Source organism: Eptesicus fuscus, chromosome 17 (genome assembly GCF_027574615.1).
Source record: "Eptesicus fuscus isolate TK198812 chromosome 17, DD_ASM_mEF_20220401, whole genome shotgun sequence".
NCBI lineage: Eukaryota > Metazoa > Chordata > Mammalia > Chiroptera > Vespertilionidae > Eptesicus > Eptesicus fuscus.
Genome location: NC_072489.1, coordinates 2,740,174 through 2,812,262, shown reverse-complemented (window position 1 = coordinate 2,812,262; position 72,089 = coordinate 2,740,174). Strand labels below are relative to the sequence as shown.

The 72,089-nt window shown below is 42.9% G+C and overlaps 1 protein-coding gene across 1 annotated transcript; it reads left to right on the top strand.

Moving 5' to 3' along the window:
• Positions 1-26,246: 26,246 nt before the first annotated feature.
• GLUD1 (glutamate dehydrogenase 1) lies at positions 26,247-63,848 on the top strand. The gene is made up of 13 exons (XM_028156826.2): positions 26,247-26,952; positions 38,207-38,287; positions 39,018-39,073; positions 40,179-40,242; positions 44,775-44,869; positions 50,806-50,985; positions 51,774-51,911; positions 52,097-52,234; positions 53,358-53,438; positions 54,286-54,409; positions 55,206-55,297; positions 61,129-61,191; positions 62,724-63,848. The coding sequence occupies exons 1-13, from the start codon at positions 26,505-26,507 to the stop codon at positions 62,841-62,843; spliced, it is 1,680 nt and encodes a 559-aa protein (XP_028012627.2). The 5' UTR covers positions 26,247-26,504; the 3' UTR covers positions 62,844-63,848.
• Positions 63,849-72,089: the final 8,241 nt, after the last annotated feature.

Sequence of the window (72,089 nt, the reverse complement as noted above, 5' to 3'; positions counted from 1 at the left end):
GTATCTGTCTTTCTCTGTCTGACTTATTTTATATCTTGTCACAAATGGCAGGATTTCCTTCTTTTTCATGGCTGAATAATATTTCAATCTGTGTGTATATGTGTGCGTGCGCACACACATGCTTACATATCTCACATTTTCATTATCTAGTCATCCATCAGTGAACACGTAGGTTGTTTCCATTTCTTGGCTATTGTAAATAATGCTTCAGTGAACATGGGGATGCAGGTAATCTCTTTGAGATCCTAATTTCATTTACTTCAGATATATACCCAAAAGTGAAGCTGCTAGATCATATGGTAGTTCTAATTTTTTGAGGTAGATTTTTTATTTGCAATTTCTGTATTACTCATTGGTACAGAACATTATCAAATGCAAACTTAATATTATGGCCAAAACCCTTTTTTTAAATCAATATTCAGACAAAAATCCAATATTTCTGTAGCTCAAATGCAATTATACATTCACATTACAAAAGTGAAGAGGTAAAAGTACCCAACACATCATAAATAAATTTAGGCTCCAAAATAATTGTAAAAACAACTGAAAATTATAGAATTCAGTAAACAACATATTCAATATCCACAATGATACTGACTTTCATATTCTGAAAAGAGAAACTCACCTTAAATAAAACTCCTACCCTAGCTGGTTTGGCTCAGTGGATAGAGTGTCGGCCTGTAGACTGAACTCCTTTAATTTTTCATCACTCAAAACAACTGAATATTTATACTATATCCTTGAAAAATAAAGGTGAATTTATCCTATAGAGGCAGCACTCATCTAGGCTTTATGGAATGACTGAGAATCATATTTCTTATTCCAAACATTAAACTCAAATGGATTGTCACCTTAGATGAGGTAAAGTGTGAAAAGCACTTAAGCTCCAATCTAGTATTGAAAATTACTTCAGGAGAAACCAAGATGGCGGCACAGACAAACACCTAAACTGCTGCCTCACACAACAATTTCAAAACTACAACTAAAAGACAAAACGGACATCATCCAGAACCACAAGAAGGCTGGCTGAGTGGAAATTCTACAACTAGAAGGAAAGAGAAAAGAACACTGAGACTCAGAGGAGCTGCGGAAGGCAGAGGTATGGAGACACGCGTGGAGAGGGCGGGCAACTGAGTACGTGGCTGGCTTTCTCAACCAGGAGGGAGACAAAAGCTCCCGATGGCTCTGAACTCCAGTTCTGGGTGAGACTATGGGGACCCAGACTCATACGGGGAGAAACTGGACTGTATTGGCAGCGGGTGAAACTCGAGGGCAGCTTTCACTCAGAGGTGCTTGCAGCGATTACCAAGGGACACTGAGACCCAGGGGCCTCTTAGGGCAGGGCTGACAAGAAGCCAGTGCTTGGATGGGAGACTCTGCCCCATCCAAGCTGAGCACAGAGGCTTTTGCAAATCTTGTCTTCTAAAGGTGTCTCCAGCACAGAAGTTCTCCCAGCGTAGACACAGCTGATCCTCACAGCGAATTGGCCTGGAGGTCAATTCCTCCCAGTGATACCAACAACAATCAAGGCTGAACTACAACAAGACTGTGCACACAGCCCACAAAGGGGTGTACCAAGAGTGTCCACCTCAGGTAACTGGGGAGGCTGAGCCACTGGGCCCTATAGGACACCTAGCACACAGCGCCACTCTGTCAACTCAGGGAAGCAGCCAAAATGTGGAGACAAAGAAACAGGTCCCAAATGAAAGAAATGGAGGAAAGCAAATGACTGGATATAGAGTTCTAAACCACGGTTATGAGGTTTTTCAAGAATTTCTTAGAAAAGGCCAATAAATTTAGCAAGAACCTCGAGGATATGAAAAAAGACCAACTAGAAATTAAGCAGTGACTAAAATAAAAAATAATATACAGAGATCCAACAGCAGACTAGAGGATCGTAAGAATCAAGTCAAAGATTTGAAATACAAAGAAGCAAAAAACTCAACTGGAAAAGAAAAAAGAATCCAAAAATATGAAGATAGTGTAAGGAGCCTCTGGGACAACCTCAAACGTACCAACATCCAAATTATGGGGGTGCCAGAAGAGAGAGAGCAAGATACTGAAAACCTATTTGAAGAAATAATGACTGAAAACTTCCCCCACCTGGTGAAAGAAATAGACTTACAGGTTCAGGAAGTGCACAGAACCCCAAACAAGAGGAATCTAAAGGGGACCACACCAAGACACATCATAATTAAAATGCCAAGAGCAAAAGACAAAGAGAGAATATTAAAAGCAGCAAGAGAAAAACAGTTAGTTACCTACAAGGGAGTACCCATACGACTGTCAGCTGATTTCTCAACAGAAACTATGCAAGCCAGATGGGAGTGGCAAGAAATATTCAAAGTGATGAATAGCAAGAACCTACAATCAAAATTACTCTACCCAGCAAAGCTATTATTCAGAATTGAAGGTCAGATAAAGAGCTTCACAGATAACAAAAAGCTAAAGGAGTTCATCACCACCAAACCAGTATTATATGAAATACTGAAATGTATTCTTTAAGAAGAGGAAGAAGAAAAAGGTAAAGATAAAAATTATGAACAACAAATACATATCTATCAACAAGTGAATCTAAAAATCAAGTGAATAAAAAAATCTGATGAACAGAATAAACTGGTGAATATAATAGAATCAGGGGCATAGAAAGGGAGTGGACTGACAATTCTCAAGGGGGAAAGGGATGGGAGTGCAGGAAGAGACTGGACAAAAATCGTACACCTATGGATGAGGACAGTGGCGGGGCTAAGGGCAGAGGGTGGGGTGGGAACCGGGTGGAGGGGAGCTATGGGGGGCAAAAACAGGAACAATTGTAATAATCTAAACAATAAAAATTTATTAAATTAAAAAAAAGAAAATTACTCCATAAGCAGTATTTCTCTTGAGTATTTTTTCTGCTTTGAAGTTCTATACCCCCAAAGAAACTAGTTCTTTAGGATTTCATTTTATATAAATTTAAGAAGCCTGTATAAATATTTGTGTGAGTGAATGTAGGAGGCTGAATGAGGATGACGACTTGTGAGCAACAGAAGAGCCATGAGTAGTCTCAGCAGTAGTAAATAAATCATCTCCAAAGCACCTACTACATTAACAGAATATCTTCTACACAAGATTTTTAAGTGAGTTCTTTATGGGATATTTTGAAAATTATCTTTACATCCAAGAAAAACATAACCATAATTAATTAAACCTATTTTGAATGTTGATTCAAAAATGTTTTCCATAGAAATAACTATGCTCAATTTCTCTGCATTAGTGAACCATGTAAAAAAAATATGAAACTCACTAAGGAAAAGCTAAGCCAGAATCTTTTTTTTTTTTGCGTTAACATTTTATTTATTTTTTTTTATTTCTTTATTGATTAAGGTGTCACATATTTGTCCTCGTCCCCCAATTCCCATCCCCCACCCCTCCCCACAGATGCCCCCACCCCCCTGTTGTCCTTAACCATTGGTTAGGCTCGTATGCATGCACACAAGTCCCTTGGTTGATCTCTCCCCACTACCCCCACCCTCCCGTACCCTCCCTCTGAGGCCCGACAGTCCGATCGATGCCTCCTTGTTTCTGGGTCTGTTCTTGTTCATCAGTCTATGTTGTTCATCATTTCCCCTAGATGAGTGAGATCACGTGTTACTAGAAATATACTTATAAGAACCAAATGTGAGATGACCAATAATAGTTATGCTGACAGGCAAATGAATCAGTCTGTAGTGAGTTTCTTTCTGGACCAAGAGTTCTTTTGAGACCCAATTTCAATGTCCACCAGTTCCTTATGTGTACATGTTGGCACTGACTTTTCAGCTCTGGATGGTGGACAAATGGTGGTAATGCAGGTCCGACTTCCTCTGGTTTGGTCTCGCCCGCACCCAGGGGGGCGGCCTCACCCGGACCTGGGACCCAGCATCACCCAGGCCCCGGGGCGTGTGGTCTCACCCGGACCCAGGTGTGTGCGGCCTCACCCAGTTCCGGGATCCAGCCTCACCCGGACCCAGGGGCGCGTGGCCTCACCCGGACCCAGGGGCACATGGTCTCTCCCGGACCTAGGAGCACGGCCTCACCCAGACCCGGAACCCAGCCTCACCCGGATCCAGGGGCGCACGGCCTCACCCAGACCCGGGACCCAGCTTCACCTGGACCCGGGACCCAGCCTCACCCGGATCCAGGGGCGCACGGCCTCACCCGGACCCGAGACCCAGCCTCACCCGGACCCAGGGCACGCGGCCACGCCCGGACCCGGGGGCACATGGCCTCACCCGGACCCAGGACCCAGCCTCACCCGGATCCAGGGGCTCACGGCCTCACCCGGACCTGGGATTCAGCTACACCCAGACCCAGGGGCGCGTGGCCTCACCCGGACCCGGGACCCAGCCTCACCCAGATCCAGGGGCGCACGGCCTCACCCGGACCTGGGATCCAGCTACACCCGGACCCAGGGGCACATGGCTTCACCCGGACCCAGGGGCGCGTGGCCGCACCCGGACCCAGGGGCACGGCCTCACCCGGACCTGGGATTCAGCTACACCCAGACCCAGGGGCGCGTGGCCTCACCCGGACCCGGGACCCATAAGCCAGAATCTTAATATCACTTTTAGAGACTTATTCTGATGTGAAAGTAAGCATCATTCACTGGAAGCATATTCCAAACATTGAGGAGAAGTGAATGGGTGGAGGAATAAGAAAGCATAAAAATTTGACACTATTTCTATGGTGTAGGTTTATGTTTTAATGTTTCCATTCTGAAAAGCAAATGAAATAAACTGAGACCTCCATATTGCTTGCCAAAAGGGCTGTCATGAGTACTAATATTCTCCACTTAACATGTTAGTGAACTTTTCTCTCATTTCTTCCAAGTATCTTAGCATTAAAAACTACATAGCATGATGAAGCTACTTTGAAAGAACAGTTTGGCAGTTCCTCAAAAAGTTAGACATAAAGTTACCATATAACCCAGTAACTCCACCCCAGGTATATACCAACGAGAACTAAAAATGTATGTCTACACAAAAATCTATACACAGATGTTCAGAGTAATATCATTCATAACAGCCAAAAAGTGGAAACCCAAATGTCCATTTATTAATGGATAAACAAAATGTGGTCTGTCCTACAATGAAATATTATCCAGCCATATACATCACAGCATAAATTTGGAAAACACACCAAGTGAAAGAAACCAGATACACAAAACAATATGTTGTATGATCCCATTTATATGAGATACTTAGGATAGACAAATCCATAGAGAAATAAGCAGATAGTGGGTTCCATAGGATGGGGGAAAGAGGATATAGGGAGTAGCTACTTAATGAATATAAGGTTTACTTTGGAGATGATGAAATATTCTGGAACTAGATAATGGTGATAATTGCACAACATTGTGAATATACTAAATACCACAGAAACTTATGTTATCTGAGTTATAGTTTAATCAATAAACAAAACCCTAAATAACAAAAAATAGATGTTAACACCTTATCAGAGAAAGTTAACTTGCAAGATAAATGCTGAGTATTTTAGTACCCCTTTAATAACCTACTGGTAATTTGATAAGGTCATTATAAACATTTAAAAAATTAAACCTTTTCTATAATTCCCAATGCCATCCTTAAGATTTCTATTTGTTAGGAATTATGAAACTCTTAGCACCAGCTTTTCAATGCAGGGTAGGAATAAATTTTACATAATATCTAAATAATTCAAGTGAGATTTTAAATGAGCAGGATATCTTATTAAATTTGGTCTACCAATACCATATCTTGAATTTTAGTATAGGACAGGAACATACTTATTCCTAATGAAAAAGATCAGCAAAAGGTTAAAAAAAAAACAACACTTTTAGGTAGCAAAATTTAAGTGGTCTGCTTTAGTACTCATGAACCTATCTGACATTCTTTTTTTTTTTTAATTTTGATATTCAATAGAGAAAGTTAACATAAAAACAAAAGCTATGCCAAATGCTATAACAGCTCATTAATTTATTTTGCTTCAATTACAGTAGAAAATACAACTTCTGCTGAATCTGATTCTAGGCAAGGTCAAATTCAGTCACCTACATAATATGCCCAAAGTTCATCCACAATCTTCTCGACTGCTCTTAATGGGATTTTGCGTAGAGTAGGCTCCCAATATACAGGAATTATGTAAATTATCAGATTAAATAATAGTTTCAACTTCCATTTTCTTTTTGCTTAGGGAGTCACTATGAAAATGAAAAAAAATCTCCATACTTTGTTTTTAAGTTTTATTTTTTGTTAATCCTCACCCGAGGATATTTTTCCATTGATTTTTAGAGAGAGTGGCAGGAAGAGGGAGGGACAGAGAGAGAGAAACATCAATGTGAGAGAGACACATTGATTGGTTGCCTCACACATGCATCCCAACCAGGGCCAGGGATCGAACCTGCAACCGAGGTACATGCCCTTGACTGGAATCAAACCCAGGACCTTTCAGTCTGCAGGCCAATGCTCTAACCACTGAGAACTTGCTAGTGCTCCAGACTTTGTTTTAAATGATTATTCATGCTTTGGTTATATATGCTAAGTACTGCCCATAAACCCCAAAAGCTGATTGCCATGCAAACTAAATAAACCTCCAGTAGTAAATGTGAAAATATAAGCAATTCTGTCCAACATGCATGATTTTGGACATATTGCTAGGTAGAGAAGACCACTTTAGAAAGTATATCTCACATGTTCTCGAGAATGACAAACCATTAAGCATTCTATGAAGCTTTTGAAGGCCTGTGGCATTTTAAATGACAACAGTAAAATTTCAAAAAGAACAGGAGAAGTCAGCACCAAAGCTAGTTTAGCATTAATAATAAGTGATCTAATAAATAGGTCTGTGTTTGCCCAGTCAGGTTTTGCTTATTATGTCAGTTGGAAAGCCGGAAGGAAACTGGTTTTAACTCCCATGCAACCTGTATCGGGACATCACTTATCAGCAATATAGCTGATATCAGCATAACACTAAAACTGTTCAAATTTAAAACTGATCTTTCTTCAAACTATTTTAATAATTCATTCACAGAACAGAATTGAGACAACCTCCTTAGGAAAAAAAAAAAAACACAAACAAAGGTAACAAACATTTATTGAGAGCTTTTTATGTGCCAGACACATGGATTTTTCCACTTCATTCTTATAGCTACCCTGCAAGATATTAACCTTGTCTTTTAGAAGAAGAAACTGAAGTTTTGAGAAATGAAGTAACTTTTTTCTAAGGTCACACACCTAATAAGAGGAGCCAAGGTTCAAACTCAGATGTCAACTATTATAATGTTCCATAGCTGTCAATTTCATACCTTTTAAAATAACTGGTGTTTTTTTAAAATTATGACAATATGAGAGCAGAGAAAGCAAAGTAAAATAGTGATTTGGATTATAAACTGTTTGTAGTACTGCATTAGTACTCTAGAGTGATATTAACCTTGTAAAACTTCCTGAGGTCATTGTGAAGAATATGAAGTGCTTTGAGGTCAAAATATTAGGCTTTCGAGTAGAAAAAAGTAACAAATAAGTAAATACAACATTTAATATTATCAACAGAAAACCAGGGTAAAAGAAATTAGAAACGAGTTCTATTCTAAACAGTGGTTTTGAAGACTGCAGATCACCATTGTAGGCTGGCCCAAAGCTGCATCTCCTGGAGAGAAGGCGTTTACACAGTCAAATAAGTTTGGGAAATGCTGGTTTTAACACTAAACCAGTTTCATTATTGGTTACAAGCAGTACCAAGCCCTCGGGACCTTGTCTATCTGGGTTTGAATCCTGCTCCTTGCCCCCACTGGCCTAGCCATGTCACTGTAGCAGGCTGTTTGACCACTCTGACAATTGTAGAAGATAGCGTTGTACAGATTAGAAACATTAATACATGTGGGGCTGTTAGAACAGGGCCTTAAAAAGAGAAGTGCTCAATAAATGCTAAATTATATACTAACATCATTTCCCTGAGTCTATTAAGCTGATGAAAGTTGATGTTCCTAGTGAATTACCAAGGTGGATAAACGCAGTTTCCCAAACTTACAGATGGAACCCACTTTTTCAGACCATCCTTCAAGAAGGCTGGTTAATATCTTTTTTTTTAATGCTCTTGGAAATAATAGAGAATTCCATTACTAAAATAAAACCTGTTTTTATTTTATTTTTTTAAATATATATTTTATTGATTTTTTTACAGAGAGGAAGGGAGAGGGATAGAGAATTAGAAACATTGATGAGAGAGAAACATCGATCTGCTGTCTCCTGCACACCTCCTACTGGGGATATGCCTGCAACCAAGGTACATGCCCTTGTCCAGAATCGAACCTGGGACCTTTCAGTCCGAAGGCCGACGCTCTATCCACTGAGCCAAACTGGTTAAGGCAAAACCTGTTTTTAAAGAAACAAGGTTAGTGCTTCCCAAATGGCAAACACATGGAGGTGCTAGAAGTCAGGTGTCCAGAGAGGGCTGGGTAGCTTCCTGCCCCTTCCCTCAGACCTCCCCTATGCCTCTCTTCTATTTGGCTGTTCCGAGTTGCACCCTAAACTGGAAATATCTCTTCACAGATCCCAGCACCTGGATTTGTTGTAGGCAGTTAGACAAGAGCAGAGAAAGGAGGATGGACCAGGCACAGGTCACCAGGGTAGAAAGCCCCAGGTGCCTAACAATGGACAATCAACTGTAGAGTGGGACCTCGCCCCCAGAGTGACCTTTCCTCCCCTAGCAAATAGCAGGCAGGAGATTTGGACCCCCTGACCTTTCCTCACTAGAAATGACATCTAGGCCTCAGTTGTATGTCAGCTCCAGGCCCAGATAAACAATAAAACCAGCCTCAGGACCAGCTGCATGGAATAAACGACTCCCTGCCCCATGCTGGCCAATCTATCAGTGGAGAGCACCACCCTAATGGACACAGCTGGGAAGCTAATGAGTATTCTATTGAGATCTTCCCCCTGGGACCTCCCTAAAATCTCCACCCTTAAAACCCTAGGGACAGAGGGCCCAGTGCCTCTCTGTCCAGGGAGTGTGCTGCCTTTCCCTTTCTCCTCCCCATCCCCCAGGCGTGTTACCATTAGCTTCCTTGCCCCCAAGGCCTTCCTTTACCTCCATAACTTACTCCTGAGCCCATTTCATTTCTTCCACAAATTACTTTTTCCACCTCTGTACCTGCCCAATAAATGTTCCGTTACAGTTTGGGTCTTGCTCTCAATTCTTTCCGAGCCAAATCCCAAGTACCGTGGCTGCTGAACAGATTCAGCGCCTGGAACCTGTCCCTGTAGTGGAAAGGAAGATCACTTTATTTGCCAATCTTATAGATCTCAGTGGCTTCAAGTGGTTGTCTGCCTAATCAGAGCAGTTATTCCATTATCCAAGATACTGTGTGGAACCTAGTCCAGCTCAGAATCAACTGAACAAGGACAAGAACATTTTCCATGATCAAAATATGGCCATCCCTCTACGACTCACTCACATCCGCTGTACAGACTTGAAATCAATATTCAGACGATGGTGTTTTATTGTGCCCATTGTGATATTTATAGTCATTACTGAAAGTGCCAATTTGCTGCCCTCCCATTTAGAATTTTTTCTAAGCAATACATGTCAGGATTTTCAGAAGTGCTTATACCCTTCCACTGATCACTTCCACCCCACCCCTGCCTTCCTCTTCACCCAGGGCTAAGGCTTGCCAAAGGACAACACAGGGTTCTTCACGGCATGCTGAGCAAAGGCCACGACTGCTAAACATTGCTAAGTGAACCTGTACACAATGAAGTCCTCTAGCTTTGTGCTCAAGCCAGAATCTCAATCTGTCAGCACAAATACATTTTCCCACAAATTAATAAAAATGTGTTAATGTAAAAACATTCAAACCTATAAAGAATTTTTGTGAGTTTATTTGAGCCAAACTGTGGACAATTGCAGGGAAGCAAAATCTCAATGTATTGGGGTAACGCTCCAGAGAATGGTGGGTTTTCATCTATGTTTATACATTGCAATCAAAGGGGGAGATGTGGGTAGGCTAAGGAAATCTACTGGTAATAGATTAGAGAGGCGGGAGAAAGCAAAGGGGAGGGGGACCTCTGGGATTGGATAAAAAGTAAAATGATAGACACATACCTGGGTGGGTGCAGGATAGTTAACAGTCAACAGTTAACATGACAACAATAACAATGAAGGAATGTATGGTCTCCTGGAGCCCAGAGCATTTGGTTGTGGCCTGAGGGGTCTGGAAAAAAAAGGGAAGTTACAAGTTACCCAGACATTTCAAGGAAATGTTATTATAGATGCAAAAGGACAGATAGGCTGGTTCAATTAAGGTAAAGGTTGACCTTGTCAGTGCAATGAACCCTAGGATGTAACTACCCACCACAACTGCTTTTATTTTATCTTTATTTTTTTTAATATACATTTTTATTAATTTCAGAGAGGAAGGAGAGAGAGAGAAACATCAATGATGAGAGAGAATCATCGATCAGCTGCCTCCTCTACGCTCCCCACTGGGGATCGAGCCCACAACCTGGGCATGTGCCCTTGAACGGAATCAAACCTGGGACCCTTTAGTCCACAGGCTGACCCTCAATCCAATGAGCCAAACCGGCTAGGGCCCCACCATAACTGCTTTGAGTTAAAGTTTAATTTCAGACCATCCTTTGTGGTTACTTTAGGTCTCTGAATTTGCAAGACCGCCACGCAGGCCTTCCCTGAGCTTGTCAGGTTAGCAAGTGGCCCCTTTCGTCCACAAATTAATAAAAATTTTGAAATCAGCCAAAACCACCATGTTATTCATCATCACTGCAACCATCCAAAATGTAAGCCACTCCAATAATTCATTAAGACTCTCCAATTAGTCCCTTTTTCCTACTGCACTCTGATCATTTCTCCTCGAAAATCACACATCCTTCAATAACTATACTTCCTGATAACCCCTTACATTTCCACTGTAAAAAATACCCTAAAACCTGAACCAATTTAAATAACATTCCAGCAATCTTCTTGCCTAAACCAGTGGCCAGCAAACTCATTAGTCAACAGAGCCAAATATCAACAGTTCGACAACTGAAATTTCTTTGGAGAGCCAAATTTTTTAAACTTAAACTTCTTCTAATGCCACTTCTTCAAAATAGACTCGCCCAGGCCGTGGTATTTTGTGGAAGAGCCACACTCAAGGGGCCAAAGAGCCGCAAGTGGCTCACGAGCCACAGTTTGCCGACCACGGGCCTAAACTAAAACGTGAGTGCAAGCTATTGGCACTGAGCAGATGCAATACATGGAAGTCATTCCTTGTTCACAATCACAGTTCTTTTATTTTTTTTAACCTCCAATGTGCTCAGCAATGTCCAAGTATGATGGTGCTCATTTTATTAAACAAACTAGGGGCCCAGTGCACGAATTCATGCACCCTGAAAGGAACTGTGGGCCACGAGGCCACAGTGGGCACAGGGGCGGGTCTCAGCCCATCCTCCTCCAGCCTGGCCCCTCCTGCCGTGGCCCCCAGTCCCCCGTCTGCCGGCAGCCCCGCTCCTGCTGCCACTGCTCCCACGCGCTGACAGTGACGCCCCGTTCACACCCGCTGACGGTGAGGAGCAATTGGGGGCTGCGCCAGCAGCAGGTGTGAGCGGGGCTGGTACTGTCAGCAGGTGTGGACACGGCTGCTGTCCCGATCGCCACTCAGGAGCAGAGGGAGGTGGAGAAGCCCTCAGGGGCAACTGGGGCCAGCAGCTGCCACTTGCATCTGCTGATGGCGCTGAGCGATTGGGGCTTGCACCAGGTGTTGGCAACGGGTGAGAGTGGTGGCTCCGGCACTGGCAGCGGATGCGTGCAGGGCCAGTGCCAGCAGCAGATGTGAGCGCCAGGCAGGACCGAAGCACTTGGGAGCAAAGAATTTTCAGTAACCACCAGAGGCTCGCCCCTATGACAGCAACCGGCACCCCGCCATGGCCTGCTCCACCATCCCACTGCAGCCAACACCCGCCATGTTCTGCACTCTACCGCCTGCTGCCAATGCCCGCCATGTTTTGCATGCGCCCCTTGGTGGTCAGTGCATGTCATAGCGACCTGTTGTTTGGTTGTTTAGTTGTTTTGCCGTTCAGTCTATTTGCATATTAGTCTTTTATTATGTAGGATTATATAGGATGTGTGGGCCATTGACTGGAGGCATTTTTTTTAATATATTTTTATTGATTTCAGAGAGGAAGGGAGATGGAGAGCAAGATAGAAACATCAATGATGAGAGAGAACCATTGATCGGCTACCTCCTGCACGGCCCCTACTGGGGTTCGAGCCTGCAACCCGGGCATGTGCCCTTGACCAGAATCGAACCCATGACTCTTCAGTCTGCAGGCCAGCACTCTATCCACTGAGCCAAACTGGCTAGGGCACAATCACAGTTCTTTACCCTTAAATAAAAGTACCTCTTTTGAGATTTATGTCATCTTTTGCTACCTCTCTCTCCTTGTTATTGTCATCTTGGTCACTCTCCCACATTCACTAAAGACTTTGGAACCTGGTTCCATTCTGAGCAACTCACTTCCTGTGTAGCTGACTCTTGTAACACCCTAGCTTTACAGTTCCCTTATCTCAACTCCTATAACCTTCACTTTCTCTCCACTTCAGAAACCCATCTGACAGCCAGACCTTGCATTCAGTCTTCACCGGCACCCATTCTCCCATTTAATCTTAAATTTCAACATCCATCTTGACCACTTCACATTCCAGTAGCTACTTTCTGGTTTCATTTGCTCCCTATTCAGCCAACACCTCAAACACTCACTGCTGGAATCTCTTCTTGGTGTTAATCCTCACCTGAGGATATTCTTCCATTGCTTTTAGATAGAGTGCAAGGGAGGGATAGGGGAGAGAGAGAGAAACATCAATATGAGAGAGAGACATCAAGCAGCTGCCTCCCCCATACACCCTACTTGAAATTGCAACCCAGAACGCACCCTTGACCAAGAATCGAACCTTCAAGCCTGCTGGTGTGCTGGCCGATACTCCAACAACAATTTACATTCAACATTATTCTGTATTAGTTTCAGATATTCAGTGTAGTGGTTAGACAATCATATACTTTACAAAGTGTTCCCCTGATAAATCTAGTGCCCACCTGGCACCAAGCATCCAAATTAATGTCTTAGTGTTGATAAGCATGTCATGGCTATGTAAAAGGTTAACATTAGAGAAAGGTGGGTAAGCTAACTCTTTGCAGTATCTTTGCAACTCTTGAGTAAATCTAAATTATCTCTAATTAGATTTATTATCTAAATTATCTAAATTATCTCAACTCTTGAGTAAATCTAAATTATCTCTAAGAAAAATTATTTCAAAGCAAATTATTATAAATAAAACTATCTCAAAATAGGAAAAAAATTTTAAAAAGAGGAAAATTGAATGTACTTATTAATTTTTCCCCAATTATTGGTACCTTAATTATATAATGGAGTGCTTTTATGATCCTAGATACACATTTTATTTTATTTTATTTTTAAAAATATATTTTATTGATTTTTTACAGAGAGGAAGGGAGAGGGATAGAGAGTTAGAAACATCGATGAGAGAGAAACATCGATCAGCTGCATCCTGCACACTTCCCACTGGGGATGTGCCCACAACCAGGGTACATGCCCTTGACCGGAATCGAACCTGGGACCTTTCAGTCTGCAGGCCGACGCTCTATCCACTGAGCCAAACCGGTTTCGGCTAGATACACATTTTAAAGCATTTTTTTTTTTCAATTTTAAAGCATATTTTTTTATTTTTCAGAATTTTCAGGTTTTATTCTTTTTTAAATTCTAATACATTTTTTGCCAGTTATTACAACTTTAACTGATTACTGTAGAGAAAAAAAAAATGTTCCATAATGAAAACCAATATGAAAGGATAGTGATAAAAAAAATAGAATAGCCGAAACCGGTTTGGCTCAGTGGATAGAGCGTCGGCCTGTGGACTGAAAGGTCCCAGCTTCGATTCCGGTAAAGGGCACATACCTTGGTTGTGGGCACATCCCAGTAGGGGGCATGCAGGATGCAGCTGGTCGATGTTTCTCTCTCATCGATGTTTCTAACTATCTCTCTCCCTTCCTCTCTGTAAAAAATCAATAAAACATATTTTTTTTTACAAATAGAATAGATGGGGTTGCGGGGGGGGGGGGGGACAATAGGGAGATATGGACACATGTAATACCTTAATCAATTAGAAAAAATTGAAGAAAAAGTTGGGGGGAAAAAGTAACCATTATAGAATAGAAATAAAATGAATCTATAGGAACAGGCTAGAATAAAATCTACGTATCCCACCAATACCATATCTGAGTTCGGACAGACAGCAAGAGTGAGTCAGTGAGGAATGCCGACAGGGGAAGATGCAGTTATTGTGGACTTACGGGGCACTCTTTCTGCTAGTCTCATTTATACACTTACATTTCTCTTGCAAAAAGGTTAAAATAAATGAAAACCATAAGAGGCAAGGACCTGGAATTTCCCAGGGCTTGGATATTTGTTTTTTCCACTTAAACTTTTTCTAATTAATTTAAAACTATTTGTAATTGCTTCTCTAATGTAGTTGGGCTCACTTTTTAGTATTTATATTTTAAAAGAGGCAAGAAAGAATATGAAATTACAGGAGATAGTGAAAGTCTGTTAATTCATTAAAATAGACAAAAATATACCAGGTAATGGAGAAATAAATAGTACTTGCTTTAATTTGAGCCTTTCATCACAAACTTCTTTATTTCTGAGTTCCTGATTCTTATTCTATCTCTGTATTAGCACTTTCCCACTGCCATATTGCTGTTCAGACACTTCATCCATTCTTTTAAAAATATCTAACCAGAATTTTCACTGTTGATGCTGGCAGGTATCAAATTCTGAATCTAAGATGGAATTCCTTTTTTTTAATTGTTTATAGATGTCCTTCTGAGAAAGCAATCATAATGATTCCACATTTGATGAGGAAACTGTGGGGTCAATAACTAAGTACAGGGTGCCTTGATACCCGTTACATGTACCTTCAAAATAGACTGACCCCACGCTGTACTTCTCATAGTTGTTGCCATACCAGAGTCTAATGAGACTGTCATTTTTGCCCTTAGCACACAGACAAGAACTCCTAATTTCAGTATAAAGACCAGATTAGTCAGTCCCCTTGTGAATTTAAGCCACTTGCACAATGAGAATAAGTTCCTGATGGCAGCGTCACCTGAAAATTTGCTGAAATCATTTGAACATCTGACATTTCATTATAACTCCCGGGTTTTCCACAGTAGGTTGAGAACAGGTTTCTATTCTGTTGACTTGTCTGGCAAGAGTAAACATAACAGACTGGAGTTACTACCTTACAAATGTCAATGGTAAAAAACTGTTAAAAAAATAAGCATAATATTAAACTATCATCACTATATAAAACTTCAAAGGGAACTAGACTGCAAATTTCTCAATATAGAAACAACAATGATTGTTTTCAAAGGGAATTAGAATCTGCAGATTTCTCAAGGGGCTGAACATGAAACCCAAGCATCATAATTTCCAGTGTCGTATTTAACAATATTTCATCCCTATTAAGCTTTGTATCCTAAGGAAATATATTATCACAATAAGGTAACACAGAGGGGTCAGTAATTTTCTGTGGCAACAAATAGGGTAAATACTGTTGATTGCCAACTTAGCAATTCTTTCTCCCACTCCTTTTCCTTTGCTGGCAGAAGCTGCCTGCACTTTAGAAGCTAAAAGTGCCAGGAAGTCCTTCTAGCCTCCCTCAGAGCAAGGGCATGGGCACTGACCATTCATTCCTACCTCCTGGGCCTAAGAGAGCTGAAGCTGACAGGCAGGCCTTTGGAAAATGTTCCCTTCGCCAACGAAGAGATCTGAGAGGAAACTGCTGTTCTTCTACATAGTACTTGGCTGTGTCTGCACAACCACTATGGAACTGGTGCGGCAATTTTACATGAGGACAGATAATCACCTCTTGCTGAATTTAACACAAAGAAAGGCACTTGGGTCCCCGACATATCACTGAGTCCTGTACCAACAACGGAATAAATAGCCTTGCCTCCAGAATTCTTGTAAGATAATAGCTATCTTGGTTAGTTTATGGCTTTAGTGAAAGCCATTTTTGTATGCATATTATTACGTGAGGGCCAAAGTATCCTAAGTAATATAGCTAGCAAATATCTGTTCACTGCATGCGACCTAGATTAGGAAGTTAAACCACTGTTACTTTAGTTGACTCCAGCCATTACTGCTTCATTCATGTTTTTCTTTTCCTTTCACTAAGAAGCGAACCCAATGTAATTATATTCATATCTATGCTCCACAATAAAATCTGTTTCTTCCACAACTCTTCCACAATGGTCAATGGAAGGGTACTTTTCGCTTCTCCAGTATATTTTCCAGTTACGTCTATTTTTAACAGCATCACAGAAGTGTCCCAATTTGTACCCAAACTGTCTTACTATACAAACTCCAATCCCACATTGAAATCACAACTGATATAAAATTTCCAAAGAGAAAGTGCTAATGATATCTAAGAGTTGCTTTTATAGAGGGTCAGTCACATTGACCAATAAATGGAGCTGAATGGTAAGGCATTCTGAACGATGAATAAGTGAATATGATATTCTTTTTACACAGAAGGAAAACAAAAAATTTAACCTCAACTAAAAAAAAAAAAAAAAAAAAACAAAGAAAAAGACAGAGTTATGAGTTGCATACAGGTGATTTCAGAACCCTGAGTACAATTAATTTTTAAGAGACCTCACATATTTCTTGCATGCTATGCTTCAAGGAATAAAGGTCCTACTATTTTCATATTTACTCACAACATGAAAAGAGCCCTTAGCAAGTTGATCAAACCTTCGTTGAATATTATTCAGCAGTGCAGCAAAATGAAAACTTAACCAAACTAGACAAGCACATATAGTTGACATTTGATTTATTAGGAAAAAAGGGAAAAAAAGACTACAAACCCTAAAATTTTCAGATCCTTTCCTTTGATATATTTCTTTTTCTAACTTTTTAAAAACATAATTTTAGAGAGAGAGGAAGGGAGAGAAATAGAGAGACAGAGAGAGAAACATCGATGTAAGAGAAACATCAATCAGTTGCCTCCCCTATGCGCACCCTGACCAGGGATGAAACCTGCAGCCTATGCATGTGCCCTGATCCGGAACTGAACCCATGACCCTCCAGGGCATAGGCCTACTCTCCAACCAAATGAGTCACACTAGCAAGGATGACATACTTTTCTTGCTTATTACAAAAATATGCTCACTAAAGGGGGAAAAAATTAAAATTATAAATTTTTCTACAACCAATTAGAAACACAAAAGCAAATATTAGAAAAACTTTTCCTGAAAAATATGGCACAAAGATTCAAAAAAAATCCACAATGCACCAAAATTACCAATACTTAAAAAAAACAGAAGTGATAATCATTTTCAACCAAATTGCTGTTTAATCTAAACTATTGTGACGATCAAACTGCTTTAAAGTACAGTATATGCTACTCTATATTTTCAAACCCTGGTCTCATTTATCTTCAGGCATTTACATGTGGTATTCAGTAGGACAGGGTACTCCTCTCTCCCCATACTCATCTGGCTGGTATATGAAGTACTGACAAGCACTTGTGAACTAAAACCTATTAAACTTAGTAACATAGAAACCTGATTTTAGTTTCTTATTTTAAAAGCTCTATTTAAAAAGTTAAATATTTTATTTGTGATATCATTTAGTTTCATTCTATCATTTTTAATATGTAGATGAGTAACAATTTTTGCCAAATATTTTTGCCACCCTATAAGAAAACAAAATGCTGACGACTATTAAACTCTATGTTCAAATTCACTACTCATACTTAAGAAGGTAAAGTAGTTCTGAGATGGCCCTAGCTGGTTTGGCTAAGTGGATAGAGCATTGGCCTGCAGACTGAAGGGTCCTGGGTTCGATTCTGGTCAAGGGCACATGCCCAGGTGGCAGATTTGATCCCCAGTAGGGGGCATTCATGAGGTAGCCAATCAATGATTCTCTCTCATCATTGATGTTTCTATCTCTCTCTCCCTCTCCCTTCCTCTCAGAAATCAATAATATATTTTTTTAAATAAAGCTGATGATTATTCTATTAAAAAAAATAGTCCTGAAATGAAAGAGTTTGAAAACTGATGTTCTATGTAGTAATAGGTTATTCACTTCAGTACCTCTGTAACTTCAAGATACTGGGACCAACATACGTATTCATTAGCAAAAATAATTTTGGCATATCCATATAATGAAATACTATGCAACAGTAAAAGATAATGAGGAGCAATTAGGCAATAAAATAAAACAGGTCCAGATTGGAAAGGGAGAAGTAAAACTATCTCTATTAAAACTATCTCTGAAACAACAAAACATTGCTGAAAACTTAAAAGACCGAAATAAGTAAAAAGACATCTCATGTTCACGAATCAGAAGATGTAATATTGTTAAAATGGCACTACTTTTCAAGTTAATCTATAGATTTAACATAATCCCAATAAAAATTCCAGCCAGACTTTTTGCAGAAATTAACCACCTAATCCTAAAATTTCTATTAAAACTTAAAGGGACTCAGAAAAACCAAACAATCTTAAAAAAGACCAAAGTTGGAGGATTCCGACTTTCCAATTTCAAAACTTACTGTGAAGTTACAATAATCAAGACCATGTGGTACTAGCATAATGATAGATATACGGCACAAGTGGAAAAGAAATGCCGAGTCCAGAAACCCTCACATTTAGATCCATTGATTTTTGATAGTACAAAGGCAATTCGGTGGGAAAGAAATAGTCTTCCGAACAAATGGCACTGGGACAAATGAATAGCCACATGAGAAAGAATGAAATGGAACCCTTTACTCAACATATAAAAATAAACTCAAAAGGAATCAAAGGCCTACATGTAAAAGCTAAAACTGCCGGGGTGTTTCTCGGCATCTAGAAGAGTTCAAGAAATCTCGAAAAGGGGCTGCGCGTAAATGAATCGAGACTAGACATGAAATATAATTTGGAAGGCATATTGGAGGGCCAGACGGAAACTTAGTTCTAGTAGTTAAGTTCCCTGAATCTCTGGGCCCCTAGCTTTTTATTAGCACAGATTACCCTAAAGCAAAGCAGATAAACATATCAAAGGCAAGGTTTGGTATACAGTAGGCATTGTCAGGTTGGAGGAACTGCCCTCGGCTGTTCCAGTAGCAGGCAATAATATATGCAGATTTTCAGGTTTGGGTAAATACTCAGTTATTCCAGTAGGCAATAATATGTTTTTGCTGAAAATAGAAGCCCATCAACCTTTTGAGGACTTCTTGCATTCATTATGACACTAGAGGCCCGGTGCACGAAAATTCGTGCACTCGGGAGAGGGTCCCTCAGCCTGACCTGCACCCTCTAACAATCCGGGACCCCTCGGGTAGGGTCCTTAGGCCTGTCCTGAGATCAGGGCCTATCAGGGCTTTCCTTCCCCGGGCTGCAGGCAACTGGCCCCACCTCCACTGCTTCCACTGCTTGCCATCTGTGCAGCACTGGCCCCCTCCCCTGCCACCAGTGGCCTCCCTCTGCAGGCAACAGGCTGAGGTGCAATGGCTTGGCTAGCCTGGGCCTCCCTCTTTCTTTGCTGGGGGGTGGGGCCAGCCCTGCAAGAGGCTGTCTGCCTACCTGATTGCCCCAACCTCTTGCCTATCTACCTGATCACCCCTAACTGCTGATCTGCCTACCTGATCACCCCTAACCACTCTGCCTGCTTGCCTGATTGCCCCTAACTGCTTGCTTGGGGGTGGGGCCAGCCCGGTTAGGGGAAGTCTGCCTACCTGATCAGCCCTAGCCTCTGGTCTACCTACCTGATCACCCCAACCACTCTGCCTGCCTGCCTGATTGCCCCTAACGCTTGCTTTGGGGTGGGGCCAGCCCAGCGAGGGGCCATCTGCCTACATGACCTTCCCTAACCGCTTGCCTGCCTACCTGATCACTCCTAACCGCTGGTCTGCCTACCTGATCTCCCCTAACCGCTTGCCTGCCTACCTGATCACCCCTAATCCCTCTGCCTGCCTGCCTGATTGCCCCTTACCGCTTGCTTGGGGGCGGGGCCAGCACTGACTTCTGGTTGGTCAACCTCAGGTCCTTATTGGTCATTATGACCCAGGATTTTTATATATTAGGATGCTGGAAGCTATAAAACTAACTCTTAGAGAAAAAAAGGTGTAAATCTTCATGCCTGCAATCAATGACTTCTTAGACATGACTCTAAAAGCGTAAACAACAAAATAAAATATTTATAAATTGGACTTCATCAAAAGTTAAAACTTCTGTTGCAAACGACACCATCAGAAAAGTTAAAACACTTGCAAATCATATATCTGATAAGGAATTTACATCTAGACTATAGATAGAACTCTTACAACTCAACAATAAAAAGACAAATAATCTGCCAAAACCGGTTTGGCTCAGTGGATAGAGCGGCGGCCTGCGGACTCAAGGGTCCCAGGTTCGATTCCGGTCAAGGGCATGTACCTTGGTTGCGGGCACATCCCCAGTGGGGGTGTGCAAGAGGCAGCTGATCGTTGTTTCTCTCTCATCGATGTTTCTAACTCTATCCCTCTCTCTTCCTCTCTGTAATAAAATCAATAAAATATATTTTTTTAAAAAAAGGACAAATAATCTAATTTAAAAATGGGGGAAAAAGGTGAATAGAAATTCTCAGAAAAGATACACATGGCCAATCTATACTAATTAAAGGGGAATATGCTAACTAGACCGGAAGACCTTCCGGACAAAAGCCATGGTGGCAGGACCAAGGCAGAGGTGGTTAGGGGTGATCAGGCCAGGAGGGGAGGGCAGTTGGGGGCGAGCAGGCCGGCAGGCAGAGTCGTTAGGGGCAATCAGGCAGGCAGGCAGGTGAGCGGTTAGGAGCCAGCGGTCCCAGATTGTGAGATTGGGCCTAAACCGGCAGTCAGACATCCCCCAGGGGGTCCCAGATTGGAGAGCGTGCAGGCCAGGCTGAGGGACATCCCCTCCCCGCCCCCCTCCGCCCCCATGCACGAATTTCATGCACCAGGCCACTAGTAAGTAAATAAAGGTACAGGCTGGTCCCTGACATAAAGCCACTCATGATCATTCAGGAGCCCTAGCCGGTTTGGCTCAGTGGATAGAACACCAGCCTGAGGATTGAAGGGTCCTGGGTTCGATTCTGGTCAAGGGCACATGCTCAGGTTGTGGGCTCAGTCCCCAGTAGGGGGCGTGCAGGAGGCAGCCAATCAATGATTCTCTCTCATCATTGATGTTTCTCTCTCTCTCTCACCCTCTCTCTCTGCTTCTCTGAAATCAATAAAAAATATATATATATTTTAAATAATCATTCAGGAAATGCACATCAAAACCAAAATGCTACAATTTCATGTCAGATAATAATGGTTTGAGGAGGATGTGGTGAAATTGGAAGCCTCATACAATGCTGGTAAGAATGGAAATGGTGCTGCAGCTGCTGTGGAAAACAGTGTGGCAGTACCTCAAAAGGTTAAACACAGGCTAGCATATGACCCAGCAATTCCCACTCTGAGGTATATACCTAAGAGAATTTACAACATCTGTCTAAATAAAAACTTGTACAAGCATGTTCATAATAGCATTATTCAAATAGCAAAAAAGTGAAAATAACACAAATGTCCATCAGTGACAAATTAAAATATGTGATACAGCCATACAATGAATACTCCTCAGCCATAAAAAGAAATGAAATACTGACACATGCTATAAGTGGATGAATTTTTAAAATATTATGCCACCCGGCCAATGTGGCTCAGGTGGTTGGACGTTGTCCCATGCAACAAAAGGTTGCCAGTTTGATTCCTGGTTGGGGCCTGGATCCCTACTAGGGGTATTCAGGGGGCAGTCTATCAGTGTTTCTCTCTCTCTCTCTCTCAAAAATAAAAATAAAAAATAAAAACATATTTTTGAAAACAACATGATGCTGAAAGAAACCAGTCACAAAAGACCACATATTGTATGATTCCATTTAAATGAAATGTCCAAACACAGACAAACCTCAAGAGAAAGTAGAAAATATATAATAACTTTTCAAATTAAATCACTTTAAAAACAACTACATTGTTCATGTACTTATGTTATCTTTTTCTTCATACTAAAACTCTTTTTCTAAAATATTTTAAAAAGCACTTGGAAGCACAAAAGCATGCTGAGAAGACCCAGAATTTTTTTTTTAATATATTTCTTTATTGATTTCAGAGAGGAAGGGAGAAGGAGAGAGAGATAGAAACATCAATGATGAGAGAGAATCATTGATCGGCTGCCTCCTGCACGCCCCCTACTGGGGATCAAGCCCGCAACCCAGGCATGTGCCCTTGGCCGGAATCGAACCTGGGACCCTTCAGTCCACAGGCTGATGCTCTATCCACTGAGCCAAGCCGGCCAGGGCAAGACCCAGAATTTTAACATAGCTAAGGAAAACTCATAAACCACAAAGGCAGGAAATTTGTTTGTTGGATACTAACAAATGACCAAAATTCCCTTCAATTCTGGCTTCCTTTTGAATTGGAAGTTACTAACAATAATTAATTTTTAATTTGCAAAATATCTGTGTATTTTATAAATGCAATCACCAACGTAAAGCAGAAATGCACTGGACTTCACATCATAGTAAACCAGGCGTCCTCAAACTACGGCCCGTGGGCCACATGCGGGTGTTTTTGCCGTTTTGTTTTTTTACTTCAAAATAAGATATGTGCAGTGTGCATAGGAATTTGTTCATAGTTTTTTTTAAAAACTATAGTCCGGCCCTTCAATGGTCTGAGGGACAGTGAACTGGCCCCGTGTTTAAAAAGTTTGAGGACCCCTGTTAAGTAAACAATTTTAAACTAAATGCAACCACTTAAAATATCAGATGGATGGGCTTGAGTCAAACAAGCCTGCTATTTACCAACTAGGTGATCACCTATTTACTTGGTCTCTGAGTTTCCGCCCCTTTCTGTTACATCAGGAATTAGAATACTACCAACTTGAGGGTGAAGAGAAACACTCCAATTACAAAATGGGGACAGGAGATTATTTCTCTATTTTTTTTTTAAACCTATCTGTACTGCTTGAAATTTTTTACATGTATATAATTTAAAAACATAATGAAGATTTTAAAAATAAAATCTTTGTAGGGTTCTTGTGGAGCCATTTTGTAAGATATCTATACATAGAAAACTCCCAATTATGAATAATTTCCTCACTTCTTCCATAGCCCTTTAGTTGCTGGAAAGGGGACCTGGCCCTTCATGGGTCTGCCTAGGGCTGGCTGTAGTGTGTGGGTTCTTGACTTTGTGCAAGAAAGATTTCACAATATGAGTCCAGGTGATTTTTAGAGGACGTTTATTAAAGCTGGGGATTTGATTCCAGGTCAGGGCACACGCCCAGGTGGCTGGCTCAGTCCCCAGCAGCAGACATGAAGAAGGCAGCTAATCAATGATGTTTCTCTCTCAATCACGTTTCTCTCTCTCCCTCTCCTTTCCTCTCTCTAAAATCAATAAAAACATGTATTAAAAAATAAATAAATCTGGGGACAGTGAAACAAAGAAGGGCTAGGGGAATGAACAGGCTGGGCTGCTCTGGCTAAGAAGTCAGAGAAAGGGGGGCCTTGGGGACAGTGTCAGGGTGTGGCCGGGGAGGAGCTGCTGCTGCCCATTGCTCCCAGGTTGCAAGCCTCCTGGGAGCAATGGCGTTTCCTTGGAGTAGGAGATGCAGGCCTGTGGGGGAGAAAAGGGAGAGGAAGGGGTGCAGGCATATTCCTGGGAGAGCAGGCTCTGTGTCCTTCCTTTTGAGTGGTTTTAAAAGCTGGGCATTTAGGGGAGGTCTTAAGGGAGGATCTCAATAGAATCTTCATCAGCTTTATGCTGAAATGACCAAATGAGATTTATTCCCTTAACTTCCTCTGTCCTTGGGTGTAGTTGGCACAAATGGCACTAATTGCATTTCTGCTATCTGTCTCCATGATTTATCCTCTGCTTGGGGATAAGTACAAACCATTTACTCTTACGTGTCTTTTGTTTAGGGAAGATAGAACTTATTAGAGGGCTGCAAACTGCTGTATAACGTTTTTCTATCCCACTTGCCAAGGGATTATCGTAGCTTCTTACTATCCTGCCACACTTCCACCATCTTGAATTCAGGTGATTAAGACTTGGAGGAAGCAAAGTTAAACATTTATTTTTCTGAAGGTTATCAAGAAAGAGATAAACTAGGGCAAAAACAAACAAACTTAAACCACTTTCCTCAAAACATACCAAAGAATTTCATCTGAAGAGGAAAAAAAGGAAGTCCACATGTTTACTGATTCTAATCACTTTATTCTGGAACATTAAGGTTGGGGGGGGGGGTACAATGTTATTGATAACACTATCAAATGAAAAGCAAATTTGGTACCTTAATCTTTTGACCAACAAGACAAATTCAGGATTCAGTTCAGAGAATATTTTTCACTAAGAAACACAATACAAATATAAATTGTGACCATTTTAATCTAGCAAACACTGCAAAATATCAGCACCATCTTTTTTGCTTTGAAAGTACACTGAGAGGTTAATACAATTGAATTGATCTAGATTGTCATCTTATACTTTGCAGGATTCTTGAGAATTATGAAGGTTCTTTTCCATATTCTAATGGATGAAGAAAGTGAAAGCCAGAAAGCAAAGTAGTTTTGCAAGTCAAAAAGGTGGCTTTTAAAACCTCCAAAGTACACTGGGATCGCTAAAGCTGGTAAGGTGGCCTGTAGCAGCTGTCTTAAAAACGGAGACATTCCTTTCACAAGCATCAAACCACAAGAGTGGTTAACATCAGCATTTCCCATCAAGTATGCTTAAGTACATAATTAAACCTTCATTTAGCTTAAAGTTTACAAATCCTATTCTGGTCCATTTAATATATACATTACTGAGAAGAATTCCCTGGAGTGCTTTTGGTTTTAGACTATTTCAAAAACATATTTCTGTCAACATAAGGGACGTCGAAACCTGTAGAGAATTTTTAAGAGTTTATTTGGAAAAAAAAAAAAGAAGAAAAAAGAGTTTATTTAAGCCAAAACTGAGGACATTGCCAGGAAGCTTCCAAGCGCTCCGGAGAATAACCATTTTGCAGTTTCGTTTACGCATTTGAATTAAAGAGGGACCGCGGGAGGATCACCTGAAAGTGGAAGAAAGCAAGGCAGGCTGGGGAAAGGAAGCTGCATTTTTGAGGTGACTTGCAGAAACTGGAAAGATGACGTGCTCTCTTGATGGTGGTCACCCCCTAAAGGAGGGGTCTGAAAGGGGGCATGTCAAAGGTGTCAACCAAGATGCACAGAAACAAAGGACAGGGCTTGCTTTAGGCAAAGATAAACTTTTTACTAAAGATGTGTCTGGGGGCGTGACTACCACCCTGATCTGCCCCGTTAGGAATGTATGCCTCATCACAGCACCCCTTTTCCTCCACACGGAAAGGGGGAAGGACCGGCAGTAAATGTTAGAAAGCTACAACAGCGATTTACATAACTAATTTTATCTCAACATCATCGGATGAGTGGTTAAGAGACAAAATTAGCCAGTCGGTAAGGGATTCCTTCTCCTTTCCAGTTTCTGCAAGCCACCTCAAAAATGCAGCTCCGGGCGACACGAAGTTCTTCGCAGTTCCCGTGCGAACAGCCAAGCCCTTCCCCGGCCTCCAACCGCCGCTGCTCCGCCGGCCTGGACCGCTCAGGGCAGGCCCGGGAGGGAGCGGGCGGCCGCCGGGCCCGGGCGGAAAGAGGGCCACCATGACTCACCGCGGCCTGCCGCCAACCGCACCGCCTGCAGTCCCGAGGCCGGCCTCTCAGCGCCCCCCAGAGGCAGGCGCGCCCCCTCCCAGGACAGGCCCTCGCCCCAGAAAACCCCCCTCCAGTACCCCGCACCCCGCCAGGGGCGCCACGCACAGACCTGAGACTCCGCCCTCCCTGGGATGCTCCAGGCCCGCGCGGCCTGGAGAGCATGCGCGCCGGCCCGCCCGCGCCTGCGCGCTCCCGGGTGCCCGCACACACCCCTCCCTGCGCCTGCGCGTCCTCGAGTGCCCGCGCACACACCCCTCCCTGCGCCTGCGCGCTCCCGGGTGCCCGCACACACCCCTCCCTGCGCCTGCGCGTCCCCGAGTGCCCGCGCACACACCCCTCCCTGCGCCTGCGCGCTCCCGGGTGCCCGCACACACCCCTCCCTGCGCCTGCGCGTCCCCGAGTGCCCGCGGGCCCGGCCGGCACGCGCCGTCGCCAGGGAGGCCGGGGGAGGCCGCGGCGGAGGCGGAGGCGGAGGGGCGGCTCCAGGGCGGCGCGCCCCCGCCCTGCCATTCACAGGCGACGTTGGCCCGGGGCCCCGAAGTCCGTCCTCCTGGGTCGGCGGCGAGCGCCGAGGGGAGGGGACAGCTCGAGAAGGCAGGAAGCTGCGGATAAAAGGGCAGCCCGCGCCGGGCCGTCCTCCCCTCCCACGGCCCCGAGCCTCCGAGAGCGCCTCCGCCCGCCGCCATGTACCGCTGCCTGGGCGAAGCGCTGCTGCTGTCCCGCGCCGGGCCCGCCGCCCTGGGCTCCGCGGCAGCCGACTCGGCGGCGCTGCTGGGCCGGGCCCGCGGGCAGCCCTCCGCCGCCGCCCCGCAGCCGGGGCTCCCGCCGCCCACCCGGCGACACTACAGCGAGGCGGCGGCTGACCGCGAGGACGACCCCAACTTCTTCAAGATGGTGGAGGGCTTCTTCGACCGCGGCGCCAGCATCGTGGAGGACAAGCTGGTGGAGGACCTCAAGACCCGGGAGAGCGAGGAGCAGAAGCGGAAGCGGGTGCGCGGCATCCTGCGGATCATCAAGCCCTGCAACCATGTGCTGAGCCTGTCCTTCCCCATCCGGCGCGACGACGGCTCCTGGGAGGTCATCGAGGGCTACCGGGCCCAGCACAGCCAGCACCGCACGCCCTGCAAGGGAGGTGAGCGCCGCCCTGCCCTCGCGCCGGCGCCGACCCGCGGCCCGGCCCCCCGCTCGCCCCGCCCGGCGGGCACCGGGTCCTCCCGCTGCCCACGGGTCAGGCTCGGTGGACAGGGGCTTTCCCGCCCTGGCCCACCGGGAGCTGGTCCTCTCCCCGCCCGGAGCTCCTGCGGGTTGAAGCTGCGTGCAGAGGAGCCCTGGGCGCTGCTCCTTTGGGTGTCACAGGGCGGGCCCTGACGAAGTGCGCTTCTAGAAAAGGGAACGCCTGGCCATCTGGCTGTGCCTGGCGAGTTTTTGTGGGCTTCTGTGACTCACCCGAATGCAAGTTATGAAGTAACTTTATAATTTTTCCCTCTTTTTGCACTAGTGACAGGATACAGTAACATAAAAATGAACTGCCTCTAGTTTTGAAATCTAGACAGTTTTATTAACGAAATGAATTTGTTAATTACACGTTGACCTTTTTAATTATTTTTCTATCCTGACAGCTTTTGTTTCGTACAAAATAGTAATACATGAGCAGTGTAACATCTCTGACAAACACCGGGCGTCCTGACAGTAAATCTAAAGGGTGTAGACCGCTGGCGGGCCCGCCAGCCAATGGAATGAAATAGCCCGGGGGTGTGTACCGGTCCTGGCTAGCTCCGGATTTGAGCTTGGGGAAGAGATAAGTAGGTGAAGAAAGGAGTTGAATTGGTTACAATTTGGTAACCACCGAGTTATCCTATACATAGTTTAAGTTTTTGGATGTGGATTTAGCTTATGCAGTCATATTGCTTTCTTTGAGAAAATAAAAGTGTGGGGTTTTTTTCCATATTTCCTCTAATTTCACTATACATTTTTAAAGGTGCTTAAAAATAACCTAAAATAGGAAAGTAAAGAGTCTTGCTGGAGTTTGCAGAGAGCTCTGGGGCTGTGCCCTTTGTCTCCGCAAACCTGGCACAGGGTTCTATTTTACCAGCGGACTTCTAAGGATCATTTTTAGAAATCTCTCTACCAGAAAAAAAAAAAATTGACCACTGCTGGCATTCTCAGCTGGGGAGCAAAGGTTTAAACTGTTTAATGATTTACCTTTACTTGCTGGCTAAATTTGCATTGGCCCTACCCACTTTTATGACTTAATCTGTAACACTTTATTCTAAAATCAACGTTGAGCCACTTTGACCTCTAGATTCCCTTTCCAGCTCCAAAAGTATGTAAAATGTACATACTGTCAATCTCCTACATTGCCCGTCTTCTTCCTACCACTCCCTTATTCTCTAACCCAGGAATACAAGGTCAGACTCCCGAGAACAGCAAACAAGAATGTTGGAGGAAGAAGCCGAGGTAGCAAATATTAAACTGCAGTGATTCTTTAAAATGAATGTCAAGTTCATATTACTATTTTATCAGTATTTTCCAGTTGCTTAAAAGACATACAAATGAACTAGCTGTTTTTTCCTGCAGGATCTGATTTGCTCCAGGAAGTTCTAGTAGCCAAGCCCTCTCCTACCGTTATCAATCACAACCCCACAAACTCACTAAAGTTTACCACAGTTGGTAGGTCCTCTTCCTCTTGTTGCCACAGCAGTTTTAATACCATAATATTGAACCTAGCAACAAATTGCATCAGACATCCTGAAGCACTGTTATTGTAGCACTTGCTTATACTAGAGCCTTGGTCGGCAAACTGCGGCTCGAGAGCCACATGCGGCTCTTTGGCCCCTTGAGCGTGGCTCTTCCACAAAATACCATGGCCTGGGCGAGTCTATTTTGAAGAAGTGGTGTTAGTTTAAAAAATTTGGCTCTCCAAAGAAATTTCAATTGTTGTATGGTTGATATTTGGCTCTGTTGACTAATGAGTTTGCCGACCACTGTAGAGTGTAAGATACAATTTTCTCTTCCATTATCCCGTTTACAAGAAGGCATGCCACTGAAAGCTCTATTAACTCCCAACATATAAACATTGAGAAATTGAATTTTAACTAATAAACAGTAGCAAGCATTGCGAGATAATAAAGGAAATTGACCTCTAGTGATAGGTTTATTCTCTTTCAGAATTTGAAAGTATGGGAAGAATAGGTTTGGGGAGGATTGATTTTGCTATGAAAGATCTTAAAAATATTTTTGTGTGCTTAAGATAAAGAACAGTATAACAAATGGATGATTAAGAAAAATTTGCAGACTTCTATGCTTTGCTTTCATGGCACTCAAGGATCTTGTACCCATTTATCATCCTTGTCTGATTGCAGAGAATGTATATTCTAAGAGGAACTTTCAGTGGGTTTTCCCTCCACTTAAACATTTAAAGCATATTTTACTTAAAAGGAAGTTGTTAGCCTCTTTGGTTCCACTGTGGTCTTAGAAATACAGAATATATTAGGTATTGAGATTTTAAAAGATGCTTTGCATAATCCCTAAACTTCACTAAGTTTTTCCCTCTTTTAAAAATATAGTTTTATTGATTTCAGAGAGGAAGGGAGTGTTAGAAACATCAATGATGAGAATCATTAATTGGCTGTTTCCTGAACGCCCCCTACTGGGCATTGAACCTGCAACGCTGGCATGTGCCCTTGACCAGAATCAAACCCAGGACCCTTCATTCCGTGGGCAAATGCTCTATCTACTGAGCCAGACCAGCTAGGGCTTGACGTGTTATTTAAGAGCCAAAATGCAAAAAGGAAGCTGGAGGAGGTAGATGGTCTTTGTTGTCTTTGGGCAACAGGGTGCAGGGTGGAGGCGGCTAAGGTTTGGTTGTCTCCCTCAGCCTCTGGGATGTAATTGTGTGGTGAGTGGCAGGACTTTGAAGAAGAAGGTAGGAGAGTGTCTCCCTCTGCTGCCACAGATCAAATGTAGTCTTTGTAGGTAAATTAAACTCAGGATTAATCCAATCTGGAAGTTCAGTTAGATGACAGGTAATTTGTGCGTCTTCTACATCATAGCCCTTATCCTTGAGTTTTATATTGCTGTTATTTTTAATACTTTTTAGTTCAATATGAACTGTGTTGCTATTATAAAGGCCTTTTATCCTATATCAGATTGATATCAATCTTCCCATAGTTTGTGTGAATCCATCTAGCTCGTTTGCTTTTCAGTAAAAACCATATGCAGGAAGACAAATACTGCTCACTCACTAGATGCAAAGTACACTTTGCAGGAATTTGGGGCATCAGAAATCGGAGGACAAGCACCAGTATGTATTAAACTCCAAATTGGCAGTGTTGAAATTTAAGTTCAAGAAATAGCCATTGAACATGAACTTTCTGGCTTACAGTGGAAGAAAGTGGGTTTAGCACTGTTTTGGTTTTTATATATATACTAGCGTTCCCGTTGCAGGAAAAATCCTGCTGCACTCTACCCCGCCTCCGCTCCGCCCTTGTCGCCCACCCGCCTTCTCCAGCCCGCCTGCTTTTCCCTTCGCCCCCGGCCCCGCCTCCGCTCCGCCCTTGTCACCCGCCCCACCTTCTCTGCCAGCCCGCCTGCTTTTCCCTTTGCCCCCGGCCCTGACTTCACTCCTCCCTTCTCCGCGCCCCCCCCCATCCCCCCGCTTGCTTGCTTCTCCGAAGCTTTACTCCCTTCTGCATCTCTTGGCTTCTTTTGACGCTGTCTTGATATGCAAATTAGCCGCCATCTTTGTTGGGGGTAATTTGCATACTCATCCTGATTGGCTGGTGGGCGTGGTTTGGCTGGTGGGCGTGGTTTAGGTGTAGCAAAGGTGCGGTCAATTTGCATATTTGTCTATTATTAGATTAGATATATTTTTAATTGATTTAAGAGATGAAGGGAGAGGAAGAGAGATAGAAAAATCAATGATGAGAGACTCATTGATCAGCTGCCTCCTGCATGCCCCACACTGGGAATGGAGCCCACAACTGGGGCATGTGCCCTGACCAAAAATCAAGCTGTGTGGCCTCCTGGTTCTTAGGTTGACGCTCAACCACTCCATGCCAGCTGGGCTGAAATAACATTTTAAAGAGAGCTTTTTCCATTAAAAGACGTTTGAAGAGCTTTGGTGTTTAACAGTTTCGTGTGTAGCCAGAACAATGCATTTCTCAATTATTACATGTGTTAATAATTTTCAATGAAATAATTTTTAAATAGCTTTCTTCTGAGTGGCTCTTCCTTAAAAACTAAGAAAGATCTTTGTTTATCAAGAATTGCTATTATTTTTCTTGATTATTCTTGGAGTCAGACTGAGAGACCTAATTTTCTGAATTACTTCTTGGCTAGAGGAAAATATGAGCATGACCCAAATGACAATTACAAAGGTTGTCAGTAATGTGACCCCTTCTGTCATTTATCATTGTCACAAAATATATGTCAGCATAGGTCTTTCAAAAAGCATATGTACATATTGGGCCGTAGGATTTACATGAACTATTTTTTTAATTTCTTACCAAGAGAGAAACAGCAAAGGAATAATCAAGGGTAACAGTACCCATGTTGGATTTACAAACTATAGACTGTATCCCAAATAAATCAGCTTTCCCATTATGTGGGGTTTCCTTTCCTTGTAGGCAACAGTTTTAAACTTAATATTTAAAGAACATTAGTTCATAGGGATTTCTGACAGTTAATGTATCTATTGCATGTCTGTTATTTGCCTTCTCTGTGTCAGGTACCATCCTCTGCTGGGGAACTATCTATAAGAGACTTAAAAAACACACACATTAATTGCTTTGTTTTGTTTTTTGAAATGTGTTTTCATTTCCTCAAAAGAGAGCAGAAACCAAAATCTCTTCTGCACTATGTCATTCTCTTTGCTTTAAGCTCAGTACATTTTTTCAGCGTTTTCCTTTTCCAGAAACCATCAAGAAATGACAAATTGAAAATACACCAAACAATGCGCTGCTGTAATAATTCAAAGAAGATAACGGGGAGAAGCAGTCTGGATCTGGAAGTAGGGAGGGCTGTATAGGAATTGAGTGGGGGAAAGATCACTTATGAGGGAAGTAGAGGGTGGCTTCAGCCCAGGTCTGAGGTGAGACTGTGTGAGGGGGACAGACTGTAAATAGTGAGAAGTAGGTTTTTGTGACATAACAAATGTCACAAAATTTATTTATTTATTTATTACCTCTTGTACTATCCTAGCCCCCTTCCTGACAGATCTCTTAATATCCTTGGAGTCCCTGTGTGATAGGGGTGCTAGAAGCATCATTTGTGCTAATAGTTGGTCTTTAACTTCATTTCCTGACACAGCTCCTAAGACCCTGTAATTTTCTGGGTTATGGGAACATCTTTTAATCTAATGAGGCAACTCTCTGTGGGCTTCTGGTTGGTTTCTAGATGGTGCTGGTCACCAGAAAGGTGACCTGAGGTTAAAATGCTGGGACTCTCAGCCCCACCTTCCACCCTCCAGTGGGGGAGAGGAGCTGGAGGCTGAGTTAATAATTTGTTATGCTTCTGTGGCGGAGCCTCCATAAAAAATGCCTAAACTACTGGGTTGGGAGAGCTTCCCGGCAGGCATTCATGTGCCAGGAGGATGGCATATTCCAACTTCTCAGGGACAGAAGCTCCTGTACTCAGGACCCTCTTAATAATCCAGTAAATGTAAGTGAAGTGTTTCCCTGAGTTCTGTGAGCCACATAGCAAATTTTCAAACCTGAGGAGGGGGTTGTGGGAACTTCCAGTTTGTACCCAAGTTGGGCAGAAGTGTGGGAACCCCAAGCACTCAGTACTGTAACTGAAATGGTGGGGGGGGGGGAGGTCTTTGGGAGTGAGCCCTTAACTTGTGGAGTATGTGTACCAACTGGGTCGTCAGTGTCAAAAGTGAACTAAGTTATAGGACACCCAGTTGGTGTTCCGAGAAGTGGAGAATTGCTGGTGTGGAAACCCCCATACCTTTTGTGTCAGAGTGTGGGAGCAGAAAGTTTTCCTTGGAGGTTTGCTGATAATTAATGAACCTAGGAGGGCACAGAAATCGAGCAGCAGTGGAGCTGGGAATGATGTGATAGGTAAGGTCCGGGAGACAAAAGTAAAGGACAGATAAACCATTTTGAAGGATGGTGGCATTACCCAACAGGAAGTATTTATGGATTGAAGGGAAGAGTCAAAGATACCACAACTTTCTAGCCTGAAGCACTAGTAGGAAAAATGGTGGGATTAGGGACAAAAGGTGTTTATGTAAGGAGAGAGGAATGGGGTTTGAAAATAAGGAAATCTGGTTTAAAGGGATCCTTAGGAACATTGGAAATACAGCCATATACTTTCTCAATCTTACCCTTGCGAAGTACTGTCTCTGCCTGTGGTACCTGACCATACATATCTTGTCTCCCGTCCACCTATAATTCGTATCCTCTCTTAAGATCTATCTCAAATGTCAGCTAGATTTGTGAATAATTTATATGAAACTGGATATCAAAATTTCGAGCCTTTACCCCCTGGAACCTTTTTAGAGTGAGTTACTGTTATCTTTTGCTAAATGTTTTCGAACTAGCATGGTTTCCAAGACCTGTTTGGTATGAAGGTGTGACTCTTAAGTTTACTGTTAGAATTATCAGAATAAGGAATCTGTTAAAAACTAACAAGATCCCCCTGTTAAAGTGCATGTTTTTTATTTCATTCATTGGGCTGTAAGTTAATTACTTAAGCACAAGACAAAGCCATATATCTATAGATATGTATGTACCTGAATACAGGGAAATTATTTGGAAGGATACATATACACTTAAGTTGCTAAGAATGGTAACCCCTAAGTGGTAATCAGGGGAGACTTCAGCTTTTTCTGTGAGTTAGGAAATTATGTTAGTATTAAGTGAGAAAATTCTGAAAAGTGAGAGAATACAGTTGGAAATTGGATTTCTAGTGAATAAATCAAACCCTGTTAAAAGATACAGGTTCACATAATTTAAAAAACCTTTTGAATTTTCATGAATATGTTTAATGATTCAGCATAAGAAACAATGGTGATGTGGTCGCTAGGAGCTTTTTGGTATGTTTCTGGTTTTGTGTCAACGAGCAAAAGGAAAAACACTGAGGCCACTTCAAGTTGTGGTTTTCACTGACTCTTTCAAGCTGGTGTTTTCTTCATCACCATAGCAACTTCAGCTAGTTTTTGCTCTTGATTTTTAATTCTCCTAGAGAAACTTAGTGCACACCAATGGTTAGGCTCTTGAAGATAGTAAGGAATATCTTTGGTAAGTAAGTTAAAAGGCAGAAATACTTTGTGCTGTGTGTAGAAATTAGCTGTTTTGAGCTAACTGCTATGTATTTCATTAATGTCCTTCTGAGACATCTGCATACCAGTTAGCTCAAAACAGCTAATTTCTCTTAAATGAAAGAGATGATTTCAAAGTTCCCATTGCAAAGTAGGTACTTAATTCTATAACCAGCCCATCCTCCAACTTTACCAAGCTTGATAAATAATACACACTGCCATGGGTGGTTTTTCTTTAGTTTCTCTGAATGGAAAGCACAGATTACTCTGTTATCCATCTGAAAGTTGTCCTTGATTTTAGAGCCATTTCTAATGATAGAAGTCCTGTGGTCCACACCTGTGTAATCACCCCATTTGCTTTCTAGTTTAGCCAGCTTTTCATTGAAAATGCCAGTCCTGTTCAAGACGCAGCTGATTTCTTCCCACACATTCCTAATGCTGGTGTCAACAGAGGCTGACAAACAGTGCTGTAAGACTAGGATGCCAAAACACAGAATTTACTTTCCATTTCTAGAATAAGGTTTTTCTCCTTTCTCATTCATGTCCCTGTGTCCCATATGGTCTTTGTTTGGCCCTGCTCCATTTTTTGTTTTTAATCCTTACCCCAGGACTTTTTTTCCCCCATTGATTTTTAGAGAGAGTGGAGAGACACATCGATTGGATTGGCTGCCTCCCACATGTGCCCCCACTGGGATGGGAATGGAGCCTCCAAGTCCTTGACCAGATCCCAAGACCCTTCAGTCCACAGGCCCAAGCTAGGGTGGTCCTGCTCACCTTTACCTTCTCTGCCACCCTTCCCACCCCACAGAGGAAAGGCTTTGTTTGATAAAAGTGAGACTATTCAGACTGCAAATACGACCCTCCCTGGTTTATTTTGCTTTGAAATATTTTAAGGTTTTCTGGCTCTCTTGTATGTATGTGCATATTGAACAACTTTGTCTTCAAATTGAGTATTGAGGTATTAGGCATCCAAAAATGCTAGGTTTTCCCTTTGCAGAACTTCGAAGTATGTGTCATCATTTTGCCCTTCATTAGTCCAGTTCTGCTAATCCATTGAATTTACAATCTCAGTGGAGTGTCTCTTCTTTGCAGTCATATTCTTAGTGTCCAGCAAAATATAGTTAAGAATTTTCAGGTGACAATATATTTTTAGTAATTGTCTTTAGTTTCCATTCCCAGAAGAGGAAGAGCAACTAGCTTCCCTGCATGTGAGTAACTCCTTCATTATTGGAGTTTGTTTTGTCTCAAGTGTTGCTACAGAGTATTTTATTTATGGTACTTGGAGACTTTGTGTTTTTCAGATTAACAGTTTAAGTAGCTTTTACTAGCATTTCCCCCCACTTAACACATTGCGGACGGATCACAAGAATTCTCGCTGCATATTACACAGTGTTTTACTAAGTGTCATACTTTAAAGAGACATTAGCTTGTAAGAACATCTAATAAATAACATCAAAATGCAATGGATATTTAATTTTAAAATGTTTTTTGTACTCGATCAATAGAAATTTATCTGGCCACTGGGTAAAGCTAGCAATAAAACTACTGGTCTGCAGTGTGTTAAGACAGCAAGCAAAATTAAAATAACTCAGTGACTACTTCCATGGGCTCGAAAAGGTAATGAAAAATGTGCTTTATGTGTAATAGGAGGAATACTAACTAATAGTAAACTATTTTACTATCCCCATGAATTTATCTTGAGAAAAAAAGGAAATCACGGTTCATTAAGCCTCACACGCATTGTCCTGTGCAATCCTGACGCGAAGCCGACGAGCAGTGTTCGCACCTCCCGGGTGAGCAGGTGCTCCCCGCCTGGGTCGCTGGGGCCCTGCTTAGGACGCGCTGGACACTGCATCCAAGCCAGGCCCCTGGCCTAACGTCCTTTTCCCATGTCATTTGGAAGACACAGTACTGGGGTTGTTTGTTTTGTTTTTCTGTGTAGGGGCTTGGAGGAGACCAGCTAGTCTTCCCAGAAGATAAACCCTCTTCGTTGCTTTCTGAGGGTTTGGCAGATAGCACTCCAAACCATGGACAGGTTGGGAACTGCACAGGCCTCAGTGCAAATATAACTTTCATTGTTTTTGTCTGTAGTGTATTTTAGGTGCTGGTACTTTTGCTTTTCAATACTTTTTAGCCTTTGCACTTAGGGTGAATTATGCAGCATTTACATGAATATCAGAATTTCGTGGCCGTGGCTTTTCTCTTTCCACCTTAAGTTTTAAGTGTCAAGAAATATTCACATATTATTCAATATGTGTTTGAGTGTCTTAATACATGTCATTTTCTGTTATGAGACATCAGGAAATAAAGCAGTCTTCATGGGCAAGCCAGGAGGTCAACAAGTAGATAACAAAGTCCGTGGTAAAACATAAAATAAGATAGAAGGGTCTAGAAAGTGGGGGTGTGGAAGAGGTGCTATTTTAAATAGGGTGATCAGGGAGGGCTTCTTGGAATGAAAAGTTTGTAACAGGGACCTGAGAAATGGGGGAGGAAGCAGGCTGTACAGACGTTGGCTATTTTACTTCTCAGTCTTAGCATCTTAATAACAACTTTATTCCACAGATGTTCTGAGAACCCATTCTACGTAAGATTCTAAGAGGTCACCTCTCTAAATGTAATCATTTTATTTTTCTAATAAGCTACAGACACATGTTCAGCTTCAGAATTTGCTCTTTATGATCACATACACAATAGATAAAATTCTTTTAAAACATAATTTATGTATAAATAGATGTTTTCTGAGACATAAGAAACTAGCTTTTTTTAAAAAATATATATATTTTATAGATTTTTCACAGAGAGGAAGAGAGAGGGATAGAGAGTTAGAAACATCGATGAGAGAGAAACATCGATCAGCTGCCTCCTGCACACCCCCTACTAGAGATGTGCCCGCAGCCAAGGTACATGCCCTTGACCGGAATCGAACCTGGGACCTTTCAGTCCTCAGGCCGACGCTCTATCCACTGAGCCAAACCGGTTTCGGCAAGAAACTAGCTTTTAAAAATGACTAGGAAAGTCTCCTTAAACTGCCATTTCATTAGGTAGTGTACACGTGTATTTCCATCTGGAATTCTTTTTCTCCAGAATTCTTTGAGATGTCCCTGGGTCCCCCATTTCCTGGGGCTCTCAGGGAAGTTGTACCCAGCTTCATCCAGATACCCTGGATGATGCCCAACCAATGTGCAGTCAAACACTCAGGCCTTCTTCCTTGGGGTTAAGAAGCAATGGACCATGGAGTGCAAAACATGGCTTAACCCTGCACAGCTTAGAAGGGTGATTGATTAAGACTCCTAAAACCTAAGTAGTGGGTATACCTAATTTCTCTGTCCCCTCTACCAAACACCTGTGCTTTAAATACAGGGGCATTAAGACTTAAAGTTGTCTATCTGGTTGGCCACCCACCCATCCTTGCAGAAAGAGTGAAAAGAATTGCTTGTCCCCAGGAATGAAAGATGGCTTTCTCAGCTCGCTCATTTCTTGGTTAAAAGAGGCTAGCAGCGGGTGAGGGGAGGAAGGCTCTCTGAGTATACCCATTTGAAGCTAATACCTCTATTTAGCCATCTGATATCAAAGTTGGATCTGTCATACTTGTTGATTATCCATTTGCCCATATCTGTATGCTGTCAGAAAGCAAATTCCTTGAACTCCCCACTACCAAATCACCCAAACCAAAAAGCAAAAGAAAATAAAACTTTGAGTTAGTTGCTTTCCTAAAAGTGTAAAAATCATTTATTTGAAGGTAATTTCTTTCTTGTGAAATCATAGGTACTTCTTACTGGAAAGACAGGTTCTAACTCCTCTCTAAATCCCCAGGAACGCTATTTGATGCTCTTAGCTACTCCTGCCAGAGAGCAGAAGCGGGGCTTCCACACCAGTCTTTATCAGAATGCTTAACGCCCAGGTCGGTGCTCACCCTGGAGCGCTTACTGGGTGTCGACTTCGCAGCTTTCCCTCTTTGGCCTTTCATATTGCCTTTTCATCGTTAGCTTCTTTTCGTGTTCTTGGAAATGACCAGGGTGTAGGGGGCACATTTTCTATTTGTAGCATTTTTTTAACCTGTGAGGATGTTCTAAATGCATTCCTTTCTTTCTCTTTCCCTCCCCTTTTTTAAACACTACAGGTATTCGTTACAGCACTGACGTGAGTGTAGATGAAGTGAAAGCTTTGGCTTCTCTGATGACATATAAGTGCGCAGTGGTTGGTAAGTGATCTCTTTTGTTGTTACCTAACGAGAGCTCTTTAGGGAAATATGTTTATTTACAAGGTTACTTTTAAGATGTTGGAGAAATATATTTTATCAGAACTGATTTTTTGTTTCACAGTTGAAGGCTTACATCATTTTTCAGTTAGTCTTAATTAAGATTTAGTCTTTTTTAATGTTTTTAAAATTGATTTTTAGCGGGAAAGAGAGAGAGAAAGATAAACATTGATCAATTGCCTCCCATACACACCACAACATGGGCATGTGCCCTGACTGGAATCAAACTAGTGATTCAACTAGTATGAATGTGACATTCAACCAATAGAGCCACACAGGCCAGGGCTAGATGTAGCCTGTTTTTAGATGGGGAACTTTTTATACCATCTAATTGGATTTTCTTTAAGTATAGACCTTTGTTTAAGGCCCTTTCCATATAATCTGGTGCATAAGAGCAGATTATAAAAGAAGGAAAATAAGTATGCTATTTGCTTTCAGAAATAGTAAGGCACACTGATTAAGTATGCATTGTAACTTGCCTGGGTTTGTAATTTCTGTTCACTAGAATTTTAAAGTGCAATGTTTTAGAAGAGGTCAATATGGGTTTATTGCTTGAATTTTCTGAAATTAAAGCTTAAATCATGCACATCTTTGTAATGTTGCATAGTGCTTTCTTCCTTTTTAAGTTTGTTATCCTTTGTTTGGAATAACAACTTTCAGCCTTCTGTTTCAGATGTGCCATTTGGGGGTGCTAAAGCTGGTGTGAAGATCAACCCCAAGAACTATAGCGTAAGTATCACAATGACATCTGCGCATGTGGTGCATTGGCAAAGGACTTGAAGTTACTAGGTGTCTGTGCCCCCTGCCCCCAATACCAGTGAGGTTAATGGTCTCTATCCCTTTTAAAAGGAATGGAAAATCAAGTAAATAACTCATTGAGTGTTTGCCATATAAGAGGTCACCTGCTTAATGTCAATTTTCATACTTGGTTAAAAGGTAATTAATACCTTCATATTCTTAGGCACTTATATTTATAGTAGAGGCCCGGTGCATGAAAATTCATGTACTGGAGAGGGGTTCCCTCAGCCCGGCCTGCCCCCTCTCACAGTCCAGGAGCCCTTAGGGGCAGGAGGTGACCGGCGATCAGGGGAAGGCGACACCCCATCACACCTCTGCTGCTTCCACTGCTGGCAGCACAAGCCTCAGCCGGCCCTGGTTATCTGAGCCTCGGGCTGGCCCAGGGTGGCTGGGGCGGCTGAGGGGACTGGGCGCCGCCATCTTGTGGCTGTGGTCACTGTCATCTTTGAGGATGTGGTAGTCAATTAGCATATTCCCTCCTTATTGGCTGTGGGTGCCGCCATCTTTGTGATGGTGTGAGGGTCAATTAACATATTCCCTTTATTATATAGGATTTATAAATTACTATGATCTGAGATTTGTATATCAGGATCTCAAGATTCTAGTGACAAATATCTTACCTAATCTGATAAAAATCTTACTGCTTATGCTCAGGTCCAAGATAATTAAGCTAGTTGTTATGCTTTTTATAGTACCAAATTAACATCTGTACACAAACATAATAAATATGTGATTTTATTCTTTTTAAAATTTGCCCTTTAAATGAAAATAGACCATAGGGCATGCTCATATGATTTTATATTCATAAAGAGAACAGGAACTAGGATTTGAGCCCTACTTCTACTCTATTGTTTGTATAACCTAATTTCTAATCTCTTATTTCTTTATCTTTAAAATGCCTTCTTTATGAGTTGTTCTGAAAAAAACAAGAAGCTATATGAAAATGTTCCATACATAGAAAATATGATGCTAGCTTCTCTACAGGTGGCTTTCCTATCCAAGTCTTTGTCATTGTTTTTGGTTTTTCTCTTTACAGGATAACGAGTTGGAAAAGATCACGAGGAGGTTCACCATGGAACTGGCCAAGAAGGGCTTTATAGGTATGTGTTGCATATAGGTTTCCACATAGAATGGGGCCATAACAAAAGTAATTGTCTTAATTTGAACCCGTGCCTGGATAGGGCTCCCTTTTTACTTTGAGAGAGACACGGGTTCTGAGAGGAATATGGTGAGATACCCAGGCCTCTCTATGACACGGCTCTCATAGGAAATTCCAGTTCCCAGTGTGCAGTTTGGACATCAGGAGAGGCCACTCCACCTATTATCCTCAGACACAGTGAAGGGTTCTGGTCCTCTAACAGCATTTTACAGTCAATTGCAACTTCCAGAAACACCGGGGCCATATTTTTAGGAACTAATACCTGTATTATAAAGGTTTTCAAATCTGTAAAAGGCAGTTTTACAGTAGTAACCCTGATCTGATAGCAGTGAGAAATCTAGTGCCTTTTGGAATTGGAGGCGTAATCATGCCTGCGCCTTCAGAGCATTATCTGTGTCATATGTTCTTTTTGAGAAATGGGAATATTCTTTTCTGTGACATATGAATATTCTTCAATCTTTAATTAGCAAGCACTGAGTCTATATATTTCTTTTCTTCTAGAAATATTTTCATTTATTTTAATAAAATAAACCAAATTACTTACTAGAATGTTTGCCTTTTCAACATAGTCAAACCAAAGAAGACTAACATAGAAGAGATCTACTTTTTCTCTATCCCTGTCCCTGTTTTCTCCCCCAATATTCCCCCCTCTGTTCATAAATCCCTATAAACTTAAGATATGCTTATTGTGAAATTGGCCCTATTTTTAGGGGGGAGGGGGGAAGAAGGGCATGACTTAAATAAACTAATAAAGATAAATGTAGATCATACTAGAATTTGACTAGATTTGACCTATCGTGTGTATTTCAAAGGCTTTTGGATTCTTGGCATGCCTCCTCTTCTTGAACACCACTGTGGGCTTACCCGAGTTAGTGAGCTGACTGCCTCCTGCACAGGAATGCCTACGAACCCTGAGATTTGTGAATTGAAGTCATGTTCAGCCTATGGATGGTGTTCAGAATTTTTTATGTCATTTCCTCTTCTCTGAAATCTCAGGAGTATTTAATAGTCTTGAGTTATATTATACTTTATTCAGCTATAGTTATTGCCCATTATCCAGAGTGTATTCAACTTAATATTCTCTATATTGACAAGTATCTTATATTTCCAAAGGTTAAAAAGTAATTCCTTGAAACTCTGAAAGCTTAGGTACTAGCAATTTGACTTCTTTTGTGTAAAGCCCCATTCCTTATTAACCCACGATGCAACTAAACCGGACCGCTGGGCCAGCAAGCTTCATAGCAGAAGGATTTCTCTCTCTCCCTCCAGGGTACAGAACTAGTCCTGGGAAACCCTGTGGAATTGATGTTATTTCCTGACTTCCCTTTCCACAGTTTCAGGTTGTAATTTTAACCTGAGTCTGAGTCCTGGCCCTCTCACATTGGGTGGGCTTTACAATTTCTGCAAAAAAAGTCAGCTGGGATGTTGCAAGGGGTTGCATTGAATCTGAAGACAGTGGAGTGTTGCTATCAAAACCATATCAAGTCTTCCAGGCCAGGAACAATGAATATTTTTCCACTTGTTTAGGTCTTGGATTTCTCTCAGTGATGTTTTATAGTTTTCAGAGTACAAGTCTTACACTACCTTTTAAAAGTTTATTCATAAGTTTTTTATTCTTTTTGATATTCTAAGGAATATCAGTCTGCAGGATTCTTGTGAGGTCTTTTATTATTGTTGTTCATCCTCACCCAAAGATATTTTTAGAGAGAGAGGAGGGAGGAGGAGAGACAGAGAGAGAGAGAGAAACACCAGTCAGTATAAGAGATACATAGATCTGTTGTCTTCCACACTTGCCCTGACCAGCGCTGGGGATCAAGTGTGCAGCTGAAGTATGTGTCCTTTGCCGGAATCGAACCCAGGACCCTTCAATCCACAGGCCAGCACTCTATCCACTGAGCCAAACTAACTAGGGGTCTTAGGAAGTCTTGGATATCAGGATAGCAGTGGCTAATAGAATAAGTCAGGAAGTATTCTTTCCTCTTCTATATATTTTTTTTAAATTTGTGAAATATGGGTGTTAATTGTATGAATTTAGATATCCTCTTTGTAAACTGTTAAGGTTTTACTTTGTAAAAAATACCCTTGCAGTAATCTGTTGTTTCTATTAGTGCCCTTTTATCAGAAGATGAGGCTAGAATATAGCATTATTCCTTCCAAGCATGAGAGTCCTGTGGGGTGAGGATGGGTTTGGACAGTTAGACTTCATGAGATTTATAAGATGCCTTAAAAAAGCTACCAGGGCATAGAGTCCCAGATGGAGTGGGGGAGGAGGGCAGAGTGAGAAAAGTAAACCGTGGTCATTTCAAAGTGTCTTATACCAGTTTTTATCCATTGCATCCTAACTTGTACAAAACAGTGCAGTGTCTAGGACCTTGGCCCCTGAAATATAGAACCTTAAAATGTACCTTATATTGCTGGTTTAAAAGTAAAAATTATAGAAAGAACTTGAGTACAGTTCTTAGAATGATCTTTATTTTGGAGAGACAATAGTTTAACCATTTTTTAAAAATATGTTTTTATTGATTTCAGAGAGGAAGGGAGACGTAGAGGGAGAAGAAAAACATCAACGATGAGAGAGAGTCTTAGATCACCTGCCTCCTGCACCCCCCACTCTGGGGATCAAGCCCACAACCCGGGCATGTGCCCTGACCAGGAATTGAACTGTGACCTCTTGGTTCATAGGTCGACGTTCAACTGCTGAGCCATGCTGGCCGGGCAGTTTAACCATTTTTTAAGTTGTGTTTTTCTTTTTATAAAGACAATGAATTGTTTTGATTTTATTGTCTAAAGTTTTACATATGTCTCCTTTTTCCCTGATTTCCCCCCAACTCCCTGTTCCCCAGCCATTCCCACCCCAGGCAAGCCCCCACCGCCCCAGTGTCTGTCCATTGATTATGCTAATATGCATGCATACAAGTTCCTTGGTTGCCCTCTAAACCACCCCCCCACCACCACCACCACCTCCCCTGCCATTTGTCTCTGGATCTATTTTTGTTCATCAATTTATGTTGATCCCACATATGAGTGAAATCATGTGATATTTATCTTTCTCCGACTGGTTTATTTCACTTAGCATAATGCTCTCCAGTTCCATCCATGCTGTTGCAAATGGTAAAAGTTCCTTTTTTATAGCAGTGTAGTATTCCATTGTGTAGATGTACCACAGTTTTCTAATCCACTCATCTGCTGATGGGCATTTAGGCTGTTTCCAAATCTTAGCTATGGTGAATTGTGTTGCTATGAACATAGGAGTGCATATATCCTTTCTGATTGGTGTTTCTGGTCTCTTGGGGGCAATGAGTTTTTATTATTCAGTTGGAACAATATAGAAAGCTATAAACAAGAATGAAATCCAAAGATAGTGAGCAAGTTTGTGTATATGTTTCCAAACTTAATACACAGGTATGCACATGAGTCTGTGCACATATGTTATACATAGAGACATAGAAAGATATATATACATAGGAACATATACATGGTGTATGAAACCTTCATTTTTCCTTATGTCTGTTTTGGTGATGTTGCTAAGTCATTTACATGGATGTAGATCATCCTTTTATTCTCACTTTCTTTGGTAGAAGTATTTCTACATATTTCTGCCTTTACATATTTGAGTGAGCATCATTTAACACATTTTTTTAAATGTATTTTATTGATTTCAGAAAGAAAGGGAGAGGGAGAGAGATAGGAACATCAATGATGAGAGATAATCATTGATTGGCTACTTCCCGCATGTCCCCCACTGGGGATCAAGCCTGCAACCCGGGCATGTGCCCTGACTGGGAATTGAACCGTGATCTTCTGGTTCATAGGTCAACCACGCCAGCCAGGCAACACATTTTTATCTGAATTTCACTGTGTATTGGTACCTATTGCTGCTTTTGAGCTAACTTGTTATATTTGTTTACTGTGATCTGAGGAATTGAAAGCCAAGGTCTAAAACTTTATGTACACCGAGTAAGCTTTGAATAATAGGTCAGAGCAGCATTCCATCATGTGTAAAAGTAATGTGGTCATAACACAATTGCTTTAGCAGTGTCCTTTTTCCTCCTATTAGCTGAGGAGATCTTACAGCTGAGTTAAGGTATGGTACCGTACCATACACAGTACTCTCTGCCCACAACAGTCCTCTTCATCAGAACTGATGGCGTTATCTTCCTGCAGTTTAAGGAACTGAGATCCAAAGGCCAGGCTGATTTGCCAATGCCTGCACGTCCAGAAGCCCTATTGGGTGGCTTATACTGCACATAGCTCTCTTCCACATAAATGCCAGCGGGAGGAATTTCCATGTAACATTGTGTGTGTATAAATTTGGTAGTGAAACGTTTAGTAAATATCGCTATGACTCCATTTACCTAAGTGAAATCTAAAGTTCCCTAGCCACGGTAGCTTTGTTAGAGAATTACAAAGGTCTTTGTGTCTGAGATGAGTTTATCTTCAAAACTGGTGCAATGCTTTTCCCTGTGCCCCTAGGTCCAGGCGTTGATGTGCCTGCCCCAGACATGAGCACGGGTGAGCGAGAGATGTCCTGGATTGCGGACACCTATGCTAGCACCATCGGGCACTATGTGAGTACCCACCCAGAGGCCCCAGGGCTGCATTGCTGTGAAAACAGAGAATTCACCGGGTTTCTCTCCTCCCCTTTAATCATACCTTGATTTGCATGTTATTTCACTTTTGTCTCTAGTCTTAAATCGTAAATGTAGGGAACATGGAATGAGCTTTTTGCCTTATATGCCTCCCTATCCTGGATGCCGGGATGGGGCCCTCAGAGAGGGATCACCTATCTGCGTGACACACTGTCCGAAGACACTAAGAAGGAAGTGAGAAGCATCGCATTCTGACTTTCCTCAAGCTCTCACTTAAGGAGGAATTAAGGCATAAGCAAATAAGATGTGGAGTTAGTGTGATGCAAGGATGGAAAGCTGTGGTTTCTGAAACAAGGCTTCCTGGGAGTGATATTTGGACTAGAACTTGAAAATGGGTAGAATTTGAATAGAGGGAGATTTGGGGAGTTGGAGTAGAGCGCAGGTTGTCTGAAGATAAGGCATATTTAGAAGGGTTCTAAGAGTGAAAAGGTACATGAACTGGGACAAAATATTAAACCCTGGGGTTTTGGTTTTCCCTGCTGGTCAGATGGGAGCCTTCGATGCTGACTTCGCTGGGGGAGGGCCGCAGGCAGTGTCCGGCTGCACTAGCAAAGGGAGGGCCTCCTGCACAGGGGCTGGGGCAGCACTGGCGCCTGGCCGACATCAGTTTGGCAGGACTGAGCAGGACGCGTGGGATCAAAGAAAAAGACCACGTCGAGTCGGAGAGAACCAGAGGACTTGAGCAGAAGTGATGCCACTGATACAGAACCTGAGAAGAAAACTAGCTTTCTGTCCTTGAAAGGGATTAAGCCCTGAAAAACATTCAGGGAAAAAGACTTTCACTTAAAATATATAGAGTACCTACTGCCTGCAAAGCTAAGTGTAACAAGGTGCTCAGTAGAATTGGGGTGAATACTACAAGTTCCGACGCTTTGGAAAGAACGATGGGAGCCTGGCCGAGCCTCTGGAGATTAGCTTAGAGAAGCCTTCTTTATGGATGAGTAGGCACCAACCAGAGTAAGGGAGGGCAAGGGTTAGAAGCGGAAGGATGCACCTGGGTAACAGTTCTCATGTCATGAGGAGACCATGGTGGCCAGAATAGAGAGCGAGATTGTGAGGCCTAAGAGAGGTCCCCAGAGCAGGGTCACACCAGATTATCGCCCTGTAGGCACCAGCAGGCTGTGGTCTTTGTCCTGTGTACAGAGGGAAACTAGTGCAGCACTAACTGGAGTGAGTGTGTGACACAGCTAAGTGTGCCTTTGGAGGTCACTCTGTGTGGTAGCGAATGGGATTGTTGGGGGGCAGGAGCCCGTAAGGAGCCCAGAAAGACAGTGATGTTAGCCCATCCTAGCATTGGAGAGCAGCGGGCAGATTGAGGAGTCACTGAAGGGAAGAAAGCACTCAGTTAGAAAGAATGAGTTGTGCATGTTGGGGGGCCGGGGAGTTCTGAAGAGAAACCAGTTCAGCAACTGGCTTGTCCTGGAGCCAGTGCAGGGAAAGGGGCAGTGGAGAGGGGAGTGGGGCAGGGAAGTGGAGAGGAGGAGTGTGGCAGGGGCAGTGGAGAGGAGGAGAGGGACAGTGGAGAGGGGAGTGGGGCAGGGGTAGTGGAGAGGGGAGTGGGGCAGGGGCAGTGGAGAGGGGAGTGGAGAGGGGAATGGGGCAGGGGCAGTGGAGAGGGGAGTGAGGCAGGGGCAGTGGAGAGGGGAGTGAGGCAGGGGCAGTGGAGAGGGAGAGGGGCAGTGGAGAGGGGAGTGAGGCAGGGGCAGTGGAGAGGGGAATGGGGCAGGGGCAGTGGAGAGGGGAGTGGGGCAGGGGCAGTGGAGAGGGGAGTGGGGCAGGGAAGTGGAGAGGGAAATAGGTCAGGGGCAGTGGAGAGGGGAGTGGGGCAGGGGCAGTGGAGAGGCGAGTGGGGCAGGGGCAGTGGAGAGGCGAGTGGGGCAGGGGCAGTGGAGAGGGGGAGTGGGGCATGAAGAGTAGTCTCCATTTGAAGAAAAACGGAAGACAATTCGAAAGATGGCTGTTGTCCCAAGAGAAAAGTTTGTTGTTCGCAGAGATCAGTCTCGATCCCTGGGTGCAATCTTGTAGGGAGGACATGGGCATGCAGCCTGGATTCTAGACTGGCTCCTTCGCACACCAGCTCTGACCTGTGGCAGTGCCTCCGCTTCCTCCTCTGTGCAATGGCAATGATAATACTCCTTCCTTCATGAGATAGTCGTGTAATGCCCTTAGCATTATATTTATAAATACTGTACCAGGTCAATTACACAGATCCCCTGAAATAAAACAGCAGTATGAGACATTGATACTATAAAGAACTTTGGTTTGACTGTCATTCCCAAATAGGATTTTTTTAATAAGTAAATTAATTCCTAAAAAAAATTTTTTTCAAAGTGACACAAGATGAAATAGAAAATTTGAAGAGCCACAAAGCTAATAAAAAGTAGAGGTTATGCCCTACCTGGTTTGGCTCAGTGGACATAGCATCGGCCTGCAGACTGAAGGGTCCTGGGTTCAATTCCAGTCAAGGGCACATGCCCGGTTGCAGGCTCAATCCCCAGTAGGGAGCATACAGGAAGCAGCCTATCAATGATTCTCTCTTATTGTTTCTATCTCCCTCTCCCTCTCCCTTCCTCTCTGAAATCAATAAAAATGCTTTTTAAAGTAGAGTTTATTATTTATAAAAAAACAAAGCCTTTTTATAAAGAAAACACAAGGCATGGGTGGTTTTACGAGAAAATTCTACCAAGAATTTTACAAGTGCCAGTCTTACATGTCACCTTTTATGTTCGGGAGCTCTAGGTATGGTCTCTTGTTCTTTTAAATATATTTACATATGTATTTTTTAATTGATTTCAGAGAGGAAGGGAGAGAGAGAAACAGCAATGAGAATCATTGATCGGCTGCCTCCTGCACACGCCCTATAGGGATTGTACCCACAACCCAGGCATGTGCCCTGACCAGAAATCGAACCGTGACTGGTTCATAGGTCTACGCTCAACCACTGAACTAACTATACTGGCCAGGCCTCCTGTTCTTTTTAAGCAAGACACTAGATTGAAGCGTGCAGAGTAGTGGACAAGTATATTGTTATTCATAGTTCATTCCCAGTGGTGACAGCCAAAGAATGTGTTGTGAGGTGTTGCCTCAGGCCGTACAACGGAAACCTCAGGCTGTACTAATAAAAGGCTTTTCCTTCTTAAAATGATTGGAAATTCAAAATCAGGACAGTAAGGCATAGTTTTTATTTATTTTATAAATAAAAGCATAGTTTTTATTTCCAGGCGTGAGCCTAAACCACACGGCTCCTTTTGACTAGCCCCACCTCGAAGAGCCAGTGTTCTCCCTGGGCTCCCAGGGCAATTAGGTTCTCTGGGGGCCGGGGCTGGCACCACGCCTGTCTGCTCTGGCATTCGCATTTCCACTGTTTAAAGCACTCGGCACTAGGCTTGCAGTTCTGCATTCATAAGTGTTCATTATTCATGGGAGAAACTGTGGGAAAACTAATTCTGGAAATCACTTTACTAGACTGCTTTTTTTTTTTCCATTTTATTCTTTCTGTTGGCATTTGTATGAGTAATACAGTTCTCAGCTCTCCCTGTAAAAATATTTAAACAATACAGAAAAACACCAAATCACTTTTTAACTCATCAAGCTAGGGTATCTTTTGGGCAGTAGGGTAAGTTATGAAGTAAGGCACTTTATCCTGTTTCACATGGGTAGCAAATTGCCTTAAGCTTATTAAATAATTTGTACCTTAGCCATCATGTAAAATGCGTCCTTCACTTGTATTGATTTCCTGTGTGTAACAGGACTGTCCCGTTCCTTCTGTCACTAATCCCGTTGGTCTGTTCTGTGCTGGGTGCTAGTTTAGAGCGTATCTGATGCCTCGGGAAGGAAGCCCTCCCAAGCTCTCCATCTTTTTTCTAATTCTGCTGTTTCTGCACCAGAATACATGCCCATCGACTCAGGGCACAGAAAGGTGGTGATGAGGCCCTGCCCTCACTTCACGCCCACAGTGAACCAGAGGCACCGCTCAGAGCGGTGGGCCTCTGTGCCCTACTCACCTGTGCCTATTTTCGTAACCCAAATGGTACCGTACTAAATATACAAAAAATGGAATTTCTTGAAGTAGAATTTCTGGGTTAGTTGGTTTTCTTATTTTGGTAACTATTCTATATTGCCCCGAATTATTTTATTCTCAGTAATACAAAACTGAGAACTGTGTTGCTCCTATAAATGCCATTTTTTTCCTTGAATACTTTTGCTGGCCTACTTCGTGTGTGTGTGTGTGTGTGTGTGTGTGTGTGTGTGTGTGTGTGTATTGATTGATTGATTTCAGACAGGAAGGGAGAGGGAAAGAGAGATGGAAATATCAATGGTGAGGAAAAATCGATTGGCTGCCTCCTGCACATCCCTACTGGGGATTGATCCGCAACCTGGGCATGTGCCCTTGACAGAATCAAACCCAGGACCCTTTAGTCTATAGGCCAACACTCTATCCACTGAGCCAAACCAGCCCACTTCTTTTTAGGTGAACTTGAGTTTGTTTATTTTCAAGCGCTTTTTTAAAAGTAGTATTGTATTGAATTTGTAGATTAGTTTGACAGAAGAATATCTTTACAACATTGAGCCTTCGCATTGAAGAGCACCATAAAGCCTCTTCCTTTGAAGCTCTGTTTTGGTGATGTACTCAAGTGTTTTTGTTTTTGTTTTTTTTTAATATATTTTATTGATTGTTTACAGAGAGGAAGAGAGAGGGATAGAGAGCTAGAAACATCGATGAGAGAGAAACATCAACTAGCTGCCTCCTGCACACCCCCCACCGGGGATGTGCCCGCAACCAATGTACATGTCCCCGACTGGAATCGAACCTGGGACCCCTCAGTCCAAAGGCCGACGCTCTATCCACTGAGCCAAACTGGTTTCGGCTGTACTCAAGTTTTAATGGTAGATTTTAAGACACTTAAGGGTTGGATGTACCCTGATTAAGTAGGGTATAAGTACTTGTTGAAAGAATAATATTTTGTTATATTTTCATTGATTTCAGGGAGGAATGGATAAAGAGAGAGAAACATCAGTTAGGATAATCATTGATTGGCTGCCTCCTATTGCCTCCATTGGTGGTTGAGCTCATAACCCCGGCATGTGCCCTGACCAGGAATCGAAGTGTGACCTCCCCTGAGTCATGCTGGCCCTGGCCGGGCAGGAATAATACTTTTTTTTTCCTTTTTTTTTTTAATTTCAGAGAGGAAGGAAGAGGGAGATAGAAACATCAATGATGAGTGAGACACATTGATTGGTTGCCTCCTGCACACACCCTGACCAGGGCCAGGGATGGATCCTGCAATCTAGGTCCGTGCCCTTGACCAGAATCGAACCTGGGACCCTTCAGTCTGCAGGCTGACACACTATCCACTGAGCCAAACTTGCTAGGGCAGGAATAATACTTTTAAGCTATTAAAAATGCTATGGGTGTCATCCCGTGCACCAAAAGGTTGCCAGTTCGATTCCCATTCAGGGCACATACCTGGGTTGTGGGCTTGATCAATGTCTCACTCTCATCGATGTTGTATTTCTCTCTTTCTCTCTCTCTCTCTCTCTCTCTGAAAAATCAATAAAAAATCTTTTTTTAAAGAAAATACTCTCTATTTTTGTGACATTGTATTTGTACTTTAGGAATCTAGTTAAGTTAAATTCCTAATGCCCTGTTCCTCTCATTGGAAATACTAGCCTAGTTTCACACATTTTCTGGGAACAGAAATCTCAAAGAGTGAGTTAGGTGCTTCTAGATGACACTCCTAAAGAGCGTATTTTAGTTGAATGAGAATGTGTTTGGCTCTATCCTTCATTCCATTGGTTCCTCGTAGGAAATTCTCCTGAGGTTTCATCTCTGAAGCTCTGGCTTTCTCTTGCAGGATATTAATGCCCATGCCTGTGTCACTGGCAAGCCCATCAGTCAGGGTGGGATCCACGGACGGATCTCTGCTACTGGCCGGGGAGTTTTCCATGGAATCGAAAACTTCATCAATGAAGCTTCTTACATGAGCATTTTAGGAATGACACCAGGGTTTGGAGATAAAACATTTGTTGTTCAGGTAAAAGTTTTTGTTTCTTAAAGAATAACTTGTAAGTTGTTTTTAGATTTGCATTTTTTTAAATTTAATTATTTTTAATCTCTTAGGTTTTAGAATGGTTGTTTTCAGAATATTACGCCCTTTATTTTGTGAGCTTTGGTATGATTATGTGACTAGAAGCAATTTAAGTATCTCTAGGACACATATGAAACTCTTACCAACTTCATTTTGTTTTTTAATATGTTTTTATTGATTGGCTGCCTCCTGCACGCCCCACACTGGGGATCGAGCCTATAACCCGGGCATGTACCCTGACCAGGAATCAAACCGTGACCTTCTGGTTCATAAGTTGACACTCAGCCACTGAGCCATGCCGGCTGGGCATCACCAACTTCTTTTGATCAGTATTTAAAAATTGAGACTGTGTCCAGAAGGGGAAATCACTTAAACTATTAGGGGTACACAGAAAGAATTTGGGATTTGATTACTTTACTTAGAGAAATTTTGTTGAATGTTACTTTAAAATAGAATTCATATTCCTCCCAATTAGTGATTTATAAATCAACAAGGTTGCACTAACTAAACTTCTTCAGGTCTCATTATCAAAGGCAACAAAGGGTTGGATTCTTCATTGTTAAACATAGAAATTTATTGTTGAAGGGAAGCCATTTAGTTCATTGTTTCTTTTGGCAAAAGGATTTTGAGAATTTCTTTTAGCAGAATGTCAAATTGCATTGGACAGAGTGTGACTTACCATCTGTCTGTAGTAGGAAGTTGTTTTTTGTGTCATATGCAATTGTTCTTTACAGGGATTTGGTAATGTGGGTCTGCACTCTATGAGATATTTGCATCGCTTTGGTGCTAAATGCGTTGGTGTTGGTGAATCTGATGGGAGTATATGGAATCCAGATGGCATTGACCCAAAGGAACTGGAAGACTTCAAATTGGTATGTTAAAGCTAATATCTGAGCAGTTTTACTGTCCTCAATATTGTAAAGTTGCAATAGCTTTATTTAAATCTATTGCCATTGCTTGCTTTTTTTAAATGTAACTTTAAAGATAACTTTGTCTTCATGTCATTTGGCACTAAACTCTGGTGCAGCTATTAATTCTGATATTCAATCAATTACAGCAACATGGATCAATCCTGGGTTTCCCCAAGGCAAAGGTTTATGAAGGGAGCATCTTAGAGGCCGACTGTGACATACTGATCCCTGCTGCCAGTGAGAAGCAGCTGACCAAGTCCAATGCATCCAGAATCAAAGCCAAGGTAAAAGCAGAATAGAGACTGTCCAACCTTCCTAATGGGATGCTATTGAAGGTCAGAGGAAAGTGCACATTTTGGGTATCCTCTTTTTTGTTTTGTTTGCAGCTTTATTGGGATACTAGAGTCCCGGTGAATGACATTCATGCACTCGGCGGGGGGGCGGAGGGTCCCCTCAGCTCGGCCTGTGCCCTTTAGAAGTCCAAGAGCCCTCAGGGGTTGTCTGACTGATGTCCACGGGGAGCGGGCCTAAGCTGCAGTCAGGCAGTGCAGGCATCCTTAGCGCTTCCACGGAGGTGGGAGTGGCTCCTGCCACCACCTTTGCGCTCGTGCTCCCACTGTGGGAGCTCACTGACCACCAGGGATCAGCCCCTGCATTGAGCATCTGTCCCCTGGTGGTCAGTGTGCGTCATGGTGACCAGTTGTTCCGCCGTTCGGTCGATATTACCCTTCTATTATATAGGATAACACACATACTGTATAGTTCACCCAAGTGTACAATTTAATGGCTTTTAGTATATTCAGAGTTGTGCAGCCATCACCATGGATTTCCTTTTAAACCAGATTTCCAAAAAGTGGTTATGGAAATCAAAAGGTGAAAAAATAGTTTTATATACTTTAGAGCAAAGTGACTTTATTGATTTTAGAGAGAGGAAGGGAGAGAAACATCAACGTGAGAGAAAAACATTGATTGCTTGCCTCCTGCACGCGCCCCAACCAGGAACCCACAACCTTTTTTTTAAAATATATTTTATTAATTTCAGAGAGGAAGGGAGAGAGCTAGAAACATCAATGATGAGAGAGAATTATTGATCGGCTGTTTCCTGCATGCCCCCCACTGGGGATCGAGCCCACAACCCAGGCATGTGCCCTTGACAGGAATCGAACCTGAGACCTTTCTGTCTGCAGGCTGACGCTCTATCCACTGAGCCAAACCAGCCAGGGCAACCCACAACCTTTTGATGTATGGCTCCAACCAGCTGAGCCACACCGGCCAGGGTGACTTTTATTCATTCCATTAAGCTGGAATTACTCTTTCCTACAACCTCCTTTCCACAAATGCACATCTCTTGGCGCTCAGTGAGGGGATTTGGTGGATGTGGCATTCCTATGTGTCCCTGACTTACAGATCATCGCTGAAGGTGCCAATGGGCCAACAACTCCCGAAGCGGATAAGATTTTCCTGGAGCGGAACATCATGGTTATTCCAGTGAGTCATCTGTTTGCCAGTTTTTTTATATGCTTGGAATTGTTATTGTTTTTGTAAGGAATTGTGGGAGGGAGGATCATTAGTTTCCCAAGCTGTTAGTGATTTCATCTTTAGTTTGTGTTTAAGAAAAAAAAATAGAAGCATGATTGTTAGTATGGTAAGCCTGTCAGTTTTCGCCTGAGCATTTTCTTCTAGCTTCAAGCTCTTTCTTGAGTATGTACTTAGCCTTCTTTAGAACCTAGTTACATAAATGTGTACTGTGCTAGAAATACTATTCTGACTTAAAATTAAAGATTGCTTTTATCATCCTAACAGTGTGCATTTCAAATGTCCCTGCAGCTTTGCTCAGAAAGCTAATGTGAGGAACATGTTTTCAGTGGATAAGCGTGGGGTCCAGACCAACAGGTTATTGACAATTGGAAGTTAGTGTGGATTTAGGGAGCATTTTTAAGAACCCCTTTGCTGAAGGCACTTAAAAATTCAGTTTAACAGAAGTGTCCTGCCCTTCGGTGGAAGAGGGAGTGCTGCTATTCTGGGAGGTTCCCCAGACAGTCCAGCCCACGGGAGGGGGCAGCAGTTTTGTCAGAAAGCTGTTTTGGTGGAGAAGAGGCTCTAACCATAGCTGATTAAATGCTTGATTAATAAAATAAAAAAACAACTCAGATGGACCGGGAAAGCGGGGTTGTTAGATTTAAGTGTGAAGTTCTAAGATAGCTAAGATATATTTGGAAAGGTTGACACTTAATCTGCTTTGATACTAAAATTGAGCTTTTAGTTTATTGTAAGCTTTTATCTAAAACCATCATCTTTTATCTTTGATATCTTCCTGACACGTTTTTGTATGTAGGATCTCTACCTGAATGCCGGGGGAGTTACAGTATCTTACTTTGAGTGGCTGAAGAACCTAAATCATGTCAGCTATGGCCGGTTGACCTTCAAATATGAAAGGGATTCTAACTACCACTTGCTCAGTAAGTTCTGATGATCTTGTTCTCCAAAAATAATCTTTTGGGACAGCTAGAAGGCTGGACAAAGCTTAAACTTAAGACTAGTTTCCTTTTTATAATTCTAAAGAACTTAAATTAATTTCAATACAGAAAACTATATTATTTTGCTCATGAGTCTTAGACCAAAAATATATAATTTCTTTATGGGTAAGCAATATATTAGCTTCCTTAAATATATTTACATCCAAATGTTTGTTTTATAATGTAATATTCCGAGAACAGAATCTGCCAGTTACGGTAAGAAAGAGCATCAGTTTAGACGGGGCTCCTGTTGGTGTGCTCCCGTGTCTGCCTCTGGCCGCTCTGAGGAAAGGCCTGCTGAGTGGTGAGAATGTTCCAGGCTGATGGAGACGCCTGTTTTTCTTGGACAAGAGTAGGCTCCAGGGCTAACAGTAGGATTTTCCCAAAGCTGAAATAAGACCAAGACCTCCAACTGAGTGCCTTTACTCAGCCTGCTCAGAATCGGGGTGAAGTGACCCATCTATTTCCGTTTCTTTCCCTCAGCATTTTCTTTTGTAAAGAGCCAAGGAAAAACCCTGGCAGTGGGTGTTACGGAAACAGAGCAGTGACCTAAATTCACGTTACATGGGAATTTGGCCAAGCGCTTTCTCCTAAATGATTAACCCTTTCACGTCATTGATGTTGAAGGTTTCTAAAACTCTTGGTTTTGGGGTTGTGAATATAATTGGGGACAACTTTTGCTACTGCTTGACATTTTCTGCTGGCATGGTCTTCTCTTCTCTTTCTTGGCTTTCCATAGTGTCGGTTCAGGAGAGTCTGGAAAGGAAATTTGGGAAGCATGGTGGAACTATTCCTGTTGTGCCCACGTCGGAGTTCCAAGACAGGATATCGGTGAGTGCTTGGGGCAGTCCCTCTTCCACAGCTGCCTGCTCTCTTTGGTCTCGGGTCGGCATCTACATGACAGTAATCCTAGGACTTGTAAGGATCCTAGTTCAAAACAAGTGACTAATGGCTCTTCTGCTTTTGGCACCTTGACAACACCGACGGCTCCACGGTAATGCTAATGTAATGGCAAAGAATTACTACGAATTTAACTTGGTTAAGCTTCAGAGAAATAGAAATGAAAATAAAAATTAGAACTCCATGAAAAATTGGAATTGCTATATGGATACGAATAAGAGTGAAAACAGATTAGAAAGGGTGTTTAATAGTAATTAGCAATTGACAAGTGTATATTAGTATTGCACACACATCACAGAGAGAGCTTCCTCACCAGGAACGTACAAATCTCGCTGTTAGAGTACAAATTAAAAAGGTTCCTTTAATCTATTAAACGAACATAAACAATGGATCTTGTAGTCCACATGCCTGCGGTGAAGCAGGTGTGCCTTTATTCTGATAACAATGCAGATTGGTGCAGCTTTCTGAAAAATTGAGAAGTGAGGAGTTTTTGGTGTTCCTGCCCTTTGGCATAATAATGTCCCCTCTGGTGACTTGTCCTAAGAAAATCATTCCAAAGGAGAGGAATGGCTCCATGCATGAGGATGTCATTGGAACTGTTCGCAGTCAGTTTTAAAGTTTCTTTGATTTAACTGTCATATAGATGGCAGAAAAATGGCTCAGTTATAATATATCTTCTTATGAAATGGAATATTCAGTCATGGAATATATCAGCAATTTTCAACCTTTTCCATCTCTTGGCACACATAAACTAATGACTAAAATTCTGTGGCACACCAAAAAATACATTTTTTATTGATTTGACACCCCCCCCCCCCAAAAAAAAAAAAGAAGGTATAATTTTGATTAATTCACATGGGATGGCTATTGTTGTGTTGGCTGTTCTCATTTTTTTTATTTGACAGTCTAAGGGAAAAGAGGTCAGGGCCCCTGACTAAATACTTAGGTTCTGCATGTTTTAAACTTTCTTGTGGCACATCAGGTGAAGATCGCTGAACTATATTGAAACAAGAGGAAAAGTTAAGGGTTTTGTTTTGAAGATGCTTTTGCCACTCTGGGTACTAATTGTTCCCCTAAATGAATCTTCTTCTTTCCCAGAGGCATGTCTGTCAGTTCTGGTCCCTCTGTCAGAAAAGCCGTACCCTCTCCTTTCTTAGGTGTCACCGCATCTCTGCAGCCTTTCCTGAAAGTGCCCTCTGCGTGCCAGGGCTGTGGGCATCCTGGGCACGTGCTGCAGCTGCTCTTCAGTGGGTTTCTTGCTCCTCCCAGCACCTACCTTGCACATACCAGTCACTCAGATTGAAACATCGAGGGGGGGAGCACAAAAAGAAGACAGCCCACTAGTTAGGCAATAAGTAGGGCAACAGCTGTGCTGACGTTCTTTTTATCCTTTTAAAATAATTGTTGTCCAATCTATCGGTCTCCCAATTTTCAGATGCTTGCAGCTCTTCTAATTTTAGACTTGAGTGCTGTTTCTCACCTCCCTACCTGTTGTAGGAATCCTATAAAATAAAAGCCCAATATGCTAAGTGTCCAGGTGACCAGTTGGCCATTCACCCAATCAAAGCGTAATATGCTAATGATGTGCGAAGGCCACTCAGCCGCTCGCTAAGACGTGCACTGACCACCAGGGGTCAGTCGATGGGTTGACCAGTCGCTATGATGTGCACTGATCACCAGGGGGCAGATGCTTTGACCAGTAGGTTAGCCTGCTGCTGGGGTCCGGCCGACAGGGACTGAGCAAGACAGGCCGGACAAACCCTGGAGCCCTCCTGCAGTCTCCCCAGCTGGCCAACCTCCTGAATCCCTCTCCAGGCCCTGATCACGCACCGGTGGGGTCCCTTGGCCTGGCCTGCACGATCTCGCAAACCATGACCCCTCGGGGGATGTCAGAGAGCTGGTTTTGGCCCAATCCCGCAGGCTAGGCCAAGGGACCCCACTGGTGCATAAATTCGTGCACCAGGCCTCTAGCCCTATATAATAAAACCCCAGTATGCTAAGTGTCCAGTTGACCAGTCGGCCATTCAACCAATCAAAGCATAATATGCTAATGATATGCTAAGGCTGCTCAACCGCTTGCTATGACGTGCACTGACCACCAGGGGGCAGACAGCCAACCAGTCTACCAGTCGCTGTGACATGCATGGACCACCAGGGGGCAGATGCTCCGACCAGTAGGTTAGTTTGCTGCTGGGGTCTGGCCAATCAGGACTGAGCAAGATGGGCTGGACACGCCCTGGAGTCCTCCCATGGTCCCTCCCCAGCTGGCCAACCTCCTGCATTCCTCCCCGGCCTCGATTGAGTACCAATGGGGTCCCTTGGCCTGGCCTGCAACCTCTCGCAATCCAGGTCCCTTTGGGGGATGTTGGAAGGCCAGTTTCAGCCCGATCCTGCAGGCCAGGCCCAGGGACTCCACTGGTGCACAAATTCATGCACCAGGCCTCTAGTCTTAAGGTGTAGTTGAAAAACCAGTTCTTTTCCAGCTCCTTCCCTGGCCACATTCTGGGCCTTCCAAGAAAGACCTACTTCTTTTCACTGTCCCTCATCACCCCTAATGTCCTCAGCATTCTCCATGTCTAACTTAAATTCCGTGCTCCATCATCACAGTGACTTCCTGCTCTAGTTTTGCTTCATTGTAACACCTGAGCCCTGATAACACCCAGATCTTTGCCCCCCTGTGGCTGGAGGCCCTGCGGACTGCTCAGATCCTAACCACTAACACCATAGATTCTTAGAGCTGCCCCTATTCCATTTGTTTTCTCATTCTCCTAAATATCCTATTTTCTCCTCTCTCTCTCTCTCTCTCTCTCCCCTGCACTCCAGCTCATGACCTGGTATATGCTCACAGAGAACATTGAAGCAATCAGAACTTCCCCATGTACCCAACTCCTGGCATCTGTACCCTGCCTTGAGTCAGCTCTCTTATAGAGCAACTCTCTGTACTTCCATCTAACCCCAAGTCTTGCTCTGGGCATTGGAGGGCCCATTTTCAACTTATCAAATGCGTAACTCAAGCAAGTCCTCTTCTCTGTTCTGCATCACCAATCCTCCCTTGTGCAGTAATTTCTATTGGAATTCTAAATGCTGTCCTAAAAATATATATATCTTTGCTCAGTCATTGTGGCTCAGTGGTTGAGCATTGATTTATGAACCAGGAGGTTGCGGTTCAATTCCCGGTCAGGGCACATGCCCGGGTGGTGGGCTCAATCCCCAGTGTGGGGCATGCAGGAGGCAGCCAATCGATGACTCTATTTCATCATTGGTGTTTCTATCTCTCTCTTCCTCTTCCTTCTTCCTCTCTGAAATCAAAGTATAATTTTTTTAAAAATTATATATATACTAGGGGCCCAGTGCACGAATTCATGCACCTTGAAAGGAACTGTGGACCGTGAGGCTGCAGTGGGCACAGGGATGAGTCTTGGCCCATCCTTTGTGCCCCCACCTGGCCCCTCCCACCTCAGCCCCTGGTCCCATCTGCTAGCAGCCCCGCTCCTGCCACCATAGCTCCCACATGCTGACGGTGCCAGCCCCACTGACTGCATGGAGTGATTGGGGCCGGTGCAGGCGGGGCTGGCGCTGTCAGCGGGTGCGAGCCGCAGTTGCTGCCCCAGTTGCCCCTCGGGCAATCAGGGCCAGCAGCAGGTGCAAGCACCAGGTTGGACCATGGTACGCAGGAGCAAAGAATTTTCAGTAACCACCAGAGGCTCACCCCGATGACAGCGACCCTGGCGCACACCTTGGTCTGGTGCCCCCGCTCACCTGCACCATCATCCCGCCTCCGCTGATGCCCACCATTTCTGCGTGCACCCCCTGGTGGTCAGTGCACATGATAGCTACTGGTTTTTCAGTTGTTCCAACATTCGGTCTATTTGCACATTAGGGTTTTATATATATATATATATATATATATATATATGAGGGGTGTGTATGTGTGTGTGTGTGTGTGTGTGTGTGTGTGTGTGTGAATCTTAATCCCACTTATTCTTCTAGGTCTTGCCATTTTTATTTCCCTTATGGCAAGCCTCCTTGGCATAAGGAGGTATAATTTTGATTAATTCACATGGGATGGCTATTGTTGTGTTGGCTGTTCTCATTTTTTTTATTTGACAGTCTAAGAGAAAAGAGGTCAGTCTAAGAGAAAAGAGTTGTATATACTCTGTGCCCAGTTCTTCTATACCCAAACCTACTCTTATGCCCATTACTCCATCAAAACTGTCTTGTCAAGGTAGCCAGTGGCACCTGCACTGCCAAATCCAGTGGTCACTTCTCAGTGCTCGTCTTCCTTCACCTGTCTGCAGCTATTGTCACAGTGTTCCCTCCTCCTGAAATGTTTTCTTCTCTCACCTTCCAGATACCAGTCACCTAGTTTTCTCCTTACTTCACTATCATTCCTTCTCATTGCCTTTTGCTTATTCTTATCAGCTCTCCACTTGCTTAACGTTGGAGGGACTTGGTCCCTGTACCAGATCTTTGTCTGAATTCAGTTTTGATGATCTCACTCAGCCTCAGGGTTTTAAGTCCAAGTATCTATTCCCACCTAAATATAAGCTCTATGAGCAAAGAGAATTGTCATTATTGTGTGTTCTGCTGTGACCTACACTGCCTAGAAGAGTGCCTGGCACTTAGTAGGTACTCAGTAAATGTTTTGATGGTTGGGTGATTGAATCAAAGAAACTGCAGTGTTCACCTGTTCAGCAAGATCTTCTTACCTTGGTTGAAATAAATAAAGCTTAGTTTTTAGTTGATACAAATGTTATAGAAATATACCTTCTTAATTGAATAGTGTTAATTGGGTGATAACTTTGGCATAGATAACTTCTATTGGTGACCCACTTTTTACATTTTTATCTGGCCTCTCAGGATGTTTTTGATAGCTTATATATATCATACTAGAGGCCCAGTGCACGAAAATTCGTGCAAGAGTAGGCCTTCCTCCCCCCAACTGCCAGCACTGGCTTCCCTCCCGCCCCAGCTTCGTCAGGAAGGACGTCTGGAATGATGTCTGGTAGACATCCTGTCTAATTATCATATTACCCTTTTATTATTATAAATTAGGAACAGTGGTGATAGTTAATTGTCATAAATTTTAGAAAGTGTTCCAGAACACAAATTAAATAGAGGACTCTCTTGAAAGAAATAGACTTAAGTGATAAGAGATAATTGGCATAGGAAAGCGATGAGCTGGCATGGTGGTCAAAGACCTTGGTTATATCCCAGCTCTAAAACTAGCTCCTGGCAAACCTGGCCAACTTCTCTGGTTGACAGTTTCCTCATCAGTAGAATTAGTGGGTTCATTAGAGTTGCTAGCATTCATCCAGCTTTACAAGTGGTGACACTGTAGAGTTCAGGACTCTACCCCCGAGCTGCTCCTGGAGGTGCAGGTGCCTTTCTTTGCCCCGTGTGTCCCTGGTGGGCTGGGAACTGAACGTTCATGCACTGGACGTGGCCGGGGGAGCCTGCTGTGGGGGTGCGGTGGCATATTAGTGGCCGGTGCTGATCTCACCACTTGCCTTCGTTGTTCATGGTTTTCTGTGTTCATTGTTTTACTGTGTCAGATCTTACTTCGAGTGTTTGCTGTCAAATACAGTGAAAACTGAATTATGATTAAAATGCAACTACCTAATTAGATATGAAGATATTATATAAAAATTAGGTATATCTTTAATTCTGCTGGCTGTGTGTTGACTTGAGAACCTTTGTACTCAGCGGGTGAAGCATGTGCTGAGATGGTTTTATTGACTGCATGTTCTTTTTCCTAACAGGGGGCATCTGAGAAAGACATCGTGCACTCTGGCTTAGCCTACACCATGGAGCGCTCGGCCAGGGTACGTGCGCTGCTGTTTCTGTCGTGTCTCCAAGGGCAGCCCAGTGTGGTCTCAGCCCCCAGACTGTGCGTGAGCGTGTGATCTCATTTGTGTGTGGCAGAGCACATGCTTTTTCAGTCTTAAATGGTAGCCAGTGTTTTCAGTCTTCAATATGTTTACCAGGCTTATGGAAATAACTAATAATGTCAAGTAGGAGGAAGTGAGGTTTGGCTAAATATCAAGTGGATTAGAGCTGAGTGCACATTCCATTATCCTATAGGAAGTGGTCGGCAAACTCATTAGTCAACAGAGCCAAATATCAACAGTACAATTTGAAATTTCTTTTGAGAGCCAAATTTTTTAAACTTAAACTTCTTCTAACGGCACTTCTTCAAAATAGACTCGCCCAGGTCATGGTTATTTTGTGAAAGAAGCACACTCAAGGGGCCAAAGAGCCGCATGTGGCTCGCGAGCTGCTGTTTGCCGACCACTGTCCTATAGCAAGTGACCTCACTATAGAATTTTATGTAAATATAAGATTTTTTGACCACTTGATTCTTTTTTTAAAAAAATATATATTTTATTGATTTTTTTTTACAGAGAGAAAGGGAGAGGGATAGTTAGAAACATCGATGAGAGAGAAACATAGATCAGCTGTCTCCTGCACACCCCCTACCGGGGATGTGCCCGCAACCAAGGTACATGCCCTTGACCGGAATCGAACCTGGGACCTTTCAGTCCACAGGCCGATGCTCTATATACTCAGCCAAACCGGTTAGGGCTGACCACTCAATTCTTTTTTTTTTTTTTTTTTTATAATATATTTTATTGATTTTTTTACAGAGAGGAAGGGAAAGGGATAGAGAGCTAGAAACATCGACCAGCTGCCTCCTGCACACCCCCCACTGGGGATGTGCCCGCAGCCAATGTCCATGCCCTTGACCGGAATCTAACCTGGGACCCTTCAGTCCGCAGATCGACGCTCTATCCACTGAGCCAAACCGGTTTCGGCACTGACCACTCAATTCTTATATCAAGATCTTAAACACAGTTTGTCCAGTTTTCCTAATTTCTTGAGTTCAGATTCTGTCTGCTCAGATTTAAGTTGGAATAGCACAACAGATATTACACACTGTGAATTTACCCTTTTCAGTACATAATTTAGCAGCCTTAAATGTACCCATAGAGCTACATAACCATCACCACTAACTACAGGTCACTCCTCACCCCATTCTTAGTCCTTGTACATCACCACAGAGCATGTCAAATGAATTCCTTCCTGATAACACGATGTCTGAAGGACATAGACAGCTCACACCTAAAGTTCTGAAGAGCAACTTCTTACTGCTGTCTAGACAGTGGCTTATTTAATTCCAAGAATTAGTCCTTCCTGACTAGAGGTTACTCTACTGCCTGAGTAGTTTCTTTTTGGCTGCCCAACTCCTACACTGAAATGGGGACAGGCAACTTGTGCCAGGCCCATATATGCCTGTGTGTTCGTGGCCTGGATGCTGAGTTGGGTGGTCTTCACTATTTTTTCTACTTTGTTTCAGCAAATCATGCGCACAGCCATGAAATATAACCTGGGATTGGACCTGAGAACAGCTGCCTACGTCAATGCCATTGAAAAAGTCTTCAAGGTGTACAATGAAGCCGGTTTGACCTTCACATAGATGGATTGCCACTGACTTCTTTACTACCCTCTTCCCCTCTTCATCTGTAGACCTATCACAAGTTTACATGTAACCACAGATCTTTCTCTCATTGCTTATAGACAATGGACAACATTCTCATAGGTCGATTCAAATGAGACCCTTAAGAAAAGAGAAATTAAAGTTAGGGGATCGTGTGCAAAACTAAAAGTAGATGCCAGAGAGCCATTTGGGTATATCAGCAAAAGAGCTCAATTCTATAGATTACAAACAAAAATAAATGCTGTTTCTCTTTTTGCATTTTATTCTTTTAGAATAAAGTAAGTACATGCTGCTGTAATAAAATTGCCTTTAATCACTTACTAAGCCTAACTTTGACTAAGCAGTGAATGCCTGTAAACAATGAATGAAAAAGCTAGTATTTTTATAACAACACAGTATCATTTATAGCTTATCAGTAGTATGTTGTCCAACAAACAAAAAGCCCAATGGAGAGTTAGTTATCTTCTTTCCTATCATTGCATAGCAAATGATAGCACCTATTTCTGTTGTGTGAGACTGTCAGAATTTATTAACTACATTGATGACATATAGTCCAAAGAATGTAGTAACCTCCTTATGTTAATTAATTGCTCTTCTCTTTTCAAAGTCTATTGTGTTGCCTGATTGAACAGTAATTCAAATAGAGTGTCCCAGAAAAAACCACTTGGGCTCCCTCTTTGGGGTCTGGCTGGCAGCTCTGAGCATTGCCAAGAATGGCCCAACTCCCCCTGACTTTGGATCCCCTTCCAGGGGCCTCCCCTTCGGCACAGCTTCAGCAGCAGCCTGGAGACAGCCTGGGGTTGGTGGTTGTGTTTGCCAGGGCCTTTTGAATAGTAGTGTCCCAATGAAGTGCTAGATATTATTTATGTAAGAATGAGCTTTTTCTTTTTTTAACAATATCCTTTCAGAAATTTCTAACTACTTTGTAACTGCATGACTTAACCTGGTGATAAAAGCAGTTATTAAAAGTCTACCTTTTCCAAAGCTTATGTTTCTTTTCTGTTTTTATGTTTTAACTAGGGGCCTGGTGCATGAAATTCGTGCACTGGAGGTGGGGGGTTCCTCGCCTAACCTGCCCCCTCTCACATACTGGGAGCCCTCAGGGGATGTCCTACTGATGGCTTAGGCCCGCTCCCTTTGCTTGAGGCGACTGGGCTGATCAGGGGAAGGCACCAGCCCCATCACCCCGCTGCTGCAGCCACTGCTAGTCACCGCAGCCACCAAGGTGTTTTCATCAACACGGACTCCAGTCCCTTCACCAAGAAAAAAATGGCAACTTTCTTTAGTCATTTTCAAGATGTGTCTTTCATAGGATATGCATTTTGTCCTCACCTGAGGGTATGTTTCCATTGACTTTTAGAGAATGTGGAAGAGAAAGGGAAAGACAGAGTGAAACATCAAAGTGAGAGGAACACTTTGATTGGTTGCCTCCTGCATGAGCCCTGATCTGGGCCCCGGCCAGGGAGGAGCCTGCAATCTAGGTACATGCCCTTGATCAGAATCGAACCCAGACCCTGCTGTGGGCAGGCTGAGGCTCTATCCACTGAGTCAAACCGGTTAGGGCAGGATATGACATTTCTTCACCCTCCAGCAGCAGACCTTCGTTTTTTTCTCCAGAAGTGTGGTGGAAAAACCCTAGATCACCTTTTTGGATTCTTATTACCCAAGTTACTAAGAATATTACCAGTGGCATACAGGAAGCTTGGCCAATGTGCAGTCAGAAAAGGTGTTTCCTCTATAGTTCACACCAAGATGGCTGCAGCCATGGAGAGAGCAGGAGGCTTGGGTTTCCCCGGCAATGGAGGAAGCCAAGCTTTCAGCCTGCCCTGGCAGGCTCAGGCCTCCACTCAAGGCTACAAAGTTTCAATTGAAGATAAATAAATCCCAGATACCAGGGCCTCTGCTTGGGTCGCCGGGGGCATGGCCGGCCTGCAAACCACCACAGGCCCCTCGCCCAGGCCGCCCCACACCCCACCCTGATCCGGGACACCCTTCAGGGCAAACCAGCCGGCCCCCACCCATGCACCAGGCCTCTATCCTATCTAATCCTCTGTGATAAAAGAATAATATGCAAATTGACCATCAATCCAACACAGAAGATGGCTACCCCCATGTGGTCAAAGATGACTGCCCCCATGTGGCTACAAGATGGCCACCACAAGATGGCCAGCAGGGGAGGGACCAGGCCTGCAAGGGAGGGCAGTTGTTGGTGATCAGGCCAGCAGGGGAGGGCAGTTGGGAGGGCCAGGCCTGCAAGGGAGGGCAGTTGGGGGAGATCAAGCCTGCAGGGGAGGGCAGTTGGGGTGACCTGGCCAGCAGAGGAGGGAAGTTGGGGGAGACTGGGCCTTCAGGGAAGGGCAGTTGCAGGGGACACAGGCCTGCAGGGGAGATCAATTGTGGGGGACCAGGCCTGCATGGGGAGGGCAGTTAGGGATGACCAGGCCTGCAGAGGAGGGTAGTTAGGGGCAAACAGGCTGGCAGGGGAGCAGTTAGGCATCAATCAGGCTGGCAGGGGAGTGGTTAGAGGTGATCAGGCTGGCAGGCAGAAGCAGTTAGGGGCAATCAGGAAGGCAGGCAGGCGAGCAGTTGGGAGCCAGCAGTCCTGGATTGTGAGAGGGATGTCTGACTGCCCATTTAGGCCCAATCCAAGTAGGATCGGGCCTAAACAGGCCGTCAGACATCCCTCCAGGGGTCCCAGATTGGAGGTGCAGGCTGGGTTGAGGGACACACACCCCCATGCACGAATTTCATGCACTGGGCCTCTAGTATATATATAAAAGCCTAAGTGACTGTTTCAGGGAACAACTAGAATGACCAGTCGCTATGATGCACACTGACCACCAGGGGGCAGATGCTCGATGCAGGAGCTGCTCCCTGGTGGTCAGTGAAGTGCACTCCCACAACAGAGCACTGCTCAGCTGACAGATGTGCACCAGACGCAGGCTCATGGCTGGCTGCCACAGCCTGGAGACCATAGCAGAGTGGCAGCGAGCCTACTGAGCAGCGGCAGCAGCAGGCTCAGCAGGTCTGGGATGAGCAGGAGTGGCAGGCAGAAGCGGCCGGCAGTGTTGGACTGCTGGTTTCAGCCCCATCCCTGCAGGCCATGCCGAGGGACCCCACAAATTTGTGCGCCAGACCTCTAGTAAGAGATAAAACTATTAGAAGAAAACATTTATTTTACTCTGGTGTTTTACTTTTTGATTGTATCAAACTTGTGTATTAAATATAATCATATATACTGTTTTAAAAAAAAATAGAAGAAAACATTGTGGTAAATCTCCATGGCCTCAAATTTGGTAAAGGATTCTTAGATTTGACATTAAAAGCACAAATAATAAGAAAAATGCATTGTAATTTATTAAAATTAAAAGCTTTTGCTCATCAAAGGATGTTATTAAAGAACAAAAAAATAACCTACAGAATAGGAGAAAATATGCACAAATCATAAATATGAAAAGGGTTTAATATGCCTTCAAAGAGCTTTTAAAACAATAACAAAGAGACAAATATTCAATTTTTAAAATGGCAAAGCAGTTAGAGACATTTTTCCAAAGAAGATACACAAATATTCTAACAAGTACATGAAAGTTATGAATATCATTAGTTGCTAAAGAAATGCAAATCAGAACCATAGTGATATACCATTTCATACCCACTAGGGTGACTTTAATTTTTAAAATCAGAAAATATGTGTTAATGAGATGTAAAGGAATAGAAACCCTTATATACTGCTAGTGGGATTGTAAAATGGACAACAGTTTGTCAATTCCTGAAAATGTTAAACATAGAAGTACCATATGATCCAGCAATTCCAAAACTAGGTAGATACACAACAGAAATGTAAACATATGTCTGCATAAAAACTTACGCAAGAATGTACTATATATAGAAGCACCCTATATAATAAAACGCTATATGCAAATTGGCCAAATGGCAGAACAACTGGTTGCTATAATGTGCACTTACCACCAGGGGGCAGATGCTCATTGCAGGAGTTCCCCCCTGGTGATCAATGCGCTCCCATAGAGGGAACACTGCTTAGCCAGAAGCCGGGCTCATGGCTGGCGAGCACAGCGGAGGTGGTGGGAACCTCTCCTGCCTCCATGGCAGCACTAAGGAACCCACAGGGAGCGGGCCTAAGCTGGCAGTCAGAGACATTCCCCAAGGGGTCCCAGGCTGTGAGAGGGTGCAGTGACAAATGTCGTGCACCAGGCCTCTAGTTATTCATAATAACCAAAGGATGGAAACAAATCAAAATGCCATCAACAGACAAATGGATAAACAAATTGTGGTAGGAACATATAAAGGCATAGTATTCAGCCATAAACAGGAAAGAAATACTGATCCATGCTACAACTTGAATGAACCTCAAAAACATTATACTAAGTTAAAGAAGCTAGACAAAAAGGTCATCAATTTCATGATTATTTTAATATATCCAGAATAAGTAGATCCATAGACAAAGGAAGCAGATTAATGGCCAACAGGCATCTGAAGAGATTATCAACATCACTGATCATCAAGGAACTGCACATTAAAAACACAATGAGTGGGATTGAAAATGGCAGCTGAATAAGTAAATGCTCCATGGACCAAACTAGAATTATAACTAAAATACAAAAAACATCCTCAATAATCAACTGAAGACTACTGAATAATTAAGGACAGAAAGTGGAGACTGCACAAAGACTGGTAAGAAGGGTGGAGGCATGAAAGGGCTGGATGGGCTCCCACAAACAAAAGCTGATGTTCCATAGAGATATCCCAGATGTGAAGGGTTGCCCCACTGAGAATTCTGGGGTCTAATCCCCAAGATATGCCCCCCAGCAGAGACCACCAGACCTGAGAAACGTGCCCACATAACATCTGGCTGTGATAAGCAGCAGGGTTGCTGTCTGCTCTGGAAAGACAGCTGGAAAGGCAGGCACCCTCTTATAGAGCCAACTCACAAAATTCTGTGTGCAGCCACTCACTTTGTGTTCCAGCAGAGGGAGAGCAGAGTGGCCTGGAGTTATGTGAGCAGAAGCCACGGTTGGGGGCTGTGGAGTTAGAGCTCAGAAGACAGACACCCCAGTTTCCTGTACTGAGTCATTCTGTCATGCTGTGCAGGTCATCTCTCTCAGGCAGATATTTGCTATCCAGGCAGTTTTGATGGGGGGAAGACGGTTGACCCACCCTATTGGAAAACACCTTGCCCCACATTGTGGAGTTTCTGAGGCCCATTAAGAGACTGAGAATAAAATTAGCCTCCAGAAAGAAACAATTGTTGCATCCTGTTGGAAAAACTCTTGCCACACCTGTGGACAATTGTCTGAGGGCTACAAAGACTGAATCCAATCAGTCTGCATGCAGAGGCAGGACTCTGAAGGTTTTGAGTCTTTGCCTGATCTAATTAGTCAGAAATAGCTTTTGGCACTGTCCTGAACTAGAGATTGAGAGGCATATCAGACCTACCTAATATATAGTCACAAACCAAACAGGAAGCCAAAATGAGGATACAAAAAAACAACCCCCAGCCAAAACCGGTTTGGCTCAGTGGATAGAGCGTTGGCCTGCGGACTCAAGGGTCCCAGGTTCGATTCTGGTCAAGGGCATGTACCTTGGTTGTGGGCACATCCTCAGTAGGGGGTGTGCAAGAGGCAGCTGATCGATGTTTCTCTCTCATCGATGTTTCTAACTCTCTATCCCTCTCTCTTCCTCTCTGTAAAAAATCAGTAAAATATATTTAAAAAAAAAACAACCCCCAAATGAAAGAACAAGAGAATTCTCCAGAAGAGATAAATGATATAGAGATAAGAAATTTATCTGATATAGAGTTTAGAATACTGATGGTAAAATTCTCAGCAGCATGACAAAAGAGATAGTAACTATGAAAAAACCGTCGGAAATAAAGAATGACATAACACAAATAAAGAACACATTGTAATGAATATAAAGCAGATTAGAGGATGCTGATGATTGGATCAGAGAATTACAAGACAATGTAGGAAAAAAATCACTCAATCAGAGAACCAAAAAACAATTAAGAAACAGGAGGACAGCTTAAGGGAGCTGTGGAACAACACGAAACATAATAATATTCTTATAGTAAGTGTGCCAGAACAGGCAGAAAGTTAGAAAGGGATAGAGAACATGTTTGAAGAAATAATGGCAGGAAACTTTTCTAATCTGTTGAAAGAAAATGTCACATAAATTCAGGAGGCACAGAGAGTCCCAAGCAAGAAGAACCCAAACAGGCCCACGCACAGACATATCACAATTAAAATGCCAAAAATTAAAGACAAAGAGAGAATCTTAACCCTTTGCACTCGCTTGCTTTTTTCTAAATTTCTTTATTCTACTCGGGATTTAATTTTTTTAAATACCCCAGATTTTACAAAGTGCGGCAGTAGAATAAAAAACTGGAGTTTCTTTTCATACAAACTTATTTATTTGGATTTTTTTATATTTCAAATTATTGATACATTCAATAACCGTCACACTCGACATCCGAGTGCTTAAGGTTAAAGGCAGCAAGAGAAAAGCAAACTGTTCCCTACAAAGGAGCTCCCATAAGGCTGACACCTGATTTCTCATCAGAAACTCTACAGGCCAGAAGGGAATGGCATGAAGTACTCAAGGTAATGGAAACAAGGATCTGAAAGCAAGATTATTATATCCAACAAGGATATCATTCAAAATAGATGGTGAAATAAAGAGCTTCCCAGACCAAAAAAATAAGACTAAAGGAGTTCATCACCACCAAGCCATCATTATAAGAAATGCTAAAGGGACTAATGCAATGAGAAGAAGAAATAGAGAGAGAAACCTAGTCATAAGAATTTAAAATGGCAATAGATAAGTACTTATCAATAATAATTTTTTAAATATTTTATTGATTTTTTTATTTTTTATTAAGGTATTATATGTGTACATATCTTACCATTGCCCCCCCCACCCCACTCCTATACATGCCCTCACCCCCCAGAGTTTTGTGTCCATTGGTTATGCTTATATGCTTGCATACAAGTCCTTCGGTTGATCTCTTATCTCCCCCACCTCTCCCTAACCTTCCCGCTGTAATTTGACCTTCTGTTTGATGCTTTACTGTCTCTGTATCTATCTTTTTGTTCAACAGCTTATAATTTTGTTTATTATCCATAGATGAGTGAGATCATGTGGTATTTTTCTTTCATGGACTGGTTTATTTCACTTAGCATGATGTTCTCCAATTCCATCCAGGTTGCTGCAAATGGTAGGAATTCTTTCTTTTTTATGGCAGCGTAGTATTCCATTGTGAAGATGTACCATAGTTTTATGATCCAGTCAACTGCTGACGGGCACCTAGGCTGTTTCCAAATCTTTGCTATTGTAAATTGTGCTGCTATGAACATAGGGGTGCATATATCCTTTCTTATTGGTGTTTCCAGTTTCTTAGGATATATTCCTAGGAGTGGGATTACTGGGTCAAATGGGAGTTCCATTTTCAGTTTTTTGAGGAAACTCATACTGTTCTCCACAGTGGCTGCACCAGTCTGCATTCCCACCAGCAGTGCACGAGGGTTCCTTTTTCTCCGCATCCTTGCCAACACTTGTCATTTGTTGATGATAGCCATTCTGACTGGTGTGAGATGGTACCACATTGTCGTTTTGATTTGCATCTCTCGGATAATTAGTGACTTTGAGCATGTTTTCATGTGTCTCTTGGCCTTTCTTCTGTCTTCTGTGGAAAAGATTCTATTTAGGTCCATTGCTCATTTTTTTTTTATTGGATCATTTATCTTCCTTTTATTAAGTTGTATAAGCTGCCTGTAGATGTTGGAGATTAAACCTTTATCAGTGATAACATTTGCAAATATGTTCTCCCATACAGTGGATTTCTTGTTGTTTTATTGATAGTTTCTTTTGCTGTAAAAAAGCTTTTTATTTTGATGTAGTCCCATTTGTTTATTTTCTCTTTAGCTTCCATTGCCCTAGGGGAAGTATCAATGAAGAAGTTCTTTTGGCATATGTCTGAGATTTTGTTGCCTGTGGATTCCTCTAGTATTTTTATGGTTTCCCGTCTTATGTTTAAGTCCTTTATGCATTTTGAGTTTATTTTTGTGTATGGTGTAAGTTGGTGATCTAGTTTCATTTTTTTACATGTATCTGTCCAATTTTCCCAACACCATTTATTGAAGAGACTGTCTTGACTCCATTGTATGTTCATACCTCCTTTGTCAAATATTAATTGAGCATATTGGTTTGGGTTGATATCTGGATTCTCTATTCTATTCCATTGATCTATATGTCTGTTCTTGTGCCAGTACCATGCTGTTTTGAGAATAGTGGCTTTGTAAATTACAGCTTGAAATCTGGTATTGAGATCCCTCCTACTTTTTTCTTCTTTCTCAGGGTTGCTGTGGCTATTCGGGTCTTTTTTTATTCCAGATGAATTTTTGGAGAGTTTTTTCTAAATCTGTGAAATATGCCGTTGGTTTAATGGGGAGTGCATTGAATTTATAGATTGTTTTGGGTAGTATGGACATTTTAATGATGTTGATTCTACCAATCCATGAACATGGTATGTCCTTCCATCTGTTTACGTCTTCCTCTATCTCTTTTTTCAGTGTCCTGTAGTTTTCCGCGTATAGGTCTTTTACCTCCTTAGTTAAGTTTATTCCTAGGTATCTTAATTTTTTTGGTGCTATGGTAAATGGGATTGCTTTTTTAGTCTCTCTTTCTATAAGTTCACTATTGGTGTATAGAAAGGCCATAGATTTCTTGGCGCTAATTTTGTAGCCTGCTACATTGCCAAATTCATTTATTAAGTCTATAAATTTTTTGATGGAGTCTTTTGGGTTTTTTATGTACAGTATCATGTCATCTGCATTAAGGATAGCTTTACTTCTTCTTTTCCAATTTGGATGCCTTTTATTTCTTCTTCTTGTCTGATCGCAATGGCTAATATTTCCAGTACTATGTCAAACAGGAGTGGTGAGAGTGGGCATCCCTGTATTGTTCCTGTTCTTAGGGGAAATGATTTTAGTTTTTGTCCATTGAGTATGATGTTTGCTGTAGGTTTATCATATACTAGTAGCCCATTTGCACGAAGATTCGTGCAATAGACCTTCATTCACCTGGCTGCCTGCACCAGTTTTCTGCCGGCACCGGGGACCCAGGCCTTGTCTGGCCACCGCCTTCTACCTTCTTTCAGGGTCCCGGCTTGGCCCTGGGCGGTGGCCTTGGGCTCGGCTGCACCCAGCG

Coding starts and splice junctions, on each gene's coding strand:
- GLUD1 (XM_028156826.2), top strand. CDS start 26,505: ATGTACCGCTGCCTGGGCGAAGCGCTGCTGCTGTCCCGCGCCGGGCCC. Junction 39,074..40,178: donor TCAACCCCAAGAACTATAGC/GTAAGTATCACA, acceptor TTCTCTTTACAG/GATAACGAGTTGGAAAAGAT. Junction 40,243..44,774: donor GGCCAAGAAGGGCTTTATAG/GTATGTGTTGCA, acceptor CTGTGCCCCTAG/GTCCAGGCGTTGATGTGCCT.